At 44.3% G+C, this 71,456-nt stretch overlaps 6 protein-coding genes across 11 annotated transcripts; 4 read left to right on the top strand and 2 right to left on the bottom strand.

The window, feature by feature from the left end:
- Positions 1–6,433: 6,433 nt before the first annotated feature.
- On the bottom strand, positions 6,434–13,812 carry LOC106716303. 3 transcript variants are annotated; one of them, XM_045686962.1, is made up of 3 exons: positions 13,438–13,812; positions 8,707–8,888; positions 6,434–7,324 (listed from the first exon to the last, which is right to left on the bottom strand). In XM_045686962.1, exons 1-3 carry the CDS (start codon positions 13,648–13,650, stop codon positions 7,228–7,230), a joined length of 492 nt encoding a protein of 163 aa, XP_045542918.1. In that variant the 5' UTR covers positions 13,651–13,812; the 3' UTR covers positions 6,434–7,227. The 3 variants fall into 3 exon arrangements, with proteins under 3 accessions (XP_045542918.1, XP_045542917.1, XP_014365293.1); XM_045686961.1 differs by having other exon boundaries at positions 13,323–13,812; XM_014509807.2 differs by lacking the exon at positions 6,434–7,324 and having other exon boundaries at positions 8,004–8,888; positions 13,323–13,812.
- Positions 13,813–18,378: 4,566 nt separating this feature from the next.
- LOC106716269 (brahma-associated protein of 60 kDa) lies at positions 18,379–23,429 on the top strand (the record flags this gene model as incomplete). Its single annotated transcript, XM_045686864.1, has 9 exons — positions 18,379–18,692; positions 20,011–20,270; positions 20,478–20,725; positions 20,901–20,983; positions 21,081–21,209; positions 21,442–21,816; positions 22,747–22,842; positions 23,073–23,183; positions 23,274–23,429. Coding segments are annotated over exons 1-9 (1,599 nt in total), but the record flags the coding sequence as incomplete, so codon positions are not given.
- Positions 23,430–26,020: 2,591 nt separating this feature from the next.
- Positions 26,021–30,699, top strand: LOC123723626 (aquaporin AQPAn.G-like). The gene is made up of 5 exons (XM_045686865.1): positions 26,021–26,401; positions 27,144–27,394; positions 29,454–29,663; positions 30,215–30,433; positions 30,541–30,699. Exons 1-5 carry the CDS (start codon positions 26,362–26,364, stop codon positions 30,697–30,699), a joined length of 879 nt encoding a protein of 292 aa, XP_045542821.1. The 5' UTR covers positions 26,021–26,361.
- A 3,735-nt stretch (positions 30,700–34,434) lies between these two features.
- LOC106716296 (lens fiber major intrinsic protein-like) lies at positions 34,435–41,978 on the top strand. 4 transcript variants are annotated; one of them, XM_014509790.2, is made up of 4 exons: positions 34,435–34,669; positions 40,246–40,786; positions 40,913–40,993; positions 41,595–41,978. In XM_014509790.2, exons 1-4 carry the CDS (start codon positions 34,659–34,661, stop codon positions 41,739–41,741), a joined length of 780 nt encoding a protein of 259 aa, XP_014365276.2. In that variant the 5' UTR covers positions 34,435–34,658; the 3' UTR covers positions 41,742–41,978. The 4 variants fall into 4 exon arrangements, 3 of the variants coding, with proteins under 3 accessions (XP_014365276.2, XP_045542798.1, XP_045542797.1); XM_045686842.1 differs by lacking the exon at positions 34,435–34,669 and adding an exon at positions 38,941–39,170 and having other exon boundaries at positions 40,260–40,786; XM_045686841.1 differs by lacking the exon at positions 34,435–34,669 and adding an exon at positions 38,948–39,170 and having other exon boundaries at positions 40,254–40,786; positions 41,595–41,976.
- Positions 41,979–55,610: 13,632 nt separating this feature from the next.
- Positions 55,611–59,669, top strand: LOC123723627 (collagen alpha-2(I) chain-like; the record flags this gene model as incomplete). The annotated part of the gene is made up of 2 exons (XM_045686866.1): positions 55,611–57,333; positions 57,379–59,669. Coding segments are annotated over exons 1-2 (4,014 nt in total), but the record flags the coding sequence as incomplete, so codon positions are not given.
- A 20-nt stretch (positions 59,670–59,689) lies between these two features.
- Positions 59,690–62,939, bottom strand: LOC106716267 (ubiquitin-conjugating enzyme E2 S; the record flags this gene model as incomplete). The annotated part of the gene is made up of 3 exons (XM_045686867.1): positions 62,542–62,939; positions 60,410–60,765; positions 59,690–60,175 (listed from the first exon to the last, which is right to left on the bottom strand). Coding segments are annotated over exons 1-3 (990 nt in total), but the record flags the coding sequence as incomplete, so codon positions are not given.
- Positions 62,940–71,456: the final 8,517 nt, after the last annotated feature.

Here is a 71,456-nt window from a genome sequence, read left to right on the forward strand (position 1 = left end):
TCAGAGACTAGCGGCCACTTTAAAATTTTCAAACTAATGGATAAACGGCGGGAGATTTAATTACTCAAGAAATGCACTCAATTTTGAATAAATAAAGCACATATTAATTAAGATAAAGATGTTAGGAGCGTCATCAACAAATAACATCACTCTCTCTATACATCTCCACTGAGGGGCTCGGAGCCTACACTAATTTAGTGGTGACTAGGCCATAGTCAACCACGCTAGCCCAGTGCAGGTTGGTTGACTTCACACATATCTTTAGTTCTTCTCAGATATGTGCAGGTTGCATCAAAATATTTTCCTTCACCGTAAGACCACCACCAAGAAATAACACAATTAATTATTTTAAAACCAAAAACTCAACTTCTTAACAATCAGTGACGAATACGAATACACGTCACTTTTCAAAATACATAACGTACATACATACAAACCCACATACATAAAAACATACATACCTGCGAAAAACATATCCCTCCTGTGTCCTGTGTTAGTATTAGTAATATGTAAATCTATGTATCTCAGGTAATGAAAACTAATGAAAACTAGGAAAGTATTTAGCCAAATGAAGTTTGTATTCGAGCGCTTGTTCTGTCCTGGGCAGGCCTGGGCTGACCATGACGAGGGTCGGCAGGCGCAGGCATTTGCGCGTTGAACTCTAATCAACGGCGAAGGGATAGGACCTCAATTTCCACCTCGCCACTTCGCATTATTTGCATTCAATCACAGTTGGAGGATTCGTACACAATAATGACGCTTCATGTAATATGTGGTGGTCTCTTAATTAATGATTATAATGTGTCTCGAGCATGGCAAGTTGTCGTGTGGGCGGAAACATCCTAATGTAATAACTACATAGCAAAAAATATTACGGTTAATTAATTTGCGAGGACCTAATTAAAAGTCCGACACGCGAGTCGCTAGTAGCCGCGCCCGTGAGCCGTGCCACGCGGGCAACAGGGCACTCGCGGGGGCGATTCGCCCACGACCCCTGTATGTACCACGAGGCTCAACGTAGGAAGCGGACTGTCCCATAGGGTATTCACACACGCCGAATAATACTGTAATGTATTAAATTATAACATGTAAAGGATTATGTATCTAAAACATGTTGAATTATCGATTTCCGCGAGGAATTTTCAAGTTACTGTACCTGGTTCGAAAGAAAGCTTGTTATCGGTCCATTCCTTACACGTTTCACATTCGAAACTAAGATATTTAAGCTTAAATTCTCATTTTGACCAAATATATTTCGATAACTATATCTTTTCGCAACTGATAAAACCATAATAACAAAATGTTTATCACAAAGACGATGCGTATGTCATTGTAACGTCCGCTAAGCGACCTGATTTTGCTTAGCCTCTGACCCACAGATGCGCTCCGGAATGGCCAGGCGGCCGCACAACCTCGCAGCCTGGCGGTCAAGTGGCCAGGCGGCCAAGTGGCCAGGCGAGGCGCGCCGCAGTGCCTGACAGACGTGGTTGCACGCCGTAAAGTCTCATGATGTGCTAATTGATTGGTAGATTCAAGCGGCACACTAGTTAATATGTTCAACTATAAGTCGAGAGCAGCGGTTGTACGACCTGCGGGACGGTGCGCGGCGGCGGCGCGACGCCCTCCACTCATCAATATTAATTTGACCCGCCGTGGCCGCCGCATACGTATGTATGTCGAAACTGTTTGTAAAACAATAGCGCTCACTATTTGTAAGGTATAAAAATATGTAGTGAGGAAAAATTTAAGAAAACGAAAAAATATCCTCAACAGATAGTGCTGCCGTTTCATAACCGTACCCATCCACAAGATTCTCTTACCCAACACAATCTGTGCCAAAACTATTTCAAATCTTTGTCCATATCCCTATTTTCTACTCAATACGTTAATGTATATATAACTGATCTGCCCATGGACCTCGGCAGGCTGGAACGGGACAGTTACTAACGAAATAAACTGAAGGCTGCAGTGATGAGTATTGGGCGCGCGGCTTGCGGGGGCGCGGCGGTCGGGGGAGCGTAAGGACGTTAACCTCGTAGCTCGCAGGATGCTTGCAGAGACAATTATCGAAAATCGCGACTGGTTATGTCAGAAAGCTAAAGGCGCGCAGCAGCGAATGGCGCAAACAGTGCATTGTACGCCTCATACTAAGAGTAGCGGAGTCTGCAGCAGCACTAGCTGTTGTACGACCACAGAGTACTGGAGTGAAGTGTAATTCCGCGTTTCGACGGATGAGTCAGATGCCAACTTGAAGCCTCTTCCCCCTCTCATCCTTAATATATAATAAATAGCTGACCCGGCAAAAGTCGTTTTTTTTAATTATCTCTAGGGTATTTCTAGCGTAGAAAAAATAACTGATTGTAAGTGTGTATGGATGTGATATATGAGTGAAAGAGGCATGGAGCGCTGTCAGAGATGAGGAAATATAAAAATAACAAAACAATAAACATTCACTTTTTTAATTCATTATATTTTTAATTTTTTCTGGAGTAAAATATTATAGTTCAAAAAAGCTTTATTTCGGCGATCTTCATCATTGCTATAGGTACTCAGACATTTTATTTTCGTATCATTTACAATTAGCCTACAAAAGGTCGAAAAGCTGACTAGCAATTGATTTGTGTGGTAATAATTCGGCGGCTCCTAGACAAGGGCGAAGGACCCGTGGCGCTCGGGGCGCTCGGGGCGCTCGGGGGCGCGGCGCGGAGTAATTGTGACAATAAACAGGCGGTAATGGGCGCCGCACCCGCCGCTTCATTAGCGGACAGTCGCTCCCTCGCGAGCGTATGCCCGCGCCCCTCACGCCGCGCGCACGCCACACCCGCAACCTCCAAGCCCATCGTTCATTTTTGGTAACTGTATATTACCTATTTGTTAAACCTAATTATAAATATTAATATGAGTCGATGACGTCCTGGTTAGGTTAGGTTGATTCCATCTTTCTGGATCATCATCATCCATTTTTTTTCTGGAGCACTTGGTTTACATGTTGTACTAGACGCGTGGATTAATTTTAATTAGGTAGGTACTTAGCGTTTCTAACGGTAAAAGAAAGTAACAGCGAGTGTGCCGGTCATCTGACTAGATGCTAAGTGGCCGCTACTGACAGACCGATCTTGACGAGCCAATGTTACTGATGAACGCCGCACTTCATAAAAGGTTACTCCCGACGCCAACGTATACCAAAAAAAATGTATCATATTCATATATCAGAGACAAATGTTAAGTAAATTACACGAACGGATGAAGGTAAAATTTGACACTGTTAATAGTGATTTTCGTCTTGAAAAGGGAGAAAACATATTAATTGCCATACAGAGTGGCCGCGTGGCCGTGTTACCGTATGGCCGTGTGGCCGCGAGCAAACACCATCCGAACGATTGCGACGACAACGTGAGCGTATTCAAATATAATCACATTAGCCCTTCCTACGTTTACTAATACAATATGTATATTTGTGCTCTAAATACCTAATTCTGAGAAAGTATAGGAGAAGTACAATATTTATAAATTCGTTCAGGTCAGGTTTGTAATTTTAATACATCGCCGGAGAATGTTGTAGATACGCCGCCCGTTTATAATAATTTGCCTCGTCATATCAAACAAATTCATTCACAAATTGACGTTTATTTCAGTTATATCACAACAGATTTTAAATCCTAGTATTTCAGATACAGTGGGGGCATAGCACGAATATTTGTGACAATTGGAATCGTATCGTCAACGTCATTTTTACACCAAAAATCTTATACTAATTTTGATATAATTGACGATGACTATACGATGACGATTGTCACAAATATACGTGCTAGACCTACTGATGGCGGTCCAATGCAACTATAAATAAAATTACACCTTTACAAATTGCCGCAATGTATTGTTAGTTTATCCCCTACCAGTGATGTTGGTAGACACTAATCGTAAGCAAGCGGCCACTTAATCTCACCGAAATAGCGAAGCGACCGCTGGCCGTGAAAATCCGCAATTAAAGATGTGTTGCCTACCTTTAATCAACAGAGGAGGGACGCACGGAAAAAGAATCAACAAAATTAGGCCACCGGCACTCATACTCATCAGGCGAGACGCGGAATTCGTTCTACTTGACACCTATCTTCTGTCTTAACATGGTATTGCAAGTGTCGAGCCGAACAGTAAAAACTGTAAATCGTCCATCGAACCCGCTAAATAGTAACAAGCCAACATTGGTGGATAAGCTAATAGTTCACCCTATATCTAATGAAGCTGTGGCGAGCGCTTATGTCGACGGGGCCACTGTTCACCACCCGCTCGGGAGAACACCCGAGCGGGTGTTCAGCAGCACCATTCGGCAACATCGTATTTTTATTAAGTAAATTCAACATATACTGATTGTTTACTTATAAAAATCCTCTGTGCGGTGGCACTGCGCTGGTGCGTCTTGCGCGACATGTGTGACTCGTGCGACAAGTGCTACGTGTGCGAGGTGCGCTGCGCAGTGTGCTCAGACGAAGAACGGGTTCTGGCAGTGACCCGCGCCGAGTTGTGAACGAGTTGCAGCGGCCGCGCTGACCGTTACTCCAAGGCTAACTGGCGCTTCCCCCCGCTGCCCGCCCCGAACCTCGCACTCCCGCATCGCGCCTCGCTTGAAGGCAATTTTATAATTATTACAAATTAAAAAAAAAACATCTAAAGAAACGATCTTTCCAATAAAAAAAAAATGTATTTAAGAATTTAAGAAAAAGTCGTTGAAGAAAGACTTAAAACTTTTATTACCAATTAATTATAACGACCTCATTCAATAACGTTCCCGATCAGCATTTCGTTATTTCGTCTGGCAAAGACATTTGACATATTTCTGTAGACCGGAAATCACTTGACCGACTGCTTAAAATGATTAACTGGTAGCAACTCAGTTGTCAATTTTGACGCGCCGCACCGAGAAGTGTCGCTAGATTGGTCTTAGAATATCTCCCTAAACTGCAACAACCTCCCTTTGTTGTTTATTAGTTTTATTACTGTATCTTTATAGATAAATATAATCGGTGTGTCAGTACGTAACATAAAAATCTTGTCGCTTATAACTAAAAAAAAGTTTAATTTTGTGTATGTCCTTCTGTCCGCAAATCCTTGGTTGGTATGGTTAAATTTGCTTATCATAAAATATAAAAAAAATTAAGTCGAGCAATTATTAAAAATATTTGAGTGAAAATATAAATTCACAATTCTCGTGAACTGCATCTGTGTCCTGGCACCAAATGCGGCAGTCGTTATATTGATGTAATTGTGTCTGCCCACAGCCAGCTTTCACAGTAAAAAAATACAGTTTATTAAACAAAAACAAAAACTAAAGATACAATTACGATAACAATTTAAAGATTACAATTACAAATACTTAAAACGGAGGCCGCGCTGGTTTTTAATAACCGGAAAAATTGTATAGAATGTGAAATAATATAAATCTGCGTAATAATCTAGTACATGTAGGAACTTCGAGATATATTCGTAATTTATAATTTTTATAAATTAGCTTGAGCGACGGTAAATACAATATTATACGGATTTATTTGTTCATTTTAACGTAATATTATATATAGTCTCAGAAATCCGCGGTATTACAGAAAAATTACCTTGTTCCTTGCAACGGGACAAACTCCGAACTCTTCTTACAAATAATCAATTAGATAGCAGTAAGTTGCGGAAACGACGTGATACTAATAAAAAACAATTAGCTGTGACCTACTGACCGACACTTTTTTCGAAGGAACACATTTAAAAACTGCATCCTATTGGTTATTGTTCCGCGTCGTCGTCTCAATGAGTACAGAACGTTCAAAAGACTGTAGCTATTAAGGTAGAACACCGCCAGATTCCCCGATTGTACTTCGGCACGCTCCAGCCGCACATTACAGAGGGCGGGCGGTGTAATACACCCGCTACCTGAAAGCGACGAGCAGCATGTAACAGTATGCGCGAGGCCAGAGGTGTGTTCCAGGAGCGCAACTAATAAAAGGCCGCGGCGCAGAAATTTTCTTCGAAACGCATAGAGCTGAAAATTTAGTAGGAATGTTCGGAACACCATAGTAGAAAAATGTTCAAGGTCATGTGGTCCAAAAATATGAATTTCGCGATTTTCCGCGAGATGATAATACCTGAGGCTGAGTTGTAGATCATAAATAACCTATAATAACATCTACTTACTTTACTTTTCATTTTTTTTTAATTTTTCATAATAATCCACCGCTTCTGAGATATTACGTTTGAAACAGTTGAAAAAGTCGTAGTTTTCACAGGGTAGCAATCTCGAGTTCAACGCAAAACTCGAAAGAACATAGCCCGTTCTTTGTATTGTAACATGTTTTTGTAAATTATCATTTAGTACTACTTTTCTAATAAAATAGAGAACAATTTATATGCCAAGCTTTTTATATTTTCAGCATACAATATCTTTAAAAAATATGTTTAAGAATTGCATAAAATATATTTATGTTAGTCAGATAAAAGACATCCAGCAAGGTGAGGTGATTTGAGTCCACTGAGGAATAGTGAGTGAAGGCAACCGGCTGGTGACAGTGGACTGAGCTCGGGGACCGTCGCGGCGCGGCGAGGCGGCTGCGCGGCGGCGGATGCTCTCGAAATAGCTCCTCTATCGTATATTATAATTAAGGTGTCGTCGACTTCATCATGGCCATGGCTATGAAACCCGTTTGTCCACGGAGCAGCCGGCGCGGCCACGGAATGCGCTCGCCGCGACATCTGCCCCCCCCCCCCCCCTGGCCCACAGCCCGCTCACTGTCACATGTTGGCGTTGAATACACGTCGGTACATAACATCTCCAATAAAACCTTACTAAATTAATTAAAAACACAAGCCACGCCTTGCCAGAAAGGCAAAGAACTGCCACCGGGAGCGTTCAGGCTCCAAGAAAGTCGACGTCTTTTTGAAGTGGAATAATGTTAGAAGCTTAAACGACTTTGATTCCTCATAACGCTGATTGTATAAAACAGGCGCTGTTGACAGAATCGTCACAACCTTTGGAAAAAACTATGAGCACCAATTCGTACTCATCCATGATGCAAATCAAGCTCAACGAGTCAATACTGCTTTCTTAGAACACAACATAACACGTTTGGACTGGCATGCTGGCTCACCTGACATAAACTCGATAAAACAACTGGTGGGATAGTCCTAAGCGAGGTGTTTGGAATCAGCCATGCACCCATACGTGCGGGATTTCAATAAAGCTACTATTTAAGAATGGAATCCGTAAGAGATGTGGAGGACTCTATGCTCAGCATTCCTAGCAGGATCACCGCATGTGTTAGGATAGCACAGGAGAGAGGTGTATCTACAACATAAAAAAAACTTGTCTAAAAATATAAATTTAATTAAAGCCTCTTTTTTACATTGAATTTTAGTCATAGATATTTTAAGATTGAAAAATAAATTATTGATAGTAAAAAATTTAAAAAAACACAATTTTTTATTACAAATATGTAGTACGTTTGTCTTTTAGGAATAATAATTCTTATTTAAGGAAAGACACTTACACACGCTCGCCGCCATTAGGAATTCAAAAGGACGGGTCGAGGTTATCGATTTGAATCTTAATCGATGAAGTTTATGTGAATTAATTTAGCTATGGACAACACCGAGCTGACACCGCGCCATGACAGCGCCGTGACAGCGTCGCCACCGCAACCTACCGTACCTCACTGCTGTGACTCACTCAACGTTACTATGACATTTATTTTCTACAATGATAATTTAGAACTTGGTGTCACGTGTTACAAGAATTACACCCAAGTACAGCGTGGAATTGTTCTGATACAATATTTGATCGTACTACAGTATTATTAGAATCTGTTTTATTCCGTATCTCACATAGACGTAAGGTAATTTTGTTTTACGGTTATTTAAGTCCTAGCGGTTGCCCGCGGCTTCATCCGCGTGGAATTAAAAAAGCCTTTTTTTTACTTTCGCACAAAAATTACCACCATTTTGGAGATTACCCGTAACAAACGCGGCTCTGCGGACAAACAGATAAATATTAAAAAAAATGTTTTTTGTTATATAGTAACGCCAATGATCATGTGTATGTAATATGAAATTTTGATTTCGATATAACATACATACAATCTGATTTTATTCATTTTATAGATATGATGATGATAGTCAAGGATGATCTGCGCCTGAATGGCTTAAGTGGGTAAGCAGTTACGAGTTTATAGAAGATAGAGATAGATAACTCACTATACGTTCCCACCGAGAGGCTCGGAGCATACACTACGTCAGGGGTGATGAGATAGATGTATAGTTATTGTTATTCTGTTATATACAGAAGTTATGAATAGTTCTGAAAAAAGTTAGAAAATTAATATTTGTGTAGGTAATTTATATAAATGAAGAGTAAACACGGTTCCACTATTCTAACAATTGTTCAATTTTTAATACAGAACAAGTTCACTGATAAAGTCGACGCCATTTTTGAAAACGTGAATCTGTGATGACATATTACAGCTGAGCTAAAGAGACGGGGTGATCACAAACCTCTACAAGCTATACACAAAATCACTCTATTTACTCGACAATAGTTCACAGAAAAAACATTATGAGCCAAAAATTAATGTAAGTACTCATTTCCCATTTCCGATTCTCTATTATGTTAAACCAATGATTTGCTTGTTAAAACAATGAAATCGATGATAAAGTGGACGTGGTACGGCTTACGGCCGCAAGTGTTCCGCCAGATGTGCGGTGATCCGACAGCGAGTTCTCGTGGCTGTTGTGTACTGTGACTGTGGGCAGCGGACAGCGGGCGGGTGGCCAGCGGCCCGGAGCCTCGCCCACGCCGCCGAACTGCGCGCGCGGGGCTCCACACACGCTGGTTGCTGAATCGCACACGCAGCGTTCTGTTTTAACAAAAGTCGTTAACCTACTATAGCAACATATGTTGTCAAATGAAGATATCACAATTGGTGTACACGTCATCGGCCGATCGTGAATGAAGCCCGTTTGTCAGTTGTCAGGCAAATTGTAAAATATTGACAAATTGCATTTGAAACTTTGTCAAGATTCACAATTAGTGATACGATTGGAGAACCAAGTTTTTTTTAAAAAAAAGGGACAAAGCAGGTGCCTGAACATTGATTGGGTTAACATCGGTGCAGGTGATAAAGTGTCGCAGGACCGACATAATTTGTGAATAAATGCGTTCAATATGATATTTATAGATCTTTTTCAACTCGTCTAGACAAATTACAAATGGGCGACATTTAGATCGAACGTTGACATACGTACTTAAATAATTATTGAAGTATAGTTACGTTTTTATGTTTATTTTTATAAAACGAGCCGCATCAGCAGTCTGCATTTCGCACGGACAGTATAGGATATAATTGTATTTTCTACTAATTTACCTTTTCTCGCTCTCTCTCTCTCTCTCTCTCTTATACTTTTATGAAATTAACGAAATAACTTTTATAAACATTTGAATCACTAAAGCGAATCAAATTAGTGAACCGAGAGCCGCACCCCACTCCTATTCTCGTCTGAAAGCCGCACCACGTTGCTACTATTGTATGAAAGAGCTTCCGCCAATTTCTTTTGACGTTATTTGTAGGAAGTCTCAACTCGGAGAGCACACGAGGCGAACACGTTCCGCGATGCCCTATCTCTGCCACACAGACCTAGTTCGGTGGCCATCGATTATCCGATAACCGCACTAATACCATCCAAAATACATTATCAGGGATAAGAGCGATTGCAGATAGGAACGAAGGCGATTGGCGACGGCCGCTCGCCCCGCGCTCCTTGTCGGCCGCTATCGGCCGCTGCCGTGCGCCTCACTGATATCATTAGTAGAAGCTACTTGCCTACTGATATGTAATTATGTACATTTTGGAAAAAATATATACCAAATCCGTGTTAAAACAGAGTTCCTAACAATATAGATAGTGTTATCAGTAGCTACAGGTCAAATTAAACTTATACCTACTGTTGTTATAATAAATAAATTCGACGTATCTGATTAAAATTATTTCATCGCATTTTTTGACTTGAATCTTTGGAATTGACATTAAGTTAATAAATTCATAGATGGAAAAGTCAGAAATCGGTGTATTCCTCGACTTAAACAAACACATACGTACGTCGTAAGTTACATAATAGATAAATACGATAGTTGTATACATGTATTATTGTAGTTATATGCATGATGCCTTGTCGTGGATTCCAAAAACAACATGCATTTTTGTTTTTGACTGCTTTTTTTAAGTCGGTTCTCTTTTGCTCCCGAATAAGTCATAAGTATGATTGTATGTATTCCAATATGAGCTGTTGTTGCTCAAACGACTAAACCGATTTAGTGAAGTGAGGCGTCATTTGATTAGTATTTTTCTCGTGAATGACGTAGGTCAGTCGAGATTTTCGTTTTTTAATTAACAAAATGGTGATTGTACTTTTTATTACTATATATTACATAGGTAGTATATTTTTTAATATGTCTTAGCCAGATTATAGAATCAATATTGCAGTCAGCCCAAGTTCATTAAGTGTGCGTGTTTATTGTCATAAGCAAAGCGACCTGACTTTCGCATTTTTATTATTAGTAAAGAATAAAATGTACATATTGACCTTTGGTGTTAGTGGCTGCACAGCCGCACCCTCCCTGTCGGTATTACCACTCGGTTAAATAATGTATGTTTCATCAGGAGCGCGGTGGTTAGGTGAGATGCAGTGAGGGTCGTGGCAAGCTAATATGTATGTAGTGCGGTGATTCTTCTACCTACACGCGTTTAGGTTTATTTCACTTCTTTGAACAGAGTTGTTCTCTAACAGTTGGCGTCCCGCTGCGAGATACCGACGAATTTATAAAAATTATACAATTTATCGAAAATGTCTCGACGCCAAGCACCCAAGCCTACATGTCCGAGGCGGATCTCGAGCTGTAGGCACGGGGCGGCCCGTAAGCGAGCTGTCGACCCCGAGTTGAATCAACAGTTGTGAGGCACCCCCTTCCGTGCCGCGACCACCCACATCACCCGTCGTCCCTATCTGGGATAACGATCGCTACGACCACTAGCCAACACGTGTCAGGTCGCACGGACAGAACGTTAAACTACTTGTGAGTGAAAGATATGGTGAGATGGAAAAGCAGCCGGGTGCGCGGCGGCCGCAACAACCTCGGCATACGGTAGGAGCGGCTCCGCTGGTGTGCTAGTATGTTATTAAGAAACAAACATTTTGTTCGTCGATTAAGTTGTTAGGTCGCGCGCGCTCGCGTTGATGTCTTTTCGTCGTGGTCAAGGTAAGGCAAGGCGTGACGCGCCTTAGCCTCACACGGCCACACCGGAAAATGTAGTATTTTCACTACACTGCGCTACCTAAAGGTAATTCTCGTATCTGTTTGTTTACTAACGAACAAGTTAATAAAAGATCCTGCGGTATCCTGAAAAAATGCTAAAATGGCGAAATAACCTTTACCCGTAGACATTTGCAATTAGTTAGAAGGTTAATGAACTTTTAATAAACAGGGGAGAGGATAATACACAGAAATGTATTTCCTTTCCTTAAATCCCCTCCCCCGTAAAGATAAAACTTCCTCTTCCCATCCTTTCCTTATTAGAAGAGTTAGAGAATGGGAAGAATACTAGAATTAGCCTCTTGCACACACTCATCGTACACATGAGGTCATAAGTAAAGTTACAATTTATTTTGCAAAATTAGACCGTGTCTTGTTTTTGTCAGTTAATACCAAGATCGTGATAAGAAATATAACATCAAAGTAAATAGAAAGTGGAAGCGTTCACAGCTCATCAGCGCTACTTTCTAATCCAATGAATATTTTATTGACTATGTGAATATGTGTAATATTAAGCAAAATAGTTTCATGTTAAGAAAACAGTCAACAAACCCGCACTGGGCCAGCGTGGTTGACTAAGGCCTTGTCACCCCTAACTTAGGATAGCATCCGATCTCAGTGAGGACATAAAATGAACTAATGATGATGATTAAGAAAACGCAGCACTGTACACATAGCCATTGGAGAATCTGAGGGCGCGAGGTCTGAAGCGACGCGAAGGTTGCCGACATGTGAAGGCTGATTATCGTTACAATGTGCTATACGCTTCTTGATGCGTTTCGCGAACTTCGTGTTGCGCAGTTTGCGTCGCGGCCGGTGTCGCTCGAAGGACGCTCCATATCACAGTGCACATGTGTGGCGACGTGAAATTACATAGTTTTCGCCGAGGACGGCAAGTCATCGGATCGCGGACAGTCCCCCGCGCTCCCCGTGGCCAGATATCGCCGATCTAGGCAGCCATCGCGCTTGCTGCGAGCTAACTACTTAGGTTTTAATATGATCGGTAGCGACCCTCCACACGCCGGCCGTCTTGCTGTTGATTCATAGAACGAAACTAACCTATGGCGATCATGAGGAAGCCAAATACAAACTCGCGTTAATTTATGCAGTGTTCTTATGCCATAATTATTTGTGCTCTTGCAAATGCACGACGTGTGACATGCGAGGTTGGGGATGACCATCGAAAAACGTGCGCGCTGACAGCCTGCCGAGGGTGCAGCGCCGCGCCCCCTTTTATTTATAAGGCGGCACTCCCGGGCCGTTGTGACGTCACCTCCTGAAATACGCGCGCGGCGACGCGCCGCGGTCGACGACTCCCGAAATAGATGCACACCGCGCACCTATAGGAAGTCAAGAACCGGTCCCGTGCCGCGGCCGCACCGCCGCTCGCAGTGCGCCGGGGAAATTTAATTCGAAAGCGGCCGGCGCGAGTTGGCTTTCTCCACACTGCGCCGCAGCGTGCTGCGCCGCTACCGCGTGCTGTGAGCGCCGGCGCCGCAACATCCTAATACGTAATTAAGAAACGCAAAAACGAGGTTGCATGTTAACGGTTTTCAAGCGTTCTGTTTTGAGACATGCCGACCGCGCGATATATGTTACTTGTCAAATGGAAATGTTAATTTCAAAACGTCCTCTCGAATGCGACATGTGGCCATGCTCTGTGGCCGGCGACCAGCGACCAGCGGATACCGGCCCTAGTTAATGAGTTGGAAACGCGTGCTCGCGCGCCTTCGCTGGGAATTTTAATTAGCAAAGGAGACGAAGTGAGCGGCGCGCGGTGGCACACACTCAAGGCACGACGTGCCGTTGCGACGGGCTACTGTCTTACTTTACTAAATTAACTGTTATATTGCTTATTTTTTCTAACCCTTTACAAACACATCTTGCAATATCATTACAGAAATAAAATTGTGCTTGGCAAGTACATCAATTATCGAATTTTAAATTTATGTAGGTACTTGGGACACACATGCAAAGAGTCCACCTGCACGACCACTTTGCGAGAGCAGCGTACGGTGCGGCGGCGCGCTGGCGCGCGAACACGTGGCGACCGCCTGCGTGCCGCCTTCAGCCGAGTCGCTCACTCCACATAGCTTTACCAGTGGCTTCTTCTCCGTCCCGGGGCAGTCCATCCAGACGAGTGTTGCTGAACGGCGTGGTGCGTGGCGCGGGCGGCGCTCGACGTGACGCAACCGCAACCGCGTAGCGCCGGCGCAGCCGGTAAATATAAACCACCGACCGACCGGTTCCACAGCCCGGCCCGAATTCCTCGCAGACTTCTCGATGCGCAGAACTTGGAGCGCGGACGACATCTTTACCTGACAGTATTAGAAAATAACGAAACGACTCTAATGCTGCCCGGTAAGATGCGAACCGCCACTCCGTCCGTGGACGTAGGACGTGCTGAGACGCGAGCGTGGCGCGACGAACGCGAACGATCTACACGTACGTCGAGGACGACCGCGCGACGTGGACTGGCGGCAGCACGGCGCGGGCACGCCCCACGCCCCGCCCCGCCCGCCGCGCGCTCTCGCGCCCCGCTCCCCCCGCCGGCACCGTTCACTTATCATTATCACTGGCTGTGTAATATTCCAGCAGGAATAACGCTCATGATAATGGGACATTTAAATGTCAGTAAATACCTACATAATAATATAATATTTTAAGCAGCTGTCAAAGCGAGTCGGCGGCGACGCCGCGGCTCCTCACGCCACACCATACATTTAACGTGACCGAAGACCGTCAACTGCCACTCCATGCCATCGCTGCTCTAAGCACTGATTAAAACACGCTTCTTTAGCTGTCTCTGCATCAAACAAGTGATCTCATATATGAAATAAAATCTAATTCAGCCGGTAAGGTTCTGATAGCTGGCTGTTAGGCTCTGTCTCCTGCCGCCAACGCTTTGAGAAACGGCTGCTAGGCACACGCACTTGTCGGCAAAAATCTGAGAGACAGTGTGTAAACCCCAGCCCCTATCGGACTGCACGCCCGCAATGCCGAGCCTATAATTTTTAATAGAAGTCCTGTAAGTCATCGCTGCCGTCGCTAACCAAACTTGATGGTTTACTGGTAGGGATTGCAATTCAGTTTATTCCCTGTGGAATCCCGCAAACATTGAAGCCAACAACAACACTTTTTCGACGTTAACCGAAGAGAGCTATCATAATTAAGTTAGACTTATGCCCGCCTGGTCAGATAACCTTTTCGTATAGATTTTATAACATGGCTACTTAGCTGTAAATAACAATACTTCCATACAAATTTTCATCCTCCATTTCGAACCCAAAAAAACCTTTTTTCGCATTAAAAATAATGTATCCTATGTCCTTTATCAAGCTCTAGGCTATCTGTGTGCAAATTTGATTTATATCGGTTCAGTAGTTATGGCGGGAGAGCGAGACAGACAGAGTTACTTTCGCATTTTTAATAATACTATTAGTAAGAATGTAATAATTTTATAAAAACATTTGTAATTTTTCTTTATAGGCTTCCTTTAAAAGTGTGTTTTATTATATTTTGTGTGAAAACTAAAGAGAATTTTTGTCCTTAACTATTTTAATTCAATTTTTACATGAATAAAAAGTATAAGACGAACGAAACTTTTAGGTTATATAGACACGAGTGCAGTTTTGGAAAAAACTAACAGTGGTAGACGCCATCAACAACAACATCCGTTGCACGAATTGGCCGGCTCGCCCGGAGAAATAAGAACTGTTTGGAACGATTTCTGCTGCCGAGTTTCGTCATCAACCCGACAGACCGCCAGGTACCATCCATACCATCTGGATGGCTGGCATTCCACAACAGTGCGGTTCTCGCGAAATTTTTTGCCGCGCACGGCCGCGTTGTGGAATGGTTAGTCCTCGACGGTATTTCCAAACCAGTACAACTTAGGGTCCTTCAAGAAGCGAGTTCTTTCTTAAAGGCCGGCAACGCAAATGCAATTATTCTAGTGTTGCGGATGTCCATGGGCGTCGATGATCACTTTGGTGTTCCCGCGGCTCGTTTGCCCCCTTCTCTTATAAAAAAAATACCACGACCACACAGAAGACAGGCGTCAAGTGGAAGTCATTCCGCGTACAGTATGATGAGTGTGGTGCCGGAGACCTAATTTTAGTCCTCTTTCCCTTCCCACCTTTTTTCTTATAAGGAAAGGATGGGAAAGGAAGGTGGATTTTATGGAGGAGGAGATGCATCTCCGCTTTCGTCGATTGGGCGTAGGCATCGTATCTGCAATTGCGAATGTCTATGGGCAGCGGTCGCTTTGCCATTTCGGCGAATTCATGTGGCCGTTTGCTCGTTTGCCACTTTGTAATATAAAAAAACTTATAAGAAAAAAGATGTCAAAGTTGGAGGAAGAAATTGAATTTAAAACAAAATCATTTTCTTTACTTTGTTCTCAAGTGAGTTATCTAAAAAATAGCATAACGGTTCCAAATCTTACAACTCTGTATACAATATTTCAGAAACAAGATCGTTGAAAATCTTACGTTTATTATTTTTTACAAAAATTAAAATAACTTTAGATCCATAGATAATCGTGCATACATTGTGCACTAATCTACAAGTTATGCCACAATCGCACTTTATGTGTTTCCAAAAATTACGAGCCTAAATTTGCATTTTAATAATAATTCAAAGAACGGTCAAAAGAAGTAATAAATAAAATTAATTTTAAGTTATAAATTATAAGAATTTTGCAGAAGATAAATTGTATTCTATCGATTTGATACCTTTTACTAGTAAAAAGGAACAGTTCTAAGTGACACTGAATGTCTAAAAACCTATGACTTTTATCTGGTTCGATTATATCGACAATCTTTTTGACATTTTCTACGCAAAGATAACGCCGCGCCGGCCATCCACATGAAGAAAATCATAATTAAAGTGTCTAAAATGAGATGTAGAATTGTAATAACTCAAATAAAGGATTGTATTCTTCTGTTTGCTACTCAAAAATCAATAGTATATTAAGAAGTTTTATTGTAAATGACTTTATATATTAACTGCTTAAAGAGCAATGTAATATGTCTTATTTGGACAACATTTCTATATGTTAATAAGTATATAAACTTATAATCAGCCGCCCGCTCAGACTAGAGACTTTTAGTCGCCCGACAATTGCGCTTAATTATTAAGGAAAAGCTGTAAGTATCGTTATGTTATGAAATTGAAAATCAAACTTGGGTTCTTTCTTAATCGTTAGTAGTTATTTAATATACCATTGGATACGTACTACTAATGTATAAGTTAACAGCTAACAGACTTTATGTGCGGAAACATTGACATGAATAAAAACCATAAACAACTTTATAAAACATGTTCAGTGGTTTTATTGGTAAATCTCACGGTCCACCAGCTATAGGCACTCAATTGTAGGATATGCAATGACGTCCGTTTTATTTGACCCTAGTTGTCGCCTCGACTCCGTCCGCGTGGAATTAAAAAAAAAATAATAAGTAGCCTATGTGTTCTAATATGTGTTCTTTCAGACTGTGACTTACATCTATGCCAAATTTCATCGAGATCCATTGAGCCGTTCTGGAGATTCCTTCAGACATCCATCGAAGCATTCGCATTTGTAATATTAAAAAACCCAATTAGGTATATATTTATGTTTATTTTTATTGAAATGTTAACTTAGATCCCTAACAACGCCTAAACACTACTCATTTTCATGGTTTTCTGCTATAAGGGTTATACATAGAAAATGACAGTAACTCAACAAACCAGTCGCGCTCGAAATCAGCTCTGACTTACAACTAGCATAATGTAGAAACCCACTGAAGCCATTAAGCCAGCCAGTTCGACAACTGGGATGGCGTTCTACTTTTCAGGCCAGGTCCGCCATTCCGCCGCAACTGGCATAGCATTATTTGATATAGAACAATTGTATGGGAACCCCGCGTTGCTTATTTTATGAAAATTTTATATGGACTGCTAATGGGAAGAAAAAGGTGGCGCGACCACCGTTCTTACATGTTGTTGTAATTCTTTATTGCTCAACATTTATAAATATTACTATGATACATTAATTTTTAATGTATCAAAGATTTTATTTGTCATTTTTGCACTGTATGTAATTAGATCAATTTTGTATTACTAATGGTAGTGTATTTTTATAAAGTGTTTTCCACTGTTTCCTAGAAGTCCCTGTCCCAATAGTCTTCTCGAATAGACACCTTTGGCTGGACTTTTATAATGTAGACTAACAAAGACGAAACAGTCCATGCCAGGCCTGCGCTATTGGCTTACTGAGCTGGCATAATGTAAACAAGCACAAAAGAAAAAAAATTACATAACAGCCACAGTACAAAGAGAATCTTGCATAGATATCGTATAGTAGTGTGTCTAATAAAGAATGATTATTTTGGCAATTCATTTGACACTTCACTAGAGATGTGTTGATTAAAATCGGATATAAATCTTTTCGATTTTCGATGGTTGTTCCTATTAAACTTGCAATCGAAAATTTAGTTATTAGTGTTTTCAAATTACAATATAGATAAAATTGTTTCTTTCTATTCCTAATTTATTCTTCAAAACTACATAAAGAAATAAAACATTATATTTAATGTATTAAACATTTTTTTAGTTAATTGTGCGATACATAGACAAATAACTGTGAATTAAAAAAGTACTAAAATACCTAAATTATAGTACTCATTTGGTTGATTAATTTAATAACAAGACGATGCTCATATCGGTAATAGTTCATAGTTGTTGTGAGAGTACGGTCCGATACTATGACAACCGTCCATTAAGTGCATCCATTAATCCTCTTACAAAATAAGTTCGATACTTCATAGTTCATAGGCGTCAGTTGTTAAATTATAATATTATAATCATCCGTTAATTCTATACATCCTATAATAATATTATAATCATCCTTTAATAGACACACTATACTATGTTACCATACCTTATAATGTACACGGCCCGTGAAAAAATTTTCATTGGCAACACCGACTACGATAGCTTTTATTGACGTTGATGACGCTTGACAGTTGACGTGACGCTCGTTGTTTGTGGTACAATTGAGATTATGATTATTGTTTGATTATTTATAGTCTAGTGTCGGCTTACTGTTTTGTAGAGTTATGATATATCCTAAGCATTTTTAAAGATATAGCCAAAAAACAACCAAACTATTACATGATTCTTACAGAATGATATATGGTTTTACAAAGTAGGTATACAATATTTTAAAATGGCGCAGCGTTTTCCTTCGGGGGGAGCGAGCTCAGGGCCGCCTGCGGGGCCCATGCAGCCGCAGCAACGCTATCCGGGCCCCGCACAGCCTCCCGGATCTCCAATGCAGCAGAGACCTTACTCTGGACCTAATTTCCCGGTAAGACTTTGAATAAAATAAATGCCGTCAAAGAATCTCTACCTAGTGTACTACATGCCTGCATATTTGGTTATATTATAGACGAAGCCTTTTTTCTAAATAAACCGTGATCTAAATGTTTAATTTAGCAAATTTTGTAATGGTCACAATCAATATTATTTTCATACTTGCTTAAGTCACTAGACAACATTTGCACCAACATATATATACACAAGTAGAAAACACAAAGTGAGGCAAGTTAAGAACTCTGGAGGAATGTTTTGTAGTAAACTTCCCCAGTGTTGTTATTTACATTACACAATTTACAAAAAAAGTAAATATGTAGTTTGTTTATTTGAGCATGATTAGTTTGTCAATTCATTGGACAGCTCACTAGAGTTAAATTGGGTATAAATCTTTTTGTTTCCAAAAGTTCTCATAGAAATTGCAATTCCTTATTTCGTAGTATGTCTTTACAATATAATCAAATTGTTTCTTTCTATTCATGTATCATTCTTCAAAACTAAATAAAGAAAAAAAAGTGTTTATCAAAAATTATGGCGTTAGCAAACAAAAAAGAAATTTACTTAAAGTTTTTTGTTAATTGTGCGAAATATAACCGCTGATGCATTGCCGGCCTTAAATACGGCCGTGTTGTCATTGATCATCAAGCAAAATTAATTTCATAATTCATAGGATTCAGTTGCATCCTTAAATAGACAAACTATATTTGTATTTTTCAAAAACAAAGTAATATTTTTAAAACAAACATAATATTGGGTTTGTTAAATTGTTTTGGTAAATAATTGTTTTTGAGAAATATAATAGTAAAATAACTTTTTTTATTTATGTATTGATTGGCATACATACACACATTTTATTTTTAATTTCAACTTGTCACTGTGACAAACAAAAAAAAATAAATTTTATGTTCATGAATTAAGAAGTTACAAAAATCTAATTGAATTTTACTGACACTTATATTTTGACTACCTGATTATTTTTTTAACAAGGGTTTGTCCTATAAAAAGTGTTGATTATTGTATTGATGTCATAGTGAAATATAAAATCTATTAAAGATTTAGCAAGATATTTAAATACGGGATACAATTTGGTAAATTCTGAAGTTCTGTGTATACTGATCTTCGGTAAGGTAAATTTTCGATAGGGTGACAGTAAAATTATACGACTAAATTAAAAATTGTATGGACAAAGTTGACTTCTGAGTCCGCCGGTCCATGATTTGTACAGCTTAAAGATAAATGATAATTTGAGATTTTCGTTTAATTTATCACGTAAATAGCTTCAGTATTTCATTACTCGGTCGTAACCGTTGCAGCAGCAGCCGCGGGCGGCGTTCCCCGGCGCGGCGGGGGTGGGCGTGGGCGCGGGGGTGGGCGCGGGCGTGGGCGCGGGCGTGGGCGCGGGCGTGGGCGCCGGCGGTGCGGGGCCGGGCGTGGGCGGAGCGCCGCGCGCGGGGTACGCCGGCGGGGCCTTCGCGCCCTCGCCGCGCGCGCCGCCGCCCGCCGCCAAGCGCGCACCCGACACGCGCTCGCCGCTGCCGCTGCCGCCGCAGCACAAGCCGCAGATGTACAATCAGTATGCAAACCTGTCCTTTGTTATTTAAACCACGCATCAAAAACACAATTCAAATTCTAACGTTAATGTTATCTTACTAATATTACAAATACGAATGTTTGGACGGATGGATGCCTGAAGGTATCTGCGTCGTTTCGTGATGCGAATGAGCGTGTGAGCGATGCCCGGAAAGAGGCGGGACTAGAGTAGGGCATTCCGTGCGGACAGGGAGGGGTACGGCGCGGGGCCGGGCGCGGGCGCGGGCAAGCGCAAGAGGAGGCTCGCCGACAAGATCCTGCCGCAGAAGGTGCGCGACCTGGTGCCGGAGTCGCAGGCCTACATGGACCTGCTGGCCTTCGAGCGCAAGCTGGACGCCACCATCCACCGCAAGCGGCTCGACATCCAGGAGGCCCTCAAGCGGCCCATGAAGCAGAAGCGCAAGTTGCGCATCTTCATTTCCAACACCTTCTATCCAGGTTTTTAACACGTGGCTTTTATGAAAACACTGTTAATTAAAAACCCAAAGCCAAGTAATGTGTAATATAATGACATAATGATATGACCTCAGCTTCAGCCCATATTCAGTAAATAGGATATAAGCGGGCCCGCTTGAGTATTAAACTAAATATAAAGTGATGTTGTCGGTATCAGGGCAGGGCGACAACGCCGTGGCGTCCTGGGAGCTGCGGGTCGAGGGCCGCTTGCTCGACGACTCCAAAAATGACCCGAACAAGGTGTGTATGTGCGACCGTCCGGTGCGACCGTCCTGTGCGACTGCCCGGTGCGACCGAGGCCGCACTACATTACATCACCGCAAATGTCCTGTTGCAGGTGAAGCGCAAGTTCTCCTCCTTCTTCAAGTCGCTCGTCATCGAGCTGGACAAGGAGCTGTACGGCCCCGACAACCACCTGGTGGAGTGGCACCGCACCCTCACCACGCAGGAGACTGACGGCTTCCAGGTACCTGCCCTCCGTCCGCGCCCGACGCCCCACTGACGCCCCACTGACGCCCCACTGACTCACCGCTGACGCCCCACTAACGCTCCACTGACGCCCCACTGACGCCCGACTGACGCCCCACTGATGCCCCACTGACGCTCCACTGACGCCCCACTGACGCCCCACTGACTCCCCACTGACTCCCCACTGACGCCCCACTAACGCCCCACTGACGCTCCACTGACGCCCGCAGGTGAAACGACCCGGCTACAAGAACGTGCGCTGCACCATCCTGCTGCTGCTGGACTACCAGCCGCTGCAGTTCAAGCTGGACCAGCGACTGGCGCGGCTGCTGGGCGTGCACACGCAGGCGCGACCCGTCATCGTGAACGCGCTGTGGCAGTACGTGAAGACCCACCGGCTGCAGGACCCCCACGAGCGCGAGTACATCGCCTGCGACAAGTACCTCGAGCAGATCTTCGGCTGCGCGCGCGTCAAGCTGGCCGAGGTCCCCGCGCGGCTCGGCGCCTTGCTGCACGCCCCGGACCCCATCGTCATCAACCACGTCATCGCCGTCGAGCCGCCGCACGACGCCAAGCAGACCGCCTGCTACGACATCGACGTCGAGGTCAGACCCCGCACACGCCCCTCACGACCCCACACGCCCCGCACGCCCCGCACGCCCCGCACACACCCCACACGCCCCGGACCCCATCGTCATCAACCACGTCATCGCCGTCGAGCCGCCGCACGACGCCAAGCAGACCGCCTGCTACGACATCGACGTCGAGGTCAGACCCCGCACACGCCCCTCACGACCCCACACGCCCCGCACGTCCCGCACACACCCCACACGCCCCGGACCCCATCGTCATCAACCACGTCATCGCCGTCGAGCCGCCGCACGACGCCAAGCAGACCGCCTGCTACGACATCGACGTCGAGGTCAGACCCCGCACACGCCCCTCACGACCCCACACGCCCCGCACGCCCCGCACACACCCCACACGCCCCGGACCCCATCGTCATCAACCACGTCATCGCCGTCGAGCCGCCGCACGACGCCAAGCAGACCGCCTGCTACGACATCGACGTCGAGGTCAGACCCCGCACACGCCCCTCACGACCCCACACGCCCCGCACGCCCCGCACACACCCCACACGCCCCGGACCCCATCGTCATCAACCACGTCATCGCCGTCGAGCCGCCGCACGACGCCAAGCAGACCGCCTGCTACGACATCGACGTCGAGGTCAGACCCCGCACACGCCCCTCACGACCCCACACGCCCCACACGCCCCACACGCCCCGCACACACCCCACACGCCCCGGACCCCATCGTCATCAACCACGTCATCGCCGTCGAGCCGCCGCACGACGCCAAGCAGACCGCCTGCTACGACATCGACGTCGAGGTCAGACCCCGCACACGCCCCTCACGACCCCACACGCCCCGCACGCCCCGTACACACCCCGCACGCCCCGCACACACCCCACACGCCCCGGACCCCATCGTCATCAACCAACACATACCGCTCACACCGCTCCCGCTTGCAGGTCGACGACACCCTCAAGACGCAGATGAACAGTTTCCTGCTCAGCACCGCCAACCAGCAGGAGATCCAGGGCCTCGACGCCAAGATACATGAGACTGTGAGTACAACTTTGTACACTTCCCGCGACTCACTCCCAGAGATATTCCTTGCGGACTAATTCAATGACAAACTTAAACGATACTTTAGTTTTCCGCGAGGAAATGCTATTTGAAAGTGCTAACACCAGCTGTTAATTTTGCGAACATATCGCGTCCCCGAGAACAGAAGTTCCTTCGCCGCTCGACGACGTAACATTAGCAAGAGGGCGGCCTCGTTGTCTCGTTGCAGGTCGACACCATCAACCAGCTCAAGACCAACCGCGAGTTCTTCCTCAGCTTCACCAAGGAGCCGCAGCAGTTCATACAGAAGTGGCTCGTCAGCCAGTCGCGGGATCTCAAGGTGAGCCGCTCCCTTCTCTTCACAAACTACATTCACGTTCACCTCTCTCCGCGACTGTCACATGACGCGTGTGCGTGTGCGTGTGCGCAGACACTGTCGGGCGGCGCCGGCAACCCCGAGGAGGAGCGGCGCGGCGCATTCTACGCCCAGCCCTGGGCGGGCGAGGGCGTCGCGCGCTATCTGCACGCCCGCCTCGCCGCGCGCCGTCGCGACCTCGAGCTGGCCGCGCCGCACGCCGCACACCCCCACCCTCACCCCCACCAACACCCCCACCAACACCCCCATCAACACCCCCATCCACACCCCCACCTCGCCCGCCTCTAGCGCGACCTGCTAATAAAATGATGTCATTAATACGCGTTTCAATTGTTCACCCCCACTTCGCCCCCTTCTGTCTGTCGTCAGCTCGTCAGCTCGTCGGCGATGCGATCTGAACACGAAACTGTTGTTCTCATCGCATCGCAATACAGTACAGCTCTAGGTTGAAATATACATTATTGACGATCGAGTTGGCGATTGTAGCTTTTATGGCGAACACAATTATATCTAAGGACTTACTATCCAAAGTTAAAAGTTGCGGAGACTGGTAGTTTTTAATAAATAAAATCGTACTTAGGTTAGTTATTTTCACTACTTTTGACGTAACTTTGACAGTTTTATTTTATAAGTGGTCAAAGGTTTTTATTTTATACAGCCATAAGTCATGTATGCTACTAAAATAAATTAAAAAAAATAACAAAAAAAACATATGAAATAGGCAGAATTTGATTCCCTAACAAAAGAAATTTGCAACGTCTCCGGCGCTATGGGTTACTCGCCTCCGCAGCTGAGGCAGCCTCAGCCGCTACGGCTCGCACAGGCCCCCGCGCCTTGTTACAGCGGGCGGGGGCTGCTCCCCCTCCGCGCCTCCGGCTTTTCATAAACACTCTAGGGGTAGGGCAGAAAGTACCACGTGGTGTCGGGGTTGACTGATTCGGTTCTGTGACTCATATCCAACCTTACAATACAAATTTACAAAGAATTTAATACCACAATGACGCCACGCAACTGAAAAACTGATAATAGATAATGCCAAAGAGTATGTAAACATTTCGCTAGTATACTATGAAACGGTTACATACTCTTTGCTACTTCGTAGTTTTGCGTTCCGTGTCTTCAAAATTATGAAATAATTAAACAATATAAATGTCAGATTTTTATTATTTTTAATCAATTTAAGATAACATTTCGCAATAAAAATTAAAGTAAATAATATGTTTGGTTTAAAAAACTTTAATCGAATTAAACAGAGTATTTTTTTAATTTATTTTAGTAGCATACATGACTTGTGGCTGTATAAAATAAAAACCTTTGACCACTTATAAAATAAAACTGTCAAAGTTACGTCAAAAGTAGTGAAAATAACTAACCTAAGTACGATTTTATTTATTAAAAACTACCAGTTTCCGCAACTTTAAACTTTGGATAGTAAGTCCTTAGATATAATTGTGTTCGCCATAAAAGCTACAATCGCCAACTCGACCGTCAATAATGTATATTTCAGCCCAGCTCTAGAGCCATACAAACTTGTGGCGCATCGATAATTGTTACTTTAATATTTATAAATAACCAATGTTTAATCGATTTTATAAATCGGAAAAAAAAAATGTTTAAATAAACACTTTTTCATAAATTTTTCATGTTTCATTTTGGACTCATTTTGAACAAAGCTAGTAAACGTGATAACTCAAAAATGATTCACTTTGGCATAATTCACATAATATGGTCGGTGAAATTTGGCGCAAATAGTCGACCATATCGCCTTCTAACTGGAATACCTCGAATTACCAATAACCCGTGGTAAATCCCGCAACAACAATATTTGTTGGGTGCACGAATGGGTCGCTCTCCCGGTGAAATACCACGACCAAATAGAAGACGGGCGTCAAGAGTTGTCCACTTGACTTCTGTGTGGGACCGCGTACAGTCTGACGAGTGTGGTGCCGGAGGCTTATTTTTGGTCCACGTTCCCTTCCCACCCTTTTCTTATAAGGAAATGAAGGGAAGTAGATTCGGCGGCGGAGGGAACATATAGGAAGGGGAAATATCGTCTTTCTGTGCGTCCCCTCCTCCTTTAAAGGTAGGCAACGGATCTGCAGTTGCGGATGTCTATGGGCAGCGGTCGCTTCGCATTTCGGCGAAGTCAGGTGGCAGCCTGCTCGTTTGCCGCCTTATAATGTAAAAAAGCCATTACAAGTCTCGTTTCAACCGTTTCGAAGATTGGCCGAAACAAGCGCGATCTCTTGTACAAACACAGAGACATTCAGCCGCTGTATTATAATATATTAACAACAAAGACACTCGCTTTATCTGTTGACTATCCTTCGATGTGTTTTTTATAACAGATATTGTAGTTACAAATTATCTTCAGTAAATAATATAATACATAGATTTTATCTAAATCCAAGCTAAGAGTGTCGCAGCCGCTGTACGCTGCGTCGCCGGAGCACGGCGATATCTCGCGCCCGATCAACTCTAACTTAATTATTAATGACTAGCTGTGACCTGCGACACCGTCCACGCAGAATTGACTAAAACTTTATAAGTAAGCTAAATGTTCTACATCTATGAGCCGAGCTCTAAATAATCGTCTCGACACTCTGGCCATGCGGAGGGACGTTAATTCCCTCTGCATCTACCACGTTTCCGCTGCTCGTTTGCCCCTTCGCTTATAAAAAAATATCATCAAGATCCATGCAGCCGTTCTAGAAATTACCTTCAAACAATCATCCATTATATTCTAGTATTATAAGATTCAAATTTTAAATTTTATGGCGGCTGCACTATTGTGTATTGATTCCTTTAATTGATTATTCGTTGAACTAATTTATGTAAAGCTATAGAGAGGAGACCATTGTGGATGTAAAGCGTTCATTCGAAGCGAGTTTGAGGAGTCCTTATCTGGCGAGTGCGAATTACGGCCGCGGCGACCGGCGCCCGGTGCTAAACGCTTGCTCATCGCGAGACGGAGGCATTGTTTGCACGTCGCCAAATAAAATGCGCGGAAAAGGTTATCTCGCCGCCGCCGCGCGTATGAATTACAACTTAATGATGTTTGTCGACGACGCGTCGCCGCCGTCTTCTACGCGGCGCGTTCGGTGTCCCTGCCGCAGTCAGCGCGCGCGCCGCTCTCCGCAACATGGTTCACGAACGGGACTCTGTCGCCGTCTCCGTCGCAAGTAAGTCGCCTTAACTGCACTTTGTGTCACCGGCACGGCTCTTGGGCTGTGATGTTTGCACAGAGACATAATGTATGTAGTCACTCGCGATAATATTACGAGGGACATGTCTGACAGAGGTTTCGCCATAGTTGTTTTGTTTTTGCCTGAGTTCTTCACAACACAAAATATGTCTTCCTACTTACTTTTCGTTAGTGCACTTCGTGGATATGCGTATTGAAACTTTCACTAGAAGTAGAAAGATCAGAATGTGTGTCCACTTTATAAACAACTGATACATTGAAAGCAATATTTACTTGTACGACGAGAAGGTTTCGTGTCAATGAGAACGCGTAGTCATGAAGCTGACACGCCTAATCCTTGTCTAAATATTATTTTGTTTGCGCGTACGTACATACCTACATACAGAGAGGCTCATGTTGACAATTCATTGGCAAATATTTGAATGCCGAGATTTTATCTAAATAGATACCAAATGGTGAGATTTTTACACAAATTATAATAATTGCTAATTCAATTGTCAAAAAATAAAAAAATTCAAAACCGAACGTTAGGTTTGAAACATTAACACGAAGAGCTCCCGTAAAGAGATACCTGTTTGGACTGTAACATCCTTCATGTTGTCGCGTTTCTTGATAGTAGTAATTCTAGTACACGGAATGTAATTACTCGATAAGAAAACGCATAGATATACCTATTTATATAGATACAGCTATTTTTAAATACATGTATATTTTTAAAGGAGTCGATTCTCGAGATTCAAAAGGAGGTTTTTACGAAGATTCCGAGGTAGAAGAGGACAGACTGTGCGCGGTGTGTCCGCGGGGCGCGCATGCGCGGGAGCGCGGCTCTCAGGCGGCGTGGCGCGAGGCGGCGGCCGAGGCGGCGTGCTCGGCGCTGCTCGTGTTGCTCACGTGTCTGCCGGCGTGCGCGCAGGCCCCGCCGCTGCAGCGCGCGCTCGCCGCGGGACTCGTCGTAGCCGCGCTGGTACAGGTCAGTGTCCGCGCCCTGCCCGCGCCCTGCCCGCGCCCTGCCCGCGCCCTGCCCGCGCCCTGCCCGGCGCTGCTCGTGTTGCTCACGTGTCTGCCGGCGTGCGCGCAGGCCCCGCCGCTGCAGCGCGCGCTCGCCGCGGGACTCGTCGTAGCCGCGCTGGTACAGGTCAGTGTCCGCGCCCTGCCCGCGCCCTGCCCGGCGCTGCTCGTGTTGCTCACGTGTCTGCCGGCGTGCGCGCAGGCCCCGCCGCTGCAGCGCGCGCTCGCCGCGGGACTCGTCGTAGCCGCGCTGGTACAGGTCAGTGTCCGCGCCCTGCCCGCGCCCTGCCCGCGCCCTGCCCGCGCCCTGCCCGCGCCCTGCCCGGCGCTGCTCGTGTTGCTCACGTGTCTGCCGGCGTGCGCGCAGGCCCCGCCGCTGCAGCGCGCGCTCGCCGCGGGACTCGTCGTAGCCGCGCTGGTACAGGTCAGTGTCCGCGCCCTGCCCGCGCCCTGCCCGGCGCTGCTCGTGTTGCTCACGTGTCTGCCGGCGTGCGCGCAGGCCCCGCCGCTGCAGCGCGCGCTCGCCGCGGGACTCGTCGTAGCCGCGCTGGTACAGGTCAGTGTCCGCGCCCTGCCCGCGCCCTGCCCGCGCCCTGCCCGCGCCCTGCCCGGCGCTGCTCGTGTTGCTCACGTGTCTGCCGGCGTGCGCGCAGGCCCCGCCGCTGCAGCGCGCGCTCGCCGCGGGACTCGTCGTAGCCGCGCTGGTACAGGTCAGTGTCCGCGCCCTGCCCGCGCCCTGCCCGGCGCTGCTCGTGTTGCTCACGTGTCTGCCGGCGTGCGCGCAGGCCCCGCCGCTGCAGCGCGCGCTCGCCGCGGGACTCGTCGTAGCCGCGCTGGTACAGGTCAGTGTCCGCGCCCTGCCCGCGCCCTGCCCGCGCCCTGCCCGCGCCCTGCCCGGCGCTGCTCGTGTTGCTCACGTGTCTGCCGGCGTGCGCGCAGGCCCCGCCGCTGCAGCGCGCGCTCGCCGCGGGACTCGTCGTAGCCGCGCTGGTACAGGTCAGTGTCCGCGCCCTGCCCGCGCCCTGCCCGCGCCCTGCCCGCGCCCTGCCCGCGCCCTGCCCGGCGCTGCTCGTGTTGCTCACGTGTCTGCCGGCGTGCGCGCAGGCCCCGCCGCTGCAGCGCGCGCTCGCCGCGGGACTCGTCGTAGCCGCGCTGGTACAGGTCAGTGTCCGCGCCCTGCCCGCGCCCTGCCCGGCGCTGCTCGTGTTGCTCACGTGTCTGCCGGCGTGCGCGCAGGCCCCGCCGCTGCAGCGCGCGCTCGCCGCGGGACTCGTCGTAGCCGCGCTGGTACAGGTCAGTGTCCGCGCCCTGCCCGCGCCCTGCCCGCGCCCTGCCCGCGCCCTGCCCGGCGCTGCTCGTGTTGCTCACGTGTCTGCCGGCGTGCGCGCAGGCCCCGCCGCTGCAGCGCGCGCTCGCCGCGGGACTCGTCGTAGCCGCGCTGGTACAGGTCAGTGTCCGCGCCCTGCCCGCGCCCTGCCCGCGCCCTGCCCGCGCCCTGCCCGCGCCCTGCCCGCGCCCTGCCCGCGCCCTGCCCGCGCCCTGCCCGGCGCTGCTCGTGTTGCTCACGTGTCTGCCGGCGTGCGCGCAGGCCCCGCCGCTGCAGCGCGCGCTCGCCGCGGGACTCGTCGTCGCCGCGTTGGTGCAGGTCAGTGTCCGCGCTCTGCCCGCGCCCTGCTCGCGCCCTGCCCGTGCCCTGCCCGCGCCCTGCCCGCGCCCTGCCCGCGCCCTGCCCGCGCCCTGCCCGCGCCCTGCCCGCGCCCTCCCCGCGCCCTGCCCGCGCCGGCAAACTCTCCTCGCCTGCATCACTTACAAATACTTCGATGTTTAGCGCTTTGCTTCGTACAGGAGTACAGGGCCATTCGAACTTTACGGTGGCAAGCAATTTCCCTTTCCAGTGATTTTTTCCGTCATAAATCCAAAGATCAGGAACATGTTTCTATACAAAAGTTGATACTTGGTTTTTTTCATTAGCTGTGCGCTCCCGGCTGACGCTTAATGACATCATGTTGTCTGCATTGCAGTGTTTCGACCACGTGTCGGGCGCCATGATGAACCCGGCGGTGACGCTGGCGGCGGTGGTGACCGGCCACCGCTCGGTGCGGCGCGGCGCCCTCTACCTCGCGGCGCAGGCGGCGGGCGCGGCGGCGGGCGGCGCCCTGCTGCGCGCCCTGGCGCCCGGCGCGCCCGCCGCCTGCCGCACGCTGCCCGCGCACGACGTCGGCGCCGCACAGGTGCGACCTGTCATCTGTCACCGGACACCATACACACACACACACATACCAATTATTAAAGTCCGGACAAGGAAATACGCGAGCCCACCGACCTCTACAATGTTGATTTGGTTATCTCAGAATATACCGATACATACTCCTTTGATAATTCTGACCTACTTGACTTTTTATGTAGTATGTTTAAATTATTTTAAATAAGGAATGTCAGTATTATTTTCTTAAGATTGAAGTATGTTATAATAAATTAATTCCGTTAATATTCTCAAAGAAGTAAGATGTCTAGTAATCTAAAATAACTGTTTAACTTTTGTATACATATTTAATAATGATCCTGTTTCAACTAAATTATATCCAATATGTTTGAGTAGGAATAAATATTTTCCGAATCAATCCTTAAGTGTATTTTTGGTTTGAGAGTGATCCCATCATCAACATCTACCATTTCAAGAGGTTATGGGCCCAGGACGCTTCCACATCCGCCGTTTCAAGATACAAATACTCATAGTATTGTAAGAACGGGCGGCGAGCGCTGAGCGTGTGTCGTGTGGCAGGCGGCGTGCGTGGAGGCGCTGCTGGGCGGCGTGCTGGCGTGGGCGAACTGCGCCTCGTGGGACTCGCGCAACCGCCGGCTGCTGGACTCGTGGCCGCTGCGCGTGGGCCTCACGGTGACCGGCCTCGCTCTGGCGGCGGGCTCCCTCACGGGCGCCAGCGCCAACCCGCTGCGCAGTCTGGCGCCCGCGCTCTACGCCGGCGACTTCACCGCCGTCTGGGTCTCTGCTTCTCTGTCGTAGTTTTACGCCGTATCGACAATAGGTCGCAGGCAACGATAGATTGCGCGGTTTATTCGTGGTATAAATAAGGTTGTTTCTCTGTGCAGGTGTACTGCGTGGGCCCGCCGAGCGGCGCGCTGTGTGCGGCGGCGACGTATCGCGCCGTGTGGGGCGCCCCCGCCGGCGCCGCCGCGCGCGGTGACTCCCCGCCGCGCGCCCCCGCCCGCCCGGCGCCCGCCCGCCCGGCGCCGCACTCAGGCGCCTAGCCGAAACCAGTTCACAATTATTTGTTACATTTAATTACTTTGCAATCTCAGGTTAGAAAAACTATGGAATGCTCCGCGCCGTCGCGTGCTCGAGACGCGACAATGACTCGCTGAGTACGAGACAACTTATCTACTGACACATGTCACTGGCGATGTCACTATTGTCTATGGATTGCTCTTGCTGTGGTTCAATAATTTATTCGTTGCTGAAAGATGAACTTAGATATGTAATGCTGTGAGACCTATATTTACTAACAATTAATAAAATGTGGTCGTCAAATGCCTCGACTCATTTAAATTGAGACTAGCTGTTGCCGACGACTTCGTCCACGGGATATTAAATATCAAGTATTAGGTCAGTTCGCTAAATCTATAAAAAAACGCGCAGCTCGAAACAAAACATTTTACAGATTTGTCTTACTAACATTATAAATGCGAATGTTTGGATGGATAGATGTTTGAAGATATCTCCGGAACGGCTTAACGGATCTCGATTAAATTTGGCTCAGATGTAGAAAATAGTCTGGAAGAACAAATTGACTAATTACGTTTTACTAGCTTTTACCAACAACTTCAAACAACACGGTGCATAGTTGTACCATGTTTTATTTGAGACTATTTCTGTACCTGTTTCAAATTTCAATAAGATCTACGGAACCTTTGTAATATAGACTTGTCGAGTAAATATGTTAATCAAACGTATCATAACTTTAATCCCATTTCTGTGATCACAGTTAGCTTACGTGTATGTGTTCTACATCTATAGGAAATTTCATCGTGTGATCCGTTTCGCCATTCCATAGATATCTTGTAATAAACATCCATCCAAACATTCGCATTTATAATACATGTTAGCAATATGTAATTTCCCAACAAAGTAAACAATACAGTTTTAAAATCAGTAATATTTTCTAAACTTCTACAATAGTTGTGTGTACTATATGTTACTATATGTATGTTACAAATATAAATAAAATTATGTTTTAAAAATAAAATACAGTATTTAAAAGCTTAAAATATAATTTTGAGGCCCTAATTGTTTGTCTGAAATTAAATGAAAATTGTAAAATTTGCATTATTTTTTAAGAGTCGTCAGAAGTAAGTTCTGCCATTTTATGTAAAGAAGGCGGCAAACGAGCAAGTGGTCTTCTGGCTCCTGGTGATGTATTGCATACGTTTAGCATATTTACTCAAAAAATGGATTATTGTAATATTTAATGAATACTTCAAACGCTTCGACCACGACATCGCTTTGGTTAGCTAACCGCCATCAGGCAGGTCGTCACCCGCCATTACCTCACAACAATCTACTACTTGGTAATATTAAATAGATACCTAGTTAGCATAATATGTAAAAAAGTCGGGCGCGGCGTCGCCGAGCACTCGCTTGTTGTTCAATGGAATATTAAACTGTGGCAAGGCGAGGTTAACAGGCGCCGCGACATGCGACATGCGACATGCGACATGCGACATGCGACACGCGACATGCGACATGCGACACGCGACATGCGACATGCGACACGCGACATGCGACATGCGACATGCGACACGCGACATGCGACAGTCCGCCCCGAGCCCGAGCGAGCCGGAACTCAACATCAACACCACAGCACAAAGTTCAAGAGTCGCGCAACGAGCATCATTTCACCGGTTTAACTAATTTAAATGGTATTTTCACTAATATATAGTATTGTACCATTGCAGTGTATTTCATCTCCGTCACTAAATAAATTTCGGTGATTTTCATTTCCAATATAACACGATATGATGGTTGGTAGAAAAATGGTTATTGTGAGAAAACTATAAAAGATAGATATATGCTATTGCGGACTTTTATTTAGCACATTTAAAGAGCTACAATTCGTCCATACATCATTTTTATGTAGGTCTTATAGTTTAGCCTACGTAAGCGCTGAAAGCAAAAATGTCCCTAATTTTCGCAACAAATTTTGAAGCTTTATTCAAAATCTACTTGTCTTCTAGTTATTTAAAAAAAATGGGACCTATCTGCAAGCACTTCCTTTCGATTAAAATATTTTTTATCAAAATCGGAGCACCAGGGGCGGAGCTTCGCGGTAACAACATAAAAAAAATACAGTCGAATTGATAACCTCCTTCTTTTTGAAATCGGCTAAAAAGCAGCTTCGCCTGTCACAATAACAAGGTCACGGAAACCGACGGCGAGAATGACAATTTTTATGTTACGGGGAATTAAATAAGTCTAAGTTCACTTTTTAGGTCAAAATTGAAAAGTAGCTCATCTATACTCGAATAGTTATCCTAAGGTGTAAATGTCATGTCCTTGAAAGTACCGTAACCGCGAAAAAGGGCTAAGTGTATAAAATGCCATTTCACATAGATTACATTGTTGGGAACGTATACCAAGCCATATGCGGATTTTTATAAATAACTGTATATTTCACTATATATCACTATATTATCTACTGTATATTTTTGCTACTAAACGTTAATTTCTGAAACAAAAATCTTTTTTTTTCCGTAAAATAAATGCAATCGTGAGATTTTAATGATTGAGAAGGTGTCGTGATTTTTTTTGCGGTTCAATATATTTAGATATGGTTCATAATCTCAAAATTCATGAAAATGTTATCAAACTGTCAGTACATTCCGCTTTGAAAATAAAATTATATGATTACTGTAATCTAGAGATTAAAGAAACACATCGGTATGTGTATGTTTCTTTAGGGTTCACCACAATTCACCGGTGGGCCTTATTTGCAAACATAGTAAATTGTACAACCACCCACACAGTAACAACCGGCTGTTTCAACCCACGCGACTATTGGCCAGTGGCCAGTGAGTGGCCAGTGGCCAGCCGCCGCGCAGTGCCGCAGTCCGCAGTGCCCTCTGACGCAAACGCAACCGACCGCTCAATCTGAACAATGTTCGACAAACAAACAGACTACAAGTTCGTAATTAGAACAAACAGATAACGCAAAACGTTATCATTTTAAAACTGATTAAGTTACAAACAAAACAAATAGTTTAAATTAGCAGCTAGCAGTTTACCTAATTCTAAATATGTAGATATACAGAGGGTTTCTTAATGGACTGGTTCAGACGCTTTATGAAGGTTGAAAATTATTTCTAAATCTGAAGACATCTATTGTTTAAGCCCAATTTATGTTCCGCGATCTTTAATAAGTCTAAGATCATTACAATATTTTTAAACAAAAAAAATATATATAAGATTCAGATCTCCGACTAAAATTTACCTGCACGCACAAAATATTGTGTTTACCCTGATAGGTATGTTTTTTTGGAACTGAACTTTCGTAACGTTACGTCTTTTTTTTGATTAACTCGCAGAAAAACAAAAAAAATATTATTGTACATTTTCTTTAAATGAAATTTAACTCTCAACTTTGTACATAATAATTTTTTTCACAACTTTCTACTAAAACTAAAACTTATATTTAAAACTAAAAATATTTTGTGTTTCTGTCTGTCCGCAAGCTTCGCTTGTCCCGAGTAACCTCCGAAACGTCTGGGTCGTTATTGACGGGACTTTCACTGGAAGGTAAGTGATATGTGCGGGGATTTCTTTGCGCACATTAGAAAGTAATATTACCAGAAAGCGGATTGATGCGCCCCAGGCCAGGATTTTTATTTGTTTGGTTGGATTTTTAATTTCACGCTGACGAAGTCGCGACTGACCCCTAGTAGTTAAATAAAATAAAAGTTTACCGCTTCAAAACATTATCCGTGCCGATGCCTTCACTTTTGCGGCGTCATCTTATAATGATACTATATTTCCAAGGATTACTGGTTTCGAGACCAGTTTCTTGTTCATGTCCTCACGATATTATTTCAATTTGACATATGTCAGTATTGTATGATAATGACGAAGTTGTTTTACCTACTAATATTACATCCATTGATTTTATAACCGTTAAAAATCGTAATCTTTGTGCTGACGACAAAACAAATAGTAAACGATGCCATGGAGGTGAGTTTATTTCAAGTTTCGAATGCCTAGTCTGATAACCGAGCCAACAGAAAGTCCTACAAACGGTCATGAACATGCCACACCTACGTCCGTGTCCCGCTCACGATCATGGAGTGGATTCCCCTAGGAATAAGATAAATGCAACCGTACCAATACTGATTCGCACAGTGCTTCGCGTGGTGCCCCACTGCGGGTACTAACTAAGCCTTCTGTAAACCGTCTGGTTGTTGTTGCATATTCCGCTTCATATAATATTATCTATGCTTTTAAAGCAGATGTAATTCAATTGTGTGTTTGGGGCTGGAGCATTGCCAGGCGTCGCGGTGGAGTGCAGGGCAAGAGGTAAGGGTGGGGACTAAAGCGGAAAACATGTGTACATATTATTTTAAAATTTAAAAAATGAGAATAGTTCGCGTTATATTTTCGTAAATGAGTGATAACGCTTCACGCCGTATCGTGCGCTTACGCAAGAGCGGTGAGGCGCGGGGCGCGGCCCCTGACCTCTCGCAATCTCGCGTTTTACATAACGTCGTTATTGGCACTTAACTATAATAAATTATTAACTTGAAAATAAACAATTCGTCGTTAAGCTTTATGTCCTAGGATTTACAGGCGTGAATTTTGACGCGTTTCCCTCGATGAGACTCAATTCTAATTCTCCTTCCCTTGCCATCCTTTTCTAACCTAGGAGGGGTGTGAAGTTAATGAGATTTGATGGGGGACTGGCTGGATAGGGAATAGGATAAGCAGGAACTCGGTCGTTGACAATTCGAGTCGCTCTCCGTTTTATGCAGTCAAATGGAATAAGCTGGTATTGGGGTGCTCCTGCCCAGAGATGCAAGCAGTATTCCATGTCTTGTCATAGTCTTGTCTGCCGAACTTGGGTCTTGTATAGCTGAGGCGGCATTCTGTGTGGCCAAAGCTGGGCATTAACTCGTTAATCCATTAATTAACGAAGTTAAAATTTTGCTTAACGGATTAACTTTTATGTTAACTTCAAAAAGTGTTAACGCTTTTGTTAACTTCCGTTAATTAAGTCCGTTAATTGTTAAATTAGAAACTTGGAGACGTGCTGTCATTTTGTTTAAATTAAGCGCCACGCCAACTATGTTGGGCGACTGTCGGCGACTCGAATGGTGAACGAACGAGTTGATAATTGAAATACGTATGTGAAGTTCGCGTGCAACTGTGAAGCATCAGAGCGTCCGGGAAAGACGTGACCAACAGGATAAAATCAAAAGAAGGTTCGAAATAGTATATTTCATTACGAGTATATAAAAGCACGAGTATGTAATTGCCCACATCCCGAACGCTCTACGTCCCTGTAATACGCCACTTTTTGAGCAACCGTATTAAAAACACTTTTTACTCATGCTTTTTCTTTACCTTTTCCAAACTCTTGCATTCTATTTCCCAACTGTCAAAGTAATGTCTATTAAAAAGAAAAACAAACCACGAAGTTTTTACAAAAATAAAAATCATTGAAGTTTTTATGATTCATGCAAATATTTCTAAAAAGAAACTTGTAATTTGTTACAACATCAGATTTAATGATTTGATTCAATGAATTAGGTTAGGTTTCATTTTATTTCATCTCATTAAATTTCATACTCATTTCATATCAATAAAAATAAGCTACTGAAGACTTGGCTGTTTAGGAATAGTTCCCTTTGCCTACCCAGAATGGGTGAAGAAAACAAAAAAAATCTCTGTTTATATTCTTTTACGGTTGGCGCCATTTTCCAAACATTTTAGTTAGTTGAGTTTATTGTGTTTTTATTATTCTATTAAATTGCTTCATTTTTTCGCAACTGTATTAAAAATATATAACTTCAAACTGTGCCGAAATATCGGGAGCTCAAACAGCCCAATCGTGGTAAGAATCCCGTTTCTTACGAACATTGTATTAAAAATAGTTGTTCAGTACACGTGCGGAAACGTCATTACAACTTGTTCCGACTGTCAACCCTCACCTTCGGCTGCGCCTCGGCTCGGGTAGACATTTGTCGGAACTCTTTGAAATGACAGGCTTTCCATACTCGTAATGAAATATACTATACAGCATTCATAAATACTTTTGTCTAATACTTGAGATACAAATACCACTAATTGACTATAGCAGTGATTCTCAACCTTTTTTTTGTTGCGGCACATATTTAACGATTTCAAAATTTGGCGGCACACAAAGGGAAAGATAAAATTATTTACTTATTACAACACACTACATAAATAGTTTATCAACTGTATCTATATGACATTTCTAGACGCTAATTTTTCTGCCATTGTTCTTTTATGCGAAGAAATACAGACACAGTGTGCGTGTGCAGCAAGTCAGCACATAAGCTCGGGATTCCCCGTGAGATATGTACACAGTACACGTGTTCAATCACAGTAGCATTTTTTTTATAGCATAAGGTGGCAAACGAGCAAACAACCACCTGGATTGCCGCAATAGCGAGGCGACCGTTGCCCATAGGCATCCGCAAATGCAGATGCGCTGCCTACCTTTAATCAACGGAGAAGAGGACGCACAGAAAGAGGATATTTCTCTTTCCTATGCGTCCCCTCCTCCGCCAAATCCACTTCCCCTTCCCATCCTTTCCTAATAAGAAAAGGGTTGGAAAGGAAAGAGGACTAAAATTAGGCTTCCGGTACCACACTCATCAGACGAAACGCGGAATTGCTTCCACTTCACGCCTGTCTTCTGTGTGGTCGTGTTATTGCACTGGTCGACCCGGCCAATTCGTGCACCCAACAAATATTGTTGTTGCGGGATCTATCACTGTTTATTAGAGCATTTAGTAGAGTGCGATAAAAATAAAAAATAAACTTATTTGGAAAACCGTGTAAAAGCGAAAACGTGTAAAACAAGTACCGTGTAAATCATTAGATATGTGTACTGCAAAGTTAATAAGTTTACAAATTTATAAATTAACACTACATGCAATTAAATTAATATTAAACCGAATCACATACATTTGCCAATTTTAACGAAAGAAAAGGTGCAGTAACTACTATGCAACACCTTGTGAATCCCAACTATCACTAAAACAACACGTTTTGTACGCAGAAATAGCAAGTGTGCGCCGGCTTGAGACATATTCCTGTTTCTATGCACGCCGCTTCGTCATAATTTGGCACTAAGAAAAACCGCGTTGCAAAGCAAATAATAAATTTTTTTTTGTGGATTTAAATAAATATTCATTTTAAAAACAATTTTCTTTTTAAATGATATAATTTAATAATATTAACATTATTATGTATTTGCGAAATTTGGCGGCACACAAAAGTGCCGCGGCACAGTGGTTGAGAATCACTGGACTATAGGTTCAATTGCAATCAAAATAATCAACTGTGAAAAGATCGAATTAATGTGTTATAGAATGTATAGTGAAATTACTATTTTAAACAAGTGTCGCCACAATAAGTGTGAAATTAGTATGTATAATTTTGGTATGGTTAACTGTTAAAGATTAACATTAACTTGCGTTAAATTTTTGAGAATTTAACGATTAACGAAGTTAATTTTTTTATTAACGATTAACGAAGTTAACTTTTCGATTAACTGTGCCCACCTGTGTGTGTAGCATTCCAACGGTCCATTTGTGCATCAGCGACATGTTTCTGCACCCTCTAATAACGTTCTTGTTTGCAATTTTTCCGATAAGATGTGTACATATATTATACGGCGACCGGCTATATTCATACTGTTACAGAAGTTACTGCAAATACTATATTTTACTGTAAAAGCACGAAGTCCGGTAAGTTTTATTATTACCGGTAAGATTTACGAACTCCAGTGGAAGCGTGCACGTCACCTATCTGTTGACGAGAAATTAATGTAGAGGACGATTACAACGTTTTCTTCGGCTGTCGTGGTCCAAAAGGAGATCGGTGAGCGGAATCGCGAGATCGAAGGAGGCGTTGTGTTTCTTCGGCTCGTCTTGGTCTGTCTACCTCTTAGCTCCGGGGAATAAAGGGCTACCCCCGTTCCTTCTGTAACAGTGGCGGCAAAAGAGACCTTCGAAGCGTGGGCGATTTTGGTCGGATTGGATTTGGGCAAGCTTTACAGTCTCCCCAATCGATCCCGGGAAGATGACAACCACGTGTGGTTTTGACGTGACGTAGTTGTACGAGGGGACGAGGGAAGTTTCTGACTTTCGCAAAAGGTACTTTTTTTCAATAAAAAGTGAGTTTTAATAGAATCGATTCCCCGGTTTGGTAGGATAATATTAAAATGTTTGCAAGAAATATAAATTGTGTATTGAATGTTCCAATGTAGGGAACACTGAATCATAGAAGTCTGGTCAAGTACGGGGCTGCATTTTTTAACGCTCAAAATTCTGCGAGTCCGTGGCTTGCGACCTGCGGTATATCATGGTATTCATTCGGCGCGGGCGCGGGCGGGGACGAGCCGGACGCCGCGCGAGCCGCTAGCCAACCGCAGTCACAGCACAGTCGGCGCGAGCGGCCCTCCGCAGCAGCACGATGCCTAGCGACGGTCAGTACCCACGTATCACACACGTATTATTATTCCGTGCCGAGCACCTCCAATACGAGTGCCACCGAGTCGCGATCGTATAGCACAGTGTACAAAAACTCTCGTTGATTTTTTAGAAATGGGAAGCCATAAATTTTATAAATTACGCTTGTAAATTACGAAAATTTGGTTCTCGTCAGTAAAAATATTGGTAATATACGATTTTTTGCATTTAGTTTATAGTGAAAATATTAAGTTCTAAAATAAGATTGGAGGACACATAAGTAATTTTGTACGACATCGTCGAGGTGTGCGCGGAACGAAACGAGCGCGTATCAAATGTGTTGTGTTAAAGTAATAAATAGACGCCACAGCGGTCGCCGAGTCTCCGAGCCTCGAGCTACGGACTGTGGCGATGATGCGCATTACTTTTTTGTATGCCGTTTTGTTGACGAGATAATATAATTTCTGGTACATTCTTGTCATATCGAACAATACAATATGATAGCGACGACGTACGCAGTGTGACCGGTGACACACGCCCGGCTCGCCCGGCTCTGGACTCCACAGCTATTGGCGGCTCGACTGCAGACTCATCTCCTCGGTAGGAAGCATTGCTGATCACATCGTCTAACGAACATTCAATTCTGAGCTCTTATCGAGTTAACACTATGAGCTTCTTCAACTTGAAATTTATTTCACCAGGTTTGCTTTGGACAACGTTAGTAGTCAGTCACGTATATTGTATATTGTAAGATGATGTAAAACGCGTGTCGCGAAGTCCCGAGGCGTCTCACACACTTCAAAGAGATTAAGAGTTCTGCGATCTTAAACCCGAATGAAACGTTGGATATGGTTTATCTGCAAAATCTGAGAGGGAAACGATCAAGCTCCGGTACCTCGCTCATCGCCCGAAACATGAATACCTCCACCTCGTGTGGACTCCTTCCGCTGTTCAACTCTGCAGACTATTAAATATGGTTAAACCTTGATCAAAAATTAAATAAACAAAGCAAATAAAGCGTCTTATCCAAAAAAACGATAAGTTATTGGTGTTGTATTACCTACTGCAAGTAAAAGTTTAACCGAGTCCTAGCTCCCCAGTTGCAGAGTCCGAGCGAGGCGTGGGCGCGTGGGCGCGGCGCTGGTGGCGCCCCCTGCTGGCCGAGCTGGTGTCCACCGCGCTGCTCGTTCTCCTGGGTATAGCGGCACTGCTGCCGGTCGGCGGAGCCGAGGCCCCGCTCACACATCCCGCCCTCGCCTTCGGCTTCGTGGTGTTGGCCAACGCGGAAATTTTCGGGCCGACGTCAGGGGCGCACATGAACCCGGCGGTGAGCCTCGCCGCGTTGGTGGCGGGCCAGCTGCCGGCCGCCGCGGCTGCGGGGTACGCGCTGGCGCAGCTCGCAGGCGCATTGCTCGGGTTCGGTGCGCTACGGGCGATGACGCCGCAAGCGGCGGGCGAGGGCGCCACACACCCGGCGGTGTCGTGGGCGGCCGCCGTGGCCGTCGAGGCGACGCTGACGGGAGTGCTGGCGATGGTATGCTGCGCGCTGTGGTCCGCGCACGACGCCAGCCGGCCCGACCGCACCGCTTCCCTTAAGGTCGGACTCACCGTGGCCGGACTTATCTATTCCGGGGTAAGGGTCCCTAAATTGAATGGCGGCTCATTCGGTACAAGGACCGAAATCCTTTTTTGTAAATGAGAGTCGAGTTAAATATGTTTGTTATATTGATTAAAAGGCGTAAATAATGCTCTCGCACAGGGCCATCTGACGGGGGCCAGCCTCAACCCGGCGCGCAGCTTCGCGCCCGCGCTCTTCCAGGGCCTCACGGCTGACCATTGGGTAATTGTCACGCGTCGCCGATGACATCCTATGCCCCGTGCCGAGTGCACTCGCTTTTTATTTTTAGCGCAAGTTTGTTATGGTATAGTATATTTTTCGTGCGGTGTTTACATCGTACTGGTCCTATGGAAGTTAACAACAATTATGACTACAACGAGATAAGAATCGTGAATCAGAAAACCAGCGTAAATTAAACGTATATATGTACTTTAATATTTCGCACCCAAACGATGCAATTTTGGGTATAGGAAGTTGTACATAAGAGACGGCAAACGAGCAGGCGGCCCACCCATATTATCGTGACCGCTATCCATGAGGGGTGACCTTGTCGGAAGCACTAAAGTGAGGCGAAAAAAAAAGACTACCGAAGGCCTTTTGTTGGGGTTAATTCCCTTAGTGTTGTCATTTATATTTATCGACGTTTCAAAAATCGACTCTCGATTAGACTTTGTACTTACATAAAACACTTCATGTATAAGTTTTATATCTATCATTTTAACATTTAATTGCTAAAGAAGAGGTATACGAGGAATCGATAAATAAAAAAGTGAGAGGTACATGAGCGGCAATGTATTTAAATGTAATGGTGTGCCCTGTGCAGGTGTACTGGGCGGGCCCGCTGGGCGGCGCGGCGCTGGGCGCGCTGCTGCACCGCGCGCTGCTCGCCCGCTCCGCGCCCCGCCCCGCCGCCCACCACATCGCGCGCCCTGACGAGGCGCTGCCACTGAACGACAAGCCCGAGCCCTAGCCAACATCAACCTTAACAAAATGTTCGTCTGTCTTTTGGTGCAACATGTTGTATAATTTTAGGGGCCATTCTTTAATAACGTAAGTTTCTCGAGAGTAAAGCTCCACGTGCCGCTGTGTAGGTGCGAAGGTGGTAAACCAATTCTAACGTTTTATTTTTTAACATTTGAAAAGCGAAAATTTAACGGCATCTAAGAGTAAGCGATACTTTGTTAAAAAGAACTTTTAACTCATGTATCTTCTATTACAAATCAAAATTTGTATATTTGTGCTTTTCTAAAACATTAACGAATTTAGGTTGAAACTTTGGTCCAGAAATCACATCAAGCCGAAGAGTGCTTTAGAGTTAAAAACATTAAAAAATAAAAAGTTTTTGGATATTTATGAAACTTTTCCTTAATAATTTTTTATACATATTGAGTTCAAATAGCAATAACAAAAAATAAAAATAGAGATTACCGCTGCAGTAACTGCACGGCTGCGGAAAAGGACTAAGTTCACACGACCTCGCAGAATCCCACCCGCGCGGTACAACAATAACTGAAATAGTATTTATCGTTGACATGAAGGCGCAACACGCCACGAGCCACGCACAGTGTCTTTCTTGTGTACACCCGAGCGGTTCAACTTCTACAAATTTATTTGCGCCGTTTGAGGCGAAAACATTAATAAAAAAATGAATAGCGAGGCAGAAATAGTCGCGCCTACAACAATGACAGCGAACGCGACCAGCGCTTTGTCGTTGTTGCGCGACCATGTGAATTTACGCCAAGTTACTTACGTTAGACAAAAACGTTCTTAATATATTTTGGGCAAATTATAGTAAGAATTATAAACATTGCATTTTTTTACTGATTTTTGCATTTCTTTGTATAGTTTGAAGGGTATTTAAGGCACGTCTGAAATGACGCAATGCCTCTGCGACATAATGCTAACTAATATACAAGATTTTTTTTATCTATAAAGAGCATTTTATTTTATACTTTTACTAGCAGCTGTCTCCCGCAACTTCGTCAACGTGGAATTAATAAGTCAATGTTACTCTCGCAGTAGTGATGGGCAGATGATAAAAACTCAAAAGATATTAACTCGAGTTTTTATCCGAAATGGATAAAAACCCGTTTTTACCCATTTTTATCGGATATTTATCCAAAGCAATGGATATTTATGTTTTTGCGAATCTAATATTATTTATTTTATTGTTATAGCATTGTACCAAAACACACGTATTTCTAACTACACTCTATCCCGGGCTCCTATAATCCCTTTGTTTTCGCTTATCCTGTCTCCACTTCCATTATGTCTATGCCGAGCAGTGCCCAGGTAATCGTCGTATGAACCGCACGAGCATCTAAGTGCCACTATAAGAGCTCATCTTAAGCTAGTATAATATTTGTTAATTAAAAGCTTAAATTAATAACTTTTGACGACTTCATATCATACGGTGTTAATGATATTCCAGGATATGAAATCTAAAATACGTTTCATACGAGTATTAGGTATCTAATATAACTATTCTTAAAAATGAAGTCAAGAATCAATTTTTTTTTTAAATCAAGACAAAGAACTAGAAGCAATGGGTTTTACTAACGAAATGTCATGTTTTAGCCGACTTCAGAAAGAAGGAGGTTATTAATTCGTTTGAATTTTTTTTTATGTGTGTTACTTTTTTTTTAAGAGGGGAATGCTTTATGCATACGCCGTGTCACGGGGGGGGACACGGGAGTTATGTGAGATTCTCTACCCTAACCGGGAGCATACCCACTAAACCACCTCTGTTTCTCCTACTGCGCATAGTGACGGGGTCACGGGTACGCTTTCGCACTCGGCGGCTCCGGGGGATAAACGGCCAGTCCTGCACGCCGAACCGACCCTGGTTCCTCTTAGCTTCGCCGTGGGTGAAAATACCACAGGTACTAGAGCCCCACCGCCACGACAAGGCGAGAACCGTTTTTGGGGTTATGTGTGTCTGCTGCATTCTAAATTAGTTTTCGAATTGAAGTACACACATATTAAATAGGAAAGTCCTTTTCTTTAGTTGTCTTATTTCCGTCCTCATACGTATTAAGGAAATTTGTAATCGAACTACAAATTCACTAAAAAACGAGAAATAAAATTATTTTTAAGAAAAAAACAAAGCCGACTTCATAAAAAAACAATCTCAAACAAAATGCATTAAAAAGTAACATAAAAACAATCTCAAACAAAATGCACTAAAAAGAAACAAAATAATCTCATGTTTGTTGAACTTTTGTTGAACTTTCTTGTAACATGTCTATATTGTATAATTATTGTTATTTTGGAGTCGGTTTCGGCCTAAGTAGGGACATAAACGTAAGTATGTCTCATACATCTCAAATATAAAATGTCACCTACTTTACTTGTTTACTTCGGCCGACACTTTGCATATAAAAGTAATGGCAGAGTTAGCTACGTATAAGGCAAAGGAAGGATTTTGGCAAAAACCGTTTAACTCGAAAAGCTTCAACGAAGTAAGCCCCTTAACTTGGTGGAAAGGAATATGTTCTTCAACAAATTTAAATTAAGTTGCAATATACATACTTTCAGCACGATGTACTTCGGCCGCGACAGAACGATCTTTCAGTACACACGCACACATTCACAATAATAAAAGAAAACGCTGCAAAAATTACTTTTATTAAATATAATTGGAATATGTTTCATTAAATTGAAGAGAGTGAAAATTAAACGCAAGTTAAAGTTATTTGTTAAAAGTTAACCATACCAAAATTATACTGCTTTTGGGGCTGAGAGAAATAGGTAAAATAAGTGAAAAGAAGATCCCTTGATGTATTTTGATAATATGCACGAATTGCACACATTTTTGTAAATTGAATTTACCATTTCACACTTATTGTGACGACACTTGTTTCACTATACATTCTCTAACACATTCATTCGATCTGTTCACACTTGATTATTTTGATTGCAATTGAACCTGGAGTCAGTTAGTGGTATTCGTACCTCAAGTATTAGACTAAGTGTAAAAGTATAAATGCAGAAAAGTGTTTTCGATCCTTTTTTTATTTTGTCCTGTTGTTCACGTCTATCCCGGACGCTCTGATGCATCACACTTGCGAGTGAATTTCACATATATAAGGAGTTCAAAAACCTAGGCACTAAAAAACTTCTGTTCACGGCACTCGTAAGAAGCAGGCTTGAATATTGCTCAATAATATGGAACCCAAATTATCAGGCTCATAAAGACCGTCTATACAAAGACGATTTACTTTTTTCTATTTTAATGGACTTAATAAACGAATGCCTTACACCTTTATACCGACCGAATTGAAGCTTTTAACCTAATGAAGTTATAATTAGACATATAATAGGACATGCTATTTTTATACAAGCTATTAAACAATCTACTAGATAATTCAGATCTGCTTAGTCGTTTTTCCTTTGAAGTCCCAACTTGCTTACCACGTCACGCAAAGTCCATCCTCATTCACAGAACATATAAATCAAATTTGAGCCACCATTCTCTAATTCCGAGGTTGAGCAATTACTGAAACACTTTATTAGCAAAGATAGCTCCATCAATATATTCCATGATAGTCTACCAATGTTGAAATCAAAAATCGTAGGTGTATTGAATTCTCATAAAGTTGCAGACACCTAACATTTTGTTTTGTTTTGCTACATTATTTTATACGCGTTTTTAATTGTGGTTCCATTTAATAATAGTTTAACTAACTACTTAATTTAAATTTACTTTGATCATTTCTATAATATTGTTTGTTTAATTAATTGCTTTACTTACATAGATAGTCTTTTGTTTTATTATTTGATTGTTTACGCACCGATACATTATACAAGTTGTGTTTATCTGTAAGTGAAATTACATGTTACCTGAAAGCTGTTGTAATAGTGTCTAAAAGTGATGTATGAACACATGTACTTTTGTTGATAAACCAAATAAATAAATAAAATAAAATAAAATACTCCCTTCTTACGCATATCCTCTTTTACACAATCCATCCATACTTTCTTTAGTCTTCCTCTACCTTTATAGCCATCCACATTCAATCTCATTACTTTTTGTTTATATGAACATCATCCCTCCGCATAACATGTCTAAACCACGCCAACCTTCTGCTCCTCAATTTCTCGATGTAACGATTAACGGAGTAAATTAACGGGAGTTGAGTTTTACGGAAGTTAATAAATCGTTAACACTTTTTCAAGTTAACTTAAAAGTTAATCCGTTAAGCAAAATGTTAACTTCGTTATTTACGATTAACGAGTTAATGCCCACCTTTGATTACATGCTTTTATTTGAACTTGTTGAACGTTAACACAAACATTGACAGATGACAACGACAGTAGACATTTGGCAGTTGACGGAAGCACATTGTAGACGACGCGTACGCATAACCTCCACACATTTTTTTTGTACTTTGCTTTTCGTGATAAAATACATACAGAGAATTATTGCAAGGAGTTTATTTTCAAAACTGATAACATCCCCATCATATTAAACTTGTAATATTATTAGACTTGTAATATTAAAGTTGGTACAAAATATATGGCAAAGATGATAGTATGTCGGCGCGCGGAGTGCTGAAGCGCAACTGAAGGGCACGGTGCGAGGGCGCACGGGGCGGCGGGTGAGGTTTGAAAGGGCCCCCCGCGCGGCTCCTCCGCCGGCGGTGAAGTAGTAAGGAACATACTGCCAGGGCCAGGCTGAAGATCCGGCTCGAAGGACCATATGTTGTGCGTGTGGACTGTATGTTGGAATGAAAGACTGGTTTGATAATGATGACTTGTAATATGAAAGTTGGTACAAAATATATGTCAAAGATGATAAGTATGTCGACGCGCGGAGTGCTGAAGCGCAACTGAAGGGCACAGTGCGAGGGCGCACGGGGCGGCGGGTGAGGTCTGAAAGGGCCCCCCGCGCGGCTCCTCCGCCGGCGGTGAAGTAGTACGGAACATGATGCATCATCAAGTTGATATTGAAGATATTCTGAAAACAATGTGGGAAGTAGAAGTAGACATTAAAAGATCATTAACTAAAGAAGAGGAACTGTGTGAAAAAATATATCAACAAACTACACAAAGAAATAACGAAGGAAGATATATAGTGTACTTACCTTTTAGAAGTAACAACCTAAATCTGCAGAAGGAAACACCAAAGATATTGCCATAAGAAGATTCCTGCAATTAGAAAAGAAGTTTAATAAATTGCCAGAATTAAAAACAGAATACACAAATGTTATAAATGAATACATTACAAAGGGATATTTAGAAAAGGTTGCTGAAACAGAAAAGAATGTAAAGAATTCAGAATACTTACCTCACCACGCAGTAGTCCGTAATGACAAGACTACTCGCACACGTGTCGTATTCGACGGTTCCTGTCAAGGTACAAACAACATATCATTAAACGAAGATCTGCTAATTGGTCCTCAATTGCAAGAAGACTTAAGATATCTTCTCATAAGATAGCGTACCAAGCAGTCTGTTTTATGGCTGATATCCAAAAAATGTACTTACAGACATTAGTCGCTAAAGAACATACAGACTACCAACGCATTGTTTGGAGATCAGATGAAGCCGAAGACCTGCAAGAATATCGTCTTCTCAGAGTGAAGTTCGGAACAGCCTCAGCACCGTACCTGGCTGTCAAAACATTACAACAAGTCGCTCATGACGAAGGCAAAAATTTTCAACTGGCTTCAGAAACAATTATAGAAGACTTTTACATCGACGATCTTCTCTCAGGTGCTGATACACCAGAAGAAGCAATGACATTACCCCATGAAATTACAACCATTCTGCAAAAGGGAGGCTTCCATCTTACAAAATGGTCGTCTAACAACATTCAATTCTTACAGTCCATTGAAGAAAACAAGAGATCTGCAAATGTTAAAATCAATATGAATTTAGATGGCACAATTAAAGCACTAGGTATCACGTGGAACCTAAACACAGACAGCTTTGAATATTCATTAAGCCTATCACAAATCGGAAAGTCAATCACAAAACGTAGCATCTTATCAGACATACAAAAACTTTTCGACTATTTAACTTATCGAAACTATGGCTAGAGAAACTAACATGGGATGAAACAGTCAGTGAACAATTAGAACAAGAATGGCGACAATTAAGATCTGATTATGACGAAGTCCACAATATTAAAATAAAAGGATGGATCGGGATAACCACTGCTAACAAAGATAAAATACAATTACATGGATTCAGCGATGCTTCTACGCGTGCATATGCTGCAGTAGTTTACATAAGAACTGAAACAAATGGAAGAATAGATACCAACCTAATTGTTGCAAGGGCACGAGTAGCACCACTCAAGACAATTTCCTTACCGCGCTTAGAACTTTGTGGAGCCTTGCTATTGTCTAAACTAATGAATAAAATTGGAGAAGAACTATTCATCAATCGTAATTTCCTGGCTGTCGGGCGATCCCAATCGCTGGAAACCTTTTGTAGCAAACCGTGTAATAGAAATCATAGAGAATATCAACAACAACCACTGGAATCCCGCAGATCCAGCTTCTCGAGGTATGCTGCTTTCATCTCTGAAAACATTTGACTTGTGGCGGAACGGTCCAAGTTGGCCATCTGAAAATGAAATTAAAATTAATAAACAAGACATAGAACCAACAAAATTGGAAATAAAAGACGAAATATTGAATAAAAACAAACGTGAACTTACCTGATTACTGATGAACCTGTTGTAACTATCCTTTTTAAATTTTATACAAACACTTGGTTTATACAAAATATAATGCAGTAAGTAGATGAGGCCATTAAATGTTTCTATCGTTCCAAAGGTAGAATTTGTTATTTGTGTTAAAGATATTTTATATATGTGATCGTCTAATTTAGGACTTTTTCTTCTACGTTGTGTTTTATAGTAACTGATTCTTTTAGGTTATCTTTGGAGTAATGACTATTCACTTACATTCTCAAATCCGAGTTTAGTATCTCTTAATAATTAATTTAAATTAAAGGAAAATAAAAATTAATATTAATATACTTGTAAAAGGTTTACAAGCTATATTTACAATACCCATTACAAGTATCTAATCGCTCCCCTCATTTCTTATTTTAAAAAAAATGTGGGGAGGCATACAGCACCAAAAACATCTCCCGCTGTGTGCGGTGAGTGCCGACCCACTATTGCACTCCCCCCGAAGTAGGGACAATAGTTGGCCTTTGGATTCCAATAAATACTGGCGAACCAGCAAGTGAGTGCCAAACTCATTGTCAGTGCGTAAGAACAAATTCAATCGATATCGCATATCAATGCGTGTTGTACACCGACAGGTGTAAATAATATGAGGCAAGACTCTCAGGTCATAGTCAGCACAGGCCTTAGCCTTTTTTTTTTTTTAAGAGGGGAATGCTTTATGCATACGCCGTGTCCCGGGGGGGACACGGAGTTATGTGAGATTCTCTCCCCTAATGGGAGCATACCCACTAAACCACCTCTGTTCCTCCTGCGCATGGTGACGGGGCTACGGGCACGCTTTCGCACTCTTCCGCGGCTCCGTCTGCGCTAGCCGCCGTAGCGGCTCCACCACTAGGGTGGGTCAACCCACCAACCTCCATTGGGGAGGCGCGCCGGGAACGAAGGCGCGCCTTCCTCCTGGCCCTTCGAAGCGGGTAACAGGTCCCCCCGAACCTGTCATCACAGAGCTATGGAAGCCGGAGAGGCGGGGTTTTACCCCCGCCTCCCCAGCCACCATCGGCGGGTCCAATGTCGGGTCCCGCCGTTGACCCTACCGGGCCGCGGAGTGGCTGGATAGCACAGGTCTCAGCCTGCAGAGCACATTGTGAGTCTATTGCTCGCCTCAAGGGGTGGGGTCCAACGTTGTGCGAATACTCTCGCAACCTTTAGAGCTCTGCTCCCTCCAGCTACCACCACACATGAGAAAAATGCATATGCTCCACCAACTATGATCAAGAAAGATATTTGCCAATTTCATCATATATCAGTATATTCAATTATTCAGTATGTGAGATTTTGTGTCTTATTGCAAAGCATAGACATCGATCAAATTTGCATCACTAAATGACAACTCGTCATTTATATTTCAAAATGTGGATAATTTACTGGCCATATTAATTCTGTTAAACATGGGAGATCAGACAGTCTGCAATCTCGAAGCAAGATATCCGACTTGGGCAAATCTAATTAAGATAAGCGTCATACTACAATATTAGGCGCAATCATTGAATTTGCACAAGGTCATCATAAGATCTCCAATGTACTTCATTCAAGACGCATACCAGATGTCGCAGCAAACAACAATATCTTAGCAAATACCTCCATCAACTCAGACCAATATAATGTATTCATACTACTATGAAGTACTCAGTAATCCACTCCATGGAAAAAAATCAATCCGGTGATAGTCGCATCAGAGATGTACCATCGGTAGGCAATAAACAACAAGTTCTGGTTTAGAGTGCTATCACCAACTCATGGAAAATCAATTCCAATATGTCTTAGACAACATCTCTCATAACCTTCACAAGTCGTCATATCATCTCGCAATAAGCATCAATGTACATCACTAAAATTGTATACAATCTCAGCACTTATACACAACGCATTACTGCTGCAAGTACGCATTCACATATTTGCTAGATCGATATAATCCACTTCCAGACACCAAGCTTCACAGCCTCTTAGTCCATATATTTAGTCTAAGTCAACTTCGGAAAGTTTTGTAATTCAATATGTATCATAGAAGCAAGCCTCTAAGACATCAAATTCCCTTATCTTAAAGCCGTAGCCCTAAAATATGGTTCTGAGTATATCCTAACACCGAAGCGCTAGCACATACTCCTCCCAAACCGAAATATAATGAATGATTAGATCACCACTATATCCAGTTGGTATCAGTTATATATATATATGCTGTTATAAATAACAGACGTAACACTTCAACTTATGTGAAATCATCATTCATGCAATTATGCTTACGTCTCTTTCAGAGCACTTTCTTTGAGACCTTACACTCATATAATTATTTTAATATTGATGCGTCTAGTGTTATAATAATAATAACTTATTATTATTATTATGTAAATATTTCTTTATTAACTCTGTATACCCCCTTTTAAAATATACAAAGTTATATCAATTATTGATATATTAACATATTTACATTCAATTTTGACTTTTTTGGAATTTCTCATTTTTCCACTTTCGTCACACCACACACCCACATATATACCTATAGATATATGCTCGACATGTATATCACGAGCCGTTTTCCCACAGGGCATTGACGTTTTAAAAACCACTTTTATACTTTAAATATTTTATTAATAATTCATCTTCCCCTTTCAAATCCAAATTCATTCATATACCTTTTATCGATGTAAAAAAATAAAAGTTCAATAAGTGAACACTCATCAATTTTGGGACTTAGAAAAATTTTCTAAAATTTTCATTACACGAACTCTTTATGGGACAAACTTTTTTCCAACTTTCATTACATGAACTCCCGGTTACATTTTTGTATTTTCTCTTAATATATTTTCCATTAATTAAATATCTAAATATTTAATAATATATTATATTAATATATGTATAATGAAAGACTATTAAATCCATTGAAAATTAAACTTTTAAATAAGTACTTTTATTATTAATTAATTCTTTAATGAATTAATAATGGTAGTCACACTGTCAAAGAAACAATATTAATATCACAATTGGAAAATTTTGATAATTTAACAGAACTACTCAAAGCAATAATACACTTAGTGGCACAATTAACCGCCCACCCTTTTAAAGTGGCAAATTTTGATGTTATCGCAGTTGTAAGTTATCAGGCATAAATAATTCAAGTGTGAAAGAAATTTAGTGACGAAAAAATTACAAACTACCCACTTAACTTTGTTTTTTTTACGCATAAGTTGTGAATAGGATAAATATCGAACTTCGTCTCATTATCGTTATCGTTGCCATACTGCTTACATTGCTTCAGTGGCATTAAAAGTAAACAATTTGAGTTTGTTTTGGTTTCGTAACTTAAAGCTAGTGTTTGGACATCACAAACATGCTATTTGATGCTAATTCATTGGCGAGAGCCGTTGCTCTTATCGAAGAAGGGTTTATTCAGCGTTACGGTGACGACCGATTTCTTGTGACCAATGTTCTAAGAAATCGGTTCACTACAGCTGTTGAGGCACGAAACCAACTTCGTGAGGTTCGCAATGTTCAAGTGAGTGAAAGAACAGTGAGAAGAAGACTAGGAGAGAATGCCCTTGGAGCTTTTCGACCATTTCGAGTGCCACAATTGCTCGTAGGCCACCGGAGAGAAAGACTTCGTTTTTCCCGAGAGCACGCCGAATGGAATATAGAACAATGGAAGAATGTTATGTTTACTGACGAGACAAGAATATGCTTGCACGGTCCTGACGGTCGCCAGCGTGTATACAGACGCAAGAATGAAAGGTTTGCACCATGTACTGTTGTGGAAACAGTAGGTTACCAAGGTGGCTCTATCATGATATGGGGCAGCATTACTTACGAAGCACGCACCGAGTTGGTTATCTTCGAACAAGGTGGAATAAATGCTCAGAGGTATGTAACAGAAGTGTTGGAACCTCATGTAATTTCATTTGCTCCATTTATTGGCGAAGATTTTTTATTAATGCAGGACAACGCTCGCCCCCACGTTGCTAGACTAGTTACCGCATACCTGGATATCGTCGGCATTCCAAAAATTAACATCGCCATCCCGGAGGCCAGATTTAAATCCTATTGAACACATATGGGACAATTTAAAAAGACGTGTTCGAAGCCGCATACCAGCTCCAACCACCATATATGAATTAAAACAATCCGTGATTGAGGAGTGGCAGAACATTCCACAACAACAGATCAAAGATGTCATCGACAGCATGCCAAACCGTTTGATGGAAGTCATGTGGGCTAGAGGTGGAAATACGCACTATTAGAATTCATTTATTTAGCAGATTTTTTATTTTTAAGCCATTTCATCACATTTGTTAATTTACGGTCAAAGTGTTTTTCAGACTTTTTTTATAAATAAACGTAATAATTAAAAACAATATTATTTTTCATTTTACTTCAATATACCTACGTTATAAATTAACATTCGTAAAAAAATAAGGTGGGCGCGGTTAATTGTGCCGCTGAGTGTATATTGCAAAAGATTTTTAAATTTCAAAAAAATATAGATTTACATGCAAGGGAAATCACAGCAAAAGAGATAGAAGAAGCAGTAAAATTTTGCATAAGAAAGTCTCAAGATGAAGAATTTTACGAAGATATCAATAAGCTAAAAGAAAAGAAACAAATAAGCAACAAAAGTAAAATAAAAGCACTTAGCCCTTTCTTAGATGATGAAAAAATTCTCAGAGTGGGCGGTCGTCTCAGACACGCAGACCTAGATCAAAACAGAAAGCATCCTGTAATTATTGGAAACAAAAATTTCCTTGTTCCACTTATTATTGGTGATGCACATGCCCACAGCACATGCAACACTGCATGGAGGAGCTCAATTAATGTTATGCTACTTACGTTCGAATTATTGGATACTGAGAGCAAAATCGCAAGTTAAACAACATGTACACTCTCTCTGAGAGTCTACAGCGTGAGGAGTACCAGCGGACCTCATACTTCGGTCACCAAGAGACCTGCTGTCAATTTATGCCCATTGCCCATCAGTTCTTAGTTTCTTAATTTTCATTGTTAATTACTTGTGCAAACTTTGATTTAATTTGTTAATTGCATATTTTGATTTGTATAACTTTAATAGCTAGAAAAGGACTATCTGTCCTTTTGGTGGGCGGTATGTTGAACGTAAACACTGACATTGACAGATGACAGCGACAGTAGACATTTGACAGTTGACGGAAGCACATTGTAGACGACGCGTACGCATAACCTAGACACATTTTTTTTGTATGTACTTTGCTTTTCGTGATAAAATACATACAGTGAATTATTGCAAGGAGTTTATTTTCAAAACTGATAACATCCCCATCAGAACTATTTATTAATATTTTAACAAAAATAGTTTTTTGTGTTATTATTATTATTATTGCTATCACATTACTTTAGCATAAGTATTTTGTAAAATTTTAACATTAATATTACATACGAGGAGGTAAAGTTCGCGTCATGTAAACAGAACGCTGGAGGAAGTTGGTGGGGGTGTGTTTGCGCATGGGTACACTCGCGCACGAAAGTACTAGGCTTTTCGCTCGCGTCTTTCGTTGGCACATTGAAAATGTAGTTAAGAATAGAATATCAATAATTAGAAATAAAAACATGTTTGATATGTTAGTAGTAGTTGGGTGCTCATTTTCCGCACTCTGCGACTAGCGCATATTTTGCGTGTAATTGTCTCTAATCTAGATAATCTAATTTAGTAAAAAAATATAATCTAATTTACTAATGATAATATAATTTAGTAAAAGAAACGACGTAAAAATTAATAAAATTATATTGTAAACAGATTTATTATCAGCCTCTCTTTTCATAAAGCAATATACATCATAAATCATTTTTCTAATTTTTCTATGCAAAACCATTTCGTAAGTAAAGAAATTTGTGCGCGATGGTATTTTTCGACCGAACGTAACGTATAGACAGCGCGGGAACCACTGATCAATTGCCAAACCCAGTGTTGCCAACCTCAAAAAACTAAAAAACAACAACTCGCCCTACAAAAAACAGTAGAAAACAGTAGGTAAAGAAAAAAAAGGCAGATTTCATCATTTTGCTCATATAATTAAATAATAAACAATTTTCTTAGTTACTAGAACACACATACATTATCACATATATTTATAATCACAACAACAAAAAACAAAGTAAAATTATTTTTCAGCTTCATTATAATATTTTCACACTCATTTTTCTGAGGACTTTTCCCAGTCGATGAATCACTACTCATTTTATCAAAAACGTTGTAATTCTTGTTTTTTTTAATAGACGCCGAAATTCAAAGAAACTGTTCTAGGTGTTGCGACTATAAAACAATACGCAATACAATAGGCGTGTAGCTGTCATTCATAAATTGGGATTTCTCCGTGCATAAAAATATGATTGTCAAACACATATGATGTAGTCGGGAATTCCCTCGAATTCCGACTAAAGAAGATACTGCCATCTAGTGTCATTGCGTTTTATTACGTAGCGGTTATTAAAAAAATTTTGCATAGCAGTGTAATAGGTGACTCTGAACGCTAGTTGAAAAACAGTAGAAAATAGGAATGAAACAGAAAACATTGAAATCAATGTGAAAACAGCAAATCTACTGTTAAAACAGTAGGGTTGGTAACACTGGCCAAACCAATAGAGCACCCGCGAGCGCGCGGCACGCCCACCCGCCCGCCCCGCGCCGCACCTCATACCACCAAATAGACCTATAAATCGCCTACTGCGCAGCTTGATCGCTAGCGTTCTTTTTACGTGACGACCACTATACCTAATAATTGTGCATTCAAAAGTTTTTAGCATTAAATTGATAAATAAAGCATGTTAAATATAATTTTATTTTTGTTTTTCTTTTATTACAATCTCGTTTATACGTGAAATAACAAAGTTTATGATAAATAAAATTTTTGAAATTGCAGATAGTTATTTATCCAAAAACATGGTTTATCCACTAAACTCGAAAAAAGATGGAAATTATGGGTATTTATCCATTTCGAATTTTTACTCGGTTGAAATCCGAATCCCAATCCCCATCCCTCGCAGTCATCAAATGTTTCAGAGATTACCCGAAACAAACGCGAACTTGTGGACAGACAATATTACGGATACAAAATAAAGTATTATTTTCGGTCGGGTGGTAGCGCGGTGGGTGCTGTGGGCGCTGTGGGAGCGATGGGCGCAGTGGGCGCTGTGGGAGCGGTGGGAGCGGTGGGCGCTTTGGGCGCGGTGGGCGCTGTGGGAGCGGTGGGCGCTGTGGGTGCTGTGGGCACTGCGGGCGCTGTGAGCGCGGTGGGTGCTGTGGGCGCTGTGGGAGCGGTGGGCGCTGTGGGCGCTGTGGGAACTGTGGGAGCGGTGGGCGCTTTGGGCTCGGTGGGCGCTGTGGGAGCGGTGGGCGCTGTGGGAGCGGTGGGCGCTGTGGGTACTGTGGGCACTGCGGGCGCTGAGAGCGCGGTGGGCGATGTGGGCACTGCGAGCGCGGTACGCGCGGTAAGCGCTGTGGGCACTGCGAACGCGGTACGCGCGGTAAGCGCTGTGGGCGCGGTGGGCACTGTGGGCACGGTAAGCGCAGTGGGCGCGGTGGGCACTGCGGGCGCTGTGAGCGCGGTGGGCACGGTAAGCGCTGATGCCGCGGCGGGCACAGTGGGCGCTGTGGGCACGGTACGCGCTATCGGCGCTGTGGGCAAGGTACGCGCTATCGGCGCGGTGGGCACGGTAAGCGCTTTGGGCGCGGTGGTCGCTGTGGGCACGGTACGCGCTGTGTGCGCTTTAGGCGCGGTGGTCGCTGTGGGAGCGGTGGGCGCTGTGGGAGCTGTGGGAGCGGTGGGCGCTGTGGGAGCGGTGGGAGCTGTGGGAGCGGTGGTCGCTTTGGGCGCGGTGGTCGCTGTGGGCACGGTACGCGCTGTGTGCGCTTTAGGCGCGGTGGTCGCTGTGGGAGCGGTGGGCGCTGTGGGAGCTGTGGGAGCGGTGGGCGCTGTGGGAGCGGTGGGAGCTGTGGGAGCTGTGTGCGCTGTGGGAGCTGTGGGAGCGGTGGGCGCTGTGGGAGCGGTTGGCGCTGTGGGAGCTGTGGGTGCGGTGGGCGCTGTGGGAGCGGTTGGCGCCGTGGGAGCTGTGGGCGCTGTAGGCGCTGTGGGAGCTGTGGGAGCGGTGGGAGCTGTGGGAGCGGTGGGCGCTGTGGGAGCTGTGGGAGCGGTGGGCGCTGTGGGAGCGGTGGGAGCTGTGGGAGCTGTGGGAGCTGTGGGAGCGGTGGGCGCTGTGGGAGCGGTGGGAGCTGTGGGCGCTGTGGGAGCTGTGGGAGCGGTGGGCGCTGTGGGAGCAGTGGGAGCGGTTGGCGCCGTGGGAGCTGTGGGAGCGGTGGGCGCTGTAGGCGCTGTGGGAGCGGTGGGAGCTGTGGGAGCGGTTGGCGCTGTGGGAGCGGTGGGCGCTGTGGGAGCGGTGGGCGCTGTGGGAGCGGTGGGAGCTGTGGGCGCTGTGGGAGCTGTGGGAGCGGTGGGCGCTGTGGGAGCGGTGGGCGCTGTGGGAGCGGTTGGCGCCGTGGGAGCTGTGGGAGCGGTGGGCGCTGTAGGCGCTGTGGGAGCTGTGGGAGCGGTGGGAGCTGTGGGCGCCGTGGGAGCTGTGGGCGCTGTGGGAGCTGTGAGAGCGGTGGGCGCTGTGGGCGCTGTGGGAGCGGTGGGCGCTGTGAGAGCGGTGGGCGCTGTGGGAGCGGTTGGCGCTGTGGGAGCGGTGGGCGCTGTGGGAGCGGTAGGAGCGGTGGGCGCGGTGGGAGTGGTACGCGCGGTGGGAGCGGTGGGCGCTGTGGGAGCGGTGGGAGCGGTGGGAGAGGTACGCGCGGTGGGAGCTGTGGGAGCGGTGGGAGCTGTGGGCAAGGTACGCGCTGTCGGCGCGGTGGGCGCTGTAGGCGCGGTGGGCGCTGTAGGCACGGTACCAGCTGTGGGCGCTGTAGGCACGGTACCAGCTGTGGGCGCTGCGGGCGCTGTTGGCACTGTATGCGCTGTCGGCGCGGTGGGCACGGTAAGCGCTGTGGGCGCGGTACCAGCTGTGGGCGCTGTAGGCACGGTATGCGCTGTCGGCGCGGTGGGCGCTTTGGGCACAGTGGGCGCTGCGGGCGCTGTGGGCACGGTAAGCGCTGTGGCCGCGGTGGGCACTGTGGGCGCAGCGGGCGCGGTACCAGCTGTGGGCGCTGTAGGCACGGTATGCGCTGTGGCCGCGGTGGGCGCGGTGGGCACGGTATGCGCAGTGGGCGCGGTGGGCACTGTGGGCGCTGTAGGCACGGTATGCGCAGTGGGCGCGGTGGGCACTGTGGGAGCTGTGGGCAAGGTACGCGCTGTCGGCGCGGTGGGCGCTGTAGGCACGGTACCAGCTGTGGGCGCTGCGGGCGCTGTTGGCACTGTATGCGCTGTCGGCGCGGTGGGCACGGTAAGAGCTGTGGGCGCTGTAGGCACGGTATGCGCTGTGGCCGCGGTGGGCACTGTGGGCGCAGCGGGCGCGGTACCAGCTGTCGGCGCGGTGGGCGCTTTGGGCACAGTGGGCGCTGTGGGCACGGTAAGCGCTGTGGCCGCGGTGGGCACTGTGGGCACAGCGGGCGCGGTACCAGCTGTCGGCACAGTGGGCGCTGCGGGCGCTGTGGGCACGGTATGCGCTGTGGCCGCGGTGGGCACGGTACCAGCTGCGTGCGCTGTGGGCGCTGCGGGCGCGGTTCCAGCTGTGGGCGCTGTAGGCACGGTAAGCGCAGTGGCCGCGGTGGGCACTGTGGGCGCTGCGTGCGCTGTGGGCGCAGCGGGCGCTGTGGGCGCTGTAGGCACGGTATGCGCTGTCGGCGCGGTGGGCGCTTTGGGCACAGTGGGCGCTGTGGGCACGGTAAGCGCTGTGGCCGCGGTGGGCACTGTGGGCGCAGCGGGCGCGGTACCAGCTGTGGGCGCTGTAGGCACGGTATGCGCTGCGGCCGCGGTGGGCACTGTGGGCGCTGCGGGCGCTGTAGGCACGGTATGCGCTGTGGCCGCGGTGGGCGCTGCGGGCGCGGTACCAGCTGCGTGCGCTGTGGGCGCTGCGGGCGCAGCGGGCGCGGTTCCAGCTGTGGGCGCTGTAGGCACGGTAAGCGCTGTGGCCGCGGTGGGCACTGTGGGCGCTGCGTGCGCTGTGGGCGCAGCGGGCGCTGTGGGCGCTGCGGGCGCAGCGGGCGCTTTACCAGCTGTGGGCGCTGTAGGCACGGTAAGCGCTGTGGCCGCGGTGGGCACTGTGGGCGCAGCGTTCGCGGTACCAGCTGTGGGCGCTGTAGGCACGGTAAGCGCTGTGGCCGCGGTGGGCACTGTGGGCGCTGCGTGCGCTGTGGGCGCAGCGTTCGCTGTACCAGCTGTGGGCGCTGTAGGCACGGTATGCGCTGTGGCCGCGGTGGGCACTGTGGGCGCAGCGTTCGCGGTACCAGCTGTGGGCGCTGTAGGCACGGTAAGCGCTGTGGCCGCGGTGGGCACTGTGGGCGCTGCGTGCGCTGTGGGCGCAGCGGGCGCTGCGGGCGCAGCGGGCGCGGTACCAGCTGTGGGCGCTGTAGGCACGGTATGCGCTGTGGCCGCGGTGGGCGCTGCGGGCGCGGTACCAGCTGCGTGCGCTGTGGGCGCTGCGGGCGCAGCGGGCGCGGTTCCAGCTGTGGGCGCTGTAGGCACGGTAAGCGCTGTGGCCGCGGTGGGCACTGTGGGCGCTGCGTGCGCTGTGGGCGCAGCGGGCGCTGTGGGCGCTGCGGGCGCAGCGGGCGCTTTACCAGCTGTGGGCGCTGTAGGCACGGTAAGCGCTGTGGCCGCGGTGGGCACTGTGGGCGCAGCGTTCGCGGTACCAGCTGTGGGCGCTGTAGGCACGGTAAGCGCTGTGGCCGCGGTGGGCACTGTGGGCGCTGCGTGCGCTGTGGGCGCAGCGGGCGCTGCGGGCGCAGCGGGCGCGGTACCAGCTGTGGGCGCTGTAGGCACGGTAAGCGCTGTGGCCGCGGTGGGCACTGTGGGCGCAGCGTTCGCTGTACCAGCTGTGGGCGCTGTAGGCACGGTATGCGCTGTGGCCGCGGTGGGCACTGTGGGCGCTGCGTGCGCTGTGGGCGCTGCGGGCGCAGCGGGCGCGGTACCAGCTGTGGCCGCGGTGGGCACTGTGGGCGCAGCGGGCGCGGTACCAGCTGTGGGCACTGTAGGCACGGTATGCGCTGTCGGCGCGGTGGGATCTTTGGGCACTGTGGGCGCTGCGGGCGCTGTGGGCACGGTAAGCGCTGTGGCCGCGGTGGGCACTGTGGGCGCTGCGGGCGCTGTGGGCACGGTAAGCGCTGCGGGCGCGGTGGGCGCTTTGGGCGCGGCGGCCGCTGTAGGCACGGTATGCGCTGTGGCCGCGGTGGGCGCTGTAGGCACGGTACCAGCTGTGGGCGCAGCGGGCGCGGTGGGCGCTTTGGGCGCGGCGGCCGCTGTAGGCACGGTAAGCGCTGTGGCCGCGGTGGGCACTGTGGGCGCTGTGGGCGCTGCGGGCGCTGTGAGCGCTTTAGGCGCGGTGGGTGCTGTAGGCACGGTACCAGCTGTGGGCGCTGCGGGCGCTTTGGGCACTGTGGTCGCTGTGGGAGCGGTGGGCGCGGTGGGCGCTATGGGCGCGGTGGTCACTGTGGGCGCTGTCGGCGCTGTGGGCGATGTCCACCACTCGCGCTTTGGGTGCGGCGCTCCCTCGTCGCTCTCCGCGCCCTCCTCGCCCTGGTCTGCATTCACCTCAACGTCGCGGTATTCCTGTAATCGCAATTTTAATATTGGATTATGAGCCATTTCACAATATATATTTCAATGCTCGAGTTTGAATGAAAATACGTGACGTGTACGATGTACGTAAATCACGGCTAGAGATATTTGTACTTGCTATAGTTGTTTTGTGCGCGTGTGACGGGGATGTAAGGCGGTGTAATGCGGTGTAAGGCGTAGTAAGTCAGTGTAAGGCGGTGTAAGGCGGAGTACGGCGGTGTATACCTGCTTGTGGGCGTGCGCCGAGTGCGCGTGGTCGGGGCGCGCGTGGATGTCGGTGTAGAGTTTGGCGCGTGCGAAGTAGTCGTCGTAGCGGTCACGGAGCAATGCCGCCGCCTCGGCGTTGAGCGTAGAGTCCGCGTTGGGCGCGATGAGCAAACAGCGCACGGCCAGCAGCGGGTGCGCCAGCCCGAGCTCCGGCCGCCAGTCGGACTTCAGCGTGTTGACGTAAACCTCACCCGCCGCCGACACGTTCGGATGGAAGATCTTGGTCAGAAAGTAGGCGCGCGGCGGCGCGGCGGGGAACTCCCTGCCCAGCGCCAGCCGCACGCGGAACACACCGCCGGCGTAAGGCGTGTCCGCTTCCCATGGAAACAAACGCTTTAAGCATTTCTTTAATTAAAAATAATTAAACCACTTCTAATACCTCATCCTAAAAAGATGCTTTCCAGTCCGGAGAAAAGAATTATAGTTGAAATCTGACAATCCTGTATTTTAAGGAACAATAGATTGCGTAAATGATAAAAGGAACAAAATCTCGGCCACTTACAACTTTCATTATACTCGCTTCTGCCGCAATAATTACACAGAGGGACTAGACAAAGTATCATTAGATAAGCGCAGTTGCTAAACGAAAAGTCAAAAATGTATGGAAGTGACAAACTTTCGATATGTCACGTATTTTATTCTATTAGCGATAGCGATTGTCGAATTTAACATTGTCTAGACCCGCTGGTCGGCAAAAACAAATATTTTTCGCTCCTTTAAATTTTGATGCTAAATTAATGTATATTGGTGGGTGCTTTAAAATCAAAATACATTGAAAAGAAAAAAAGCACGTCAATTTTAAAAATAACGGTGGTTTAATCAAAACAGTCTTAATATAGCCTTGAACAACATTCTTTAAATGGTGATTACTATTAAAATATGTTTATTTTGATGAAAATAAAAATAAAATAAAGTGTATGTAGATTAGATAATAAATTAAAATGAAACCCAACTGATTTTGTGAAAAAAAAATATAAAATTCATGTTATCTATCTACTATAAATTAAAATTGAAGCCATGGTTATGGAAACTATCATATGATATGAGCTAACTGAGACAATCATTAAAATAGTACATTAAATAAGAATAATTAAGTGATTATTTATGGATTGAGTTGTAATGAGAATGTTTTTGTTTTCTTGTGTAGTTTACTTAACTCCTAACTATTCTAATATTGTTTAATGCCCATGTGTTGTCATCTAACAATGTTTCTTGTTAAGTCACTGAGTTGGCTCCTCACGATAGTGCAAGGATCCTGGATAATTCACTGTATTTTTGGATATATTTTTCATTACTCCGTATATTTTGGAGGAGAGTGAACTGTGCAAGCGCACATAAACTTCTAAGAAAATCACTTGTGTCTGTTTTTTATTTATTTTTCCTACAAAATGCAAAAAAATAATGTTTTTAATAGTGTAGTAATCCAATTCCTACTTTCAGCAACTCATTTATAAGTTTTAACTTGTTGATTTAGTCAATTTTTTCATTTGATGGTGTTGTTATTCAAAAATATTTCATTTTCTAATTGACATGTATATGGAGTACAATATAATATGGATACAACTGTGAGGTATACTGATATCTCTCGCAGTGGTTGGGAATCAGAAAAACATCTTTAAGTCATATGTTTTAAAGGTATATTTATTTAATATTTTATTTTTTAAATTCCTTGGATACCATGTTTTTCTTAAAAAGGGAGTGATCTCTTCATTCATTCACCCTTCATACCCCTTAAAACTTTAACCACCTTCTGTTTGACTGTGATAGTTTACTGCTTGAGTATATTAGAAAACATATTGTTGCAAACTCTACCATTACAGTTAAAGTATGGTAGCATTAATCATAAAGGCAAGACATATTTATGCCGGCTCCAAAATTCATTTGGTTCCACTCATACATTATGTTAGACAATACACAGAAGATCCTAAAATAAATTTCCTACTTAAAATAAGAAATTCTTAAACTCAGCATTTAGCCATTTGGAAGTATTGATTTGAAAGTTTGTTTAGCTGCAAGATAATTATGAGCTAAATCACATAGAGGCATACATAACAAGTAATGAAAAATTGCTGGGCATAGCCAAAGGGTACCTGGACCGTCGATGAGGGCCACGACGTCAGTGATGTCGTTGTCCCACAGCAGCAGCTTGACGCCAGCGGGCGGATCCGCCGCCAACCGGCACATCTTGGGCACCACACTGCGCAGTACCTGCGAGCACACGTTCTCCACGTTCGACATCGCTCAGTGCCCGTGCAGTGTCCCACCGCACAACGCAACACCACAATCCCTACTTCCTTTGACTTCTATTACGTTTACACACTTAAAATAGCTACATGAAATAACTCCACAACAATATTTTCTAGGTTTCCTTTTGTTTACAGGCTTGACCCCCTGCCCTCTCCAAACCTTTTCGAATAATGTTTTAATATTTACAGTTGCAAAATATACTCAAAAATAAATACAATCTACCGTTTCGTTTTAAATTGCTATTATAGTTATAGGGATACTAACAATTTTTTTTTAAATTTTATGACCTGGTAACATAGACCTTTAGGTCATATCTTATTTGGAAAGTGTTCATTACTTTGGAGTCACTACACTTCACTTCACTAAGATTCGTCGTTTAAATTGTTTGGATTGTATTTTTTATGTAGTTATAAATGGGTTTATAGGATGTTGGATCCTGTAGTAAAATGTTAAGTGGCGGCGGGCGGGAGGAAGAAACACACTTAAATGCATTGGTAACACTAAGTTCACTAGTCAGCACATCAGCACAAGTCTTTGAATTAGGAAACTTTGGCAATCGAAAATAATGTGGTGGATCGTTTCTTCTTCTGCTTGACAGTGAATACATTGGTTTTTTATAATAATGCCTAGTCTTGCTAGGTGTGACGGCGCAGTATTATCGCCAAATCTCAGTCTGTTTATTGTTTTAATGAAATCCCGATTTTCATTAGTTTTAAATCTGTCATACCATGGTTTAACAGGTAGGCTATCTTGGATACTTCCATACCACTTTCCCTGGTTTTCCTGGTCTTTCTTCCACATTTCGGTCCATAAAGTATAAATGTTTTCCTTAATATTTACAAAATAATCGGTAAAAGGAACGAATAGTAAGTCTGTAGCGTCAATACTGTTTATAGCTTTGCAGGCAGCTTTTTCAGCGTTGTCATTGCCGGTTATGCCTTTATGTGAGGGCACCCACATAAAAGCTATATTTACATTCATAAGATAATATTTATACTATAGTACTTTTATATTATTGTTGGATTATAATCTACACTTACTCTATGATCAATAATGTAAAGAAAGCTATCGATTCAATAATCTATGATCAATTCAATTATCTATGACCTTTGTAAAAGATGGCGAGTCGCTAAAATATACATTATTGACGGTCGAGTTGGCGATTGTAGCTTTTATGGCGAACACAATTATATCTAAGGACTTACTAGCCAAAGTTAAAAGTTGCGGAGACTGGTAGATTTTTAGTTATTGAATAAATAAAATCGTATTTTAGGTTAGATTTTCCACTACTTTTGACGTAACTTTGATAGTTTTATTTAAAAAATGGGCAAAGGCTTTTATTTTATACAGCCATAAGTCATGTATGCTGCTTAAATAAATTAAAAAATACTCTATTTAATTCGATTAAAGTTTTTTAAACCAAACATATAATTAATTTTAATTTTTATTGCGAAATGTTATCTTAAATTGATTAAAAATAATAAAAATCTGACATTTATATTGTTTAATTATTTCATAATTTTGAAGACACGGAACGCAAAACTACGACGTAGCGAAGAGTATGTAACTACTTCGTAGTATACTAGCGAAATAGTTACATACTCTTTGGCATTATCCATCAACGATTTTTCAGATGCTTTCTGTAAATTCAGTTCTTTGTAAATTTGAATTGTAAGGTTGGATTTGAGTCACAGAACCGAATCAGTCAACCCCGACTCCACGTGGTACTTTCTGCCCTACCCCTAGAGTGTTTATGAAAAGCCGGAGGCGCGGAGGGGGAGCAGCCCCCTTGGTACGCTAAGGCGGAGGGGCTTTTCATCCCATAGCGCCGGGGACGTTGCAAATTTCTCTTGTTAGGGAACCAAATTCTGCCTATTTCATATGTTTTTTTTGTTATTTTTTTGTTTTTTTAAGCAACAAACATGGCTTAAATAAAAGCCTTTGACCACTTATAAAAAAAAACTGTCAAAGTTACGTCAAAAGTAGTGGAAATAACTAACCTAAAGTACGATTTTATTTATTCAATAACTAAAAATCTACCAGTCTCTGCAACTTTTAACTTTGGCTAGTAAGATATAATTGTGTTCGCCATAAAAGCTACAATCGGCAACTCGACCGTCAATAATCTATATTTAACCCACCATTTCACTATATTTCACTTGTTCATATTCATAGTTATTTTTATTTTCAGTTGCTAAAAACACTTGCTCATTCTCGGTAGATGCAGAGTATGACTGAAAATCTCTCCCTGAATAATTATTTCCTCGTGCTGATTGTCCTCTCCAGGTTCCTCTAAATCCATGACCTCTATTTGGGAATCCTCTATTTCTTTTTTCTTCCTGATTAATATAACCTGTTCTCTGTATCATTCGAGTACCTCGTCCTCAACCGCTTATATAACTTTGATTTTGTCCACGGCTGATTTCATTGTAAAATTGTCTATTTCTACTATAGTCTTGTTGTGCCGTTCTACATTCAAACTTTTTATGACCTTCCTTTCCACATCCATAACATAAAAATGAAGTTCTGTGATGCTCCTTTGTATATGAAACACCTTTGGTTCTCTTTTCTTCATCTACGAGTAATCTGTCTTTTACCATATCTACTGTCAAGTCTGACAGGGTTTCTATCGCTGTTACAATAATCTCATATGACTCGGGCATTGATAATAATATTACATTTACTTTTTCTTCTTCAGATAATGCACTTCCGGCATCTCTGAGCTGACCGAATATTTTTGAAAATTAAACAAAATGCTCTGACAAGGGAGTCCCTTCTGTTGAGACATGGCAAGACTCGCTGCGACGCGGCGCCGGCGACCGCGACGTCACGACCGACGTCACGACCGGCGGCACCAACGAGCGAACGGCGGTCGACGGCGACGACACTCGCCACCTCGGACTCCACCGGCAACGGAATACTCTTCTGAACTAGCCTTGACCCGAACTTTCATTGCGATTTAAGAAGGCGATACAACCGGCCCTTTCATACAGTCCACTTATCCTCGTAACAATAACATTGGTCCTTTAGGATTCTCACCGTCTTAATTTTCGAAATCGTCGAAATAACGGTCACCGCAATGTTCAACGTCGAGTCTCTGCGCACTTCAAAACGCGGTCTTCAGCTATAGAAGATCTTCGGGAGCCTTCATCGTCGTCAAGATCATCATCCTGCCGAAGAAACTTCGCCCGGCAACCGCGCGCGCTCGAGAACATGCCCCTTATGCAATCAAACTCATTTTCTATTTAACTGTGAAACATTCAGAGCCCTCCCTATTGAAGTTCGAATTCAAAAGGCCAAAGAAGCTAAGGTCTGTCTTAATTGTTTACGACCTGGGCACTTAGAAAATAATTGTAGCCTTGTACCATGTAAATATTGTAAAAAACGTCATAACACGCTTTTGCACTTGCACGAGCCGCAAATAATTCCTGAGCCTGCTCTGCCTTCAACTAGTAACGTTAATCACTTTGCTAATTCAAGCAATTCAAAGCAGTTTACTACTCCTCCGCACGTTTTGCTTTCCACAGCGCTGGTGAAGGCGGTGGACAGCCAAGGCGCCGTCCACGCCGCCCGGATGCTCCTTGACAACGGGTCAACGGCCAACTTTATAACACAATCGCTCTGCGGTAAGCTGGGATTGTCACGACGAAGTGCGAGTTCCACGGTGACAGGTATAAACAATAATACTTCTCATATTACACAGTCTTGCAGCCTTACCTTTGAGTCCTACCATAGCGACTTTTCTTCTTTGTGGTGGTCAGGGCCAACCTTTTTGGCAAAAAATGAATGTGACTGGCCAACAATGCCCAATTGTAACGTGAAACAGGATCTACCCGAGTTGATTACTTGTTCTTTAGCGCTTGATAATAATTCTAATGCTGACTTAATTGCTAACTTAATCAAAAATAAATCAAAACTAACTAGCTTACAAAATACAATAGCATATTTACAGAGATTTATTTATAATTCTCGAAACCAGACCTACAAATTAACAGGTCATCTTTCGGTTCAAGAACTTCAAAATTCATTAAATTTAATCATACAGAAATCTCAAATGGAGATGTTTCCTGATGAATATGCTATTCTTAAAGCCGGCGAGACATTGCCCAATAAAAATCGCTTGATTTCATTAAGTCCATTTCTAGATCATAATAATATTATCCGAGTCGGTGGCAGGCTAGATAATTCCCCTTATAGTTTTGATACCAAGCATCCCATCTTGTTATGCAGCAAGCATCATTTTACAAAAATATTATTTCAACATTATCATATAAAATATTTACATTCCCCACCTCAACTTCTGTTAGGTAATATCAGACAGACTTACTGGCCTCTAGGTGGCACAAACCTTTCCAAAACCATCGTCAATAAATGCGTACGATGCGTCCGATTTAAGGCTGAAAACGTTCAGCCAATCATGGGCCAATTACCAGCCACCCGTACGGAACTGGAGTTTCCTTTCTTACACTGTAGTGTTGACTATGCAGGGCCAGTGTTAATAGCAGATCGAAAGGGCAGAGGCTGCAAACTCATTAAGTCATTTTTGGCAATTTTCGTTTGCAACGCAGTAAAGGCTTGTCATATCGAGCTCGTTACGGATTTATCCAGCGAGGCTTACAAAGCTGCATTAAATCGTTTTGTTTCTCGCAGGGGGAAGCCCAAAAGCATCACGTCCGACAATGGGACAAACTTCGTCGGCACTTCCAACGAGCTGGCTCAATTTCTGGTTCAGTCCGACCTTGAAGGTCACATGGCTCAGGAAGGCATTGAATTTAAATTTGTGCCTGCCTATACACCTCATTTCAACGGACTCGCCGAAAGAGCCGTGCGCTCTACAAAGCATCATCTTAAGCGGTTACTGCAAACCACTCATCTTACTTATGAGGAAATGGCGACTTTACTCACTCAAATAGAAGCTGTTTTAAATTCTCGCCCTCTCATTCCCTTTTCCACTGATCCTACAGATTTTTCCGCTCTAACCCCTGCTCACTTCTTAATTGGACGCTCGCTTATGACTGTTCCGCAACCACAAGTGCCTGATGTCAGCATCACCCGCCTGGAGCGATATAGGAGGATTGAGCTTTTGAAGCAGCACTTTTGGAGGCGCTTCTGTAATGAATATGTAACTCTTTTGCAACAAAAGCTTAAGTGGCATTCTTCAAAATCCGAGTTGAAACTTGGTTCTCTCGTCCTCGTGAAGGAGAAAGCTCTCCCGCCATTGCTTTGGTGCTTGGGACGCGTCATTCAGCTTTATCCTGGCAGCGACGGCACCGCTAGAGTCGCTGAACTGAAGACAAGGAGAGGCACCATTCGAAGGGCATTTAATAACATCTGTCCCCTTCCAGATTTTTGAAGTCTTTCAACACCTTCAGTACTTCAACCCGGGGAGCATGTTGAGACATGGCAAGACTCGCTGCGACGCGGCGCCGGCGACCGCGACGTCACGACCGACGTCACGACCGGCGGCACCAACGAGCGAACGGCGGTCGACGGCGACGACACTCGCCACCTCGGACTCCACCGGCAACGGACTACTCTTCTGAACTAGCCTTGACCCGAACTTTCATTGCGATTTAAGAAGGCGATACAACCGGCCCTTTCATACAGTCCACTTATCCTCGTAACAATAACACTTCCTTATATTTTATATCATTAAGTTGTCTTCTTAGAAATAGCTTGCTCCGCGTCCTTTTTTTCGTGAATTGTTGTTCAAGTTTTGACATCATCTTATACGCAGTATTCTCATCTTGAATATATGACTGTCGGCCACGCCATTTATAATAATGCTAAGGGCACGTGCTTCGAGTTTTTTATTTTCAGGGATGCTGGCAGAGCCGCGCGGTGAGTGCGCGGGTAGCCAGGGACAGAGTGCGACTTATTGGAATATAGCGTCGCCACGTTGCTATGGTTACGCAACATATCACACCTAAGATAAAGAATAGACTTGATATGACACGCGCGTGCACTCGTAAGGGACAGATAGAGAGTACTATAGACTATACCTATATATAAGTGAAAGGATTGGGGTTACCAGTTATTTGTTTTGTCCCGAAAATGAATACTTACGATATAATTTAATATATACCAATTTATATATTACCAATTAAAGTGTAATTATAAATGTAATAAATATAAAAACAATGCGTAATTTTTGTTTATGTGACCAAGATTAGGTAAACAGATTTTTTGGTAATACCTAGTCAGGTCATAAATTCTGTCACATGTTTAATATAAAATAATTGAAACAAGTTTATTCATTATGTGACCATTTATATACCAAAATGAACTTAACAAAACATAGATTCTTATGACACTAAAGTTTATTCTAAATTACCTCCGTGATTTTGAATACAGGCCTTCAATCTGCTCGGCCAGTCGTCTATCGCAGCACGAACGAGGTCCATGTCAATATCGGCGGCTGCCTTATTCAAGGATGTCTTGAGTGACTCCAAATTGGGATGAGGCTTTGAGCACGCATTTTCCTCCAAGTGTTGCCATATCTTGTAATCTAACGGATTCAAATCTGGACTGGAGGAGGGCCAGTCTTCGTGCCGGATGAAGTCGATTTCACGCGCCGCCAGCCAGTTTTGTGTTCTCTTCGCTCTATGATCTGGCGCCGAATCTTGTTGGAATACCCAGTGCCTGTTATTGAACATGGTATGAGAAACAGGTTCCACAAGGTTCGTCAGGACTGTATTTTGATACACAACTGCATTCGTTTTTACACCTTTCTCACAAAAATGTACCTCTGTTAAGCCCCAATAAGAAACTCCCAACTATACCATGAGCGAGGATGGAAAATGACCTCGTTGGACACGCGGAATACGGTTGCTCGCTTCTTCACTACTGAGTGCGTACACATTACCATTTTGTTTGTTGTAGCTCTCTTCTACGGTAAAAAAATTTCATCCGAAAAAAGAATTTCCTGATATTTTTTTCGCGTACCGCTTAAACAAAGCGCGGCATCTCTTCAGTCTCAGGTCCATTAGACGAGCATTCAAACGATGTCCAGTTTTTCTTAGATATGCACGAAGCCCTAAGTCTTCATAAAAAGCTACAGAAAAACATACCAATATAAAAGTCATATAATTTTAAATTACTCTGTATATCATTACAGTGTGTTGGGGTTGCAATGTGGTTCTTGAACTTTTGAATAAAATGCTTCTATGATGTGTAAGATGTATAATTTTCAATTACGTTTTTACAATGGTTGCAATAAGAAGGGAAAAAAAGTTGCGATTGCGTTACTTTAAAAATGTGCTAATGTCATCTGTCAGTTGTCGTATTATGTCATCTGTCAGTCACAAGTTTCGTTCAACATACCGCCCACCAAAAGGACAGATGGTCCTTTTCTAGCTGTCTAAGTTATACAAAACAAAATATGAAATCAACTAATAAATTGAAAGAACGTTAATACAATTAAAAGATGTTAAAGAAAAAATAAACTAATAATTGATAGGCAATGGGCATAAATTGACTGCTGGTCTCTTGACGGTCGAACCATGAGATCCGCTGATACTCCAAACACTGTAGACTCTGGTCAATCCGTCTTCTCCTGGATGTTTGGCTGTAATTCTACCAAGAGACCACTTTCCTGGCGGTAGAGTGAAATCTTTGATTAGTACAATGTCTCCAATCTTGAATTCTTTCTCTAGCTTCAGCCATTTGGGGCGTTGTTGTAGTCTTGACAGATATTCATTTTGCCAGCGCCGCCAAATATCTTGTACTAATTTCTGTGTGTGTTGCCAACGAGCTAAGGGTGAAACCTTGACGTCCTTGAGGTCTGGTGAAGGCACGACGATTGGAGCTTCACCTATTAAAAAGTGACCAGGTGTAAGCGGAGTAAGGTTATCTGGATCATTGTCATCTATTGGACATAACGGGCGTGAATTTAAGCAAGCTTCTACTTGGCATAAAACGGTTGTCATTTCTTCGTACGTAAGGTGAGTTGAAATGATTCTTTTTAAATGATATTTTATAGACTTGACACCAGCCTCCCACAATCCGCCAAAGTGAGGGCTGTGAGCTGGAATAAAATGCCATTGAGTGCCTTCTGTGGCTAGTTGTTGTGCGATATGACCAGAAAATTGTAGTTTAGCCTCGTTCCAGGCATCGGCCAGTTGCTTATCTGCACCAACGAAGTTTCTTCCTTGGTCGCTCCATAAATGACTGCATTTGCCTCTTCGTGAGACGAAACGTCGAAAAGCACCTATGAAGGCTTCGGAAGTGAGATCGCCCACTAATTCGATGTGGATAGCTTTGGTAGCTGTGCATATGAAAATTGCTATGTAAGTTTTCGTCGTTCTGTTTCCTCGACCCTTGCACATCAACGTTTGAAAAGGACCGGCAAAATCGACTCCTGTGTTCAGAAAAGGTCTGGATGGCAGCACTCTTTGCTTAGGTAAGTCTCCCATTAATTGCGTTCTTGATATTGCTTTTATTCTTGCACATATTAGACAACGGTGTACTTGTTGTTTAACTTGTGATTTTACTCTTAATATCCAGTATTTTGAACGTAAATAGCACAACATTAATTGTGCGCCGCCATGCAGCGTTTTGGCATGTGCATCTGCTATTAAATATTGAACAAGAAAGTTTGTGTTTCCAATAACTATAGGATGCTTTCTGTTTTGGTCTAGGTCTGCGTGTCTGAGACGACCGCCCACCCTGAGAATATTTTCTTCGTCTAAGAAAGGGCTAAGTGACTTTAATTTACTTTTCTTGCTTACTTGCTTTTTATTCTTTAGCTTACTAATAT

The sequence above is a fragment of the Papilio machaon genome, chromosome 4 (assembly GCF_912999745.1).
Source record: "Papilio machaon chromosome 4, ilPapMach1.1, whole genome shotgun sequence".
Lineage (NCBI taxonomy): Eukaryota > Metazoa > Arthropoda > Insecta > Lepidoptera > Papilionidae > Papilio > Papilio machaon.

What these genes read in the sequence shown, in the direction of transcription:
- LOC106716303 (XM_014509807.2), bottom strand. Translation starts at nt 13,650, where the DNA reads ATGTCGTCCGCGCTCCAAGTTCTGCGCATCGAGAAGTCTGCGAGGAAT. An exon ending in CTCGCAAAGTGGTCGTGCAG is followed by an intron (nt 8,889 to 13,322) that starts GTGGACTCTTTG and finishes TTGTTAAAACAG; the next exon opens with AACGCTGCGTGTGCGATTCA.
- LOC123723626 (XM_045686865.1), top strand. Translation starts at nt 26,362, where the DNA reads ATGGTTCACGAACGGGACTCTGTCGCCGTCTCCGTCGCAA. An exon ending in TGTCGCCGTCTCCGTCGCAA is followed by an intron (nt 26,402 to 27,143) that starts GTAAGTCGCCTT and finishes ATATTTTTAAAG; the next exon opens with GAGTCGATTCTCGAGATTCA. An exon ending in GCGACTTCACCGCCGTCTGG is followed by an intron (nt 30,434 to 30,540) that starts GTCTCTGCTTCT and finishes TTCTCTGTGCAG; the next exon opens with GTGTACTGCGTGGGCCCGCC.
- LOC106716296 (XM_014509790.2), top strand. An exon ending in CCGGACTTATCTATTCCGGG is followed by an intron (nt 40,787 to 40,912) that starts GTAAGGGTCCCT and finishes GCTCTCGCACAG; the next exon opens with GGCCATCTGACGGGGGCCAG. An exon ending in GCCTCACGGCTGACCATTGG is followed by an intron (nt 40,994 to 41,594) that starts GTAATTGTCACG and finishes TGCCCTGTGCAG; the next exon opens with GTGTACTGGGCGGGCCCGCT.